The sequence below is a fragment of the Urtica dioica genome, chromosome 6 (assembly GCF_054948205.1).
Source record: "Urtica dioica subsp. dioica isolate 48M chromosome 6, U.dioica_male_clone48M_v1_H2, whole genome shotgun sequence".
Taxonomy (NCBI): Eukaryota; Viridiplantae; Streptophyta; class Magnoliopsida; order Rosales; family Urticaceae; genus Urtica; species Urtica dioica.
In genome coordinates, this window is record NC_142761.1 from 39,218,807 (window position 1) to 39,274,255 (window position 55,449).

Here is a 55,449-nt window from a genome sequence, read left to right on the forward strand (position 1 = left end):
CCATTGCATTAATTAGGTGTATTCTTTTTCTCTATTTTTGTCTTTCCATCAGATTGATTGATGACACGTTCAGGCTATCAAAATGCGTTCAAATACCACGTTTATTTTAGATGCAAGTTATTAATTTATAAGATTTGGACTCGCGAAATAACTTTAGTAGTAAGTGGATGTGAATCCCCAACAGCCAGCTATCTGTCGAAAATCCCCCAATAAAATTAGTTCGACTTGGATTATCCCTTTGCCAATTGGTTGCAAGGGAAAAACCAGTATGCTAAAACATTAAGCTCTGCATTGTCTCTTATCTGTTGAAGCTTTCTGTTGACATTTTTAATTAAGTGGATTAGAGGATGATAATGCTGTTATTGATGAAGCTTTTTATTAACAAAGCATCATTTCTGGTTAGCAACAGACAACATGAAGTTCTTAATTTACAATACAAGGTTTGTTTCTTCGTTGGTAAGCACTTTGTTATAAGGTCAGTCTCAAGGCTTCATCAATAGGCTCGAGTACATGAATCTGCAGATGAAGTCAACCGTTGGATCATACCAGACGATTGCTTGCGCAGGAAGTCATCGACGGCTAAGATTAACAGTTGTGTTTTATGTGTAATTTTTCTGTTTAAATAGAGGAGAATGAAGGTAGAGACCAATGTAACTTCATTCTCATTTCAGTTTTAGCGAAAACACTTGGGGAAACACTTTGAGAGACTAATTGTAAGGGAAACACAATTTGGGGAAAAGTGAGGACGAGTGAGTAATCTGATAAACCTAATAGTGATTTGATCTCCGTTGCTGGATGTAGGCACATTGCCGAACCAGGGTATATCGTGTGTTCTTTGTTTTTCCGCGTTAGATTTGATCGCGTGTTAGATCTTGGATAGCGTACTGATCAAGTTACGTCTGAGTTCTTGATTCATTACCGAGTTTTGCACTACACACTTGATGTCCGAAAGAAGTTGTTAATAGTATTGCAGGTTAGTAGACTTTGAAATATTTTATTTTCAGCACTTGATGCTGTAGTTTTATGTACTTAACACTCAATGATATTTTCTTTCTCACAACCCTTAACTTTTAATACAAATCAGCCAATTGCATTGTTACATGCAATTGCGTCTCATGGAATCTGATATACTTTTACAACTCTTTTTCATGTCAATTGGATTGTTGGTTTGTAATCTTGAGATTTTTCATACATTTATCATATTTGGGAATGTCTCCAATGTATTAGGATTCATGACAAGCTTAATGAATCGTGGTTCCCGGTTAAATGAAATGAATCCTTTCTCATCTCGTCGCCAATCAGCCTTTTTCACTATTTGCGTTTATGGTGACTTGACTTTACTCATCTTCAAAGTCGTTTAGGTTTAATTGATTTAATATTTTTAATTCTATTTGTATTGTCTGTCACGTGTGTTCAAAATTCAAATGGCTTCAGTATTAAGTGTATCATCCACTTAAGTATTCAGTTCAGAGATCTCCCTTGAGTTGATTATTGTTGAACTATCTCTTGAATATTTTAATTACGTTCTTATTAGCCTCGGATCTGTTAATATGGTTATATACAATTTGGGGTTCCAGCTCCCTTTTTTAAACCAAATGTTAAAATAGTTACAATGGCTGGAGTAACTCTGTAACGTAGATAGCAAAAAATGGACACTGTGTGTTCATGAGCCTGCTACAAGTTGTAGGAGCTATGGCAAGTACTTGAGCCAATGGTTTCTCCTGAAAAAAATCAGAGCACCCTGAATAAACAAATAAATTCCCTTTTAGTGAAATCAAATCGTAAGCTTATTGGGAAGAGCCAAATATGACATTGAAGCTAACTAAGAGCATGAAGATAACCGATGAAAATTCAATCACGTTCGCTTCTCAGCAAATTCAATTGAAACTATGAATGAGTAGTCTTCTCTTTTAAAGCTCTTCTTAGGCTCAAAGCTTTATACTTTTATATCCGCTTTTCGATCCAAATTAAATGCTTGTAAATGGTTTGAGTATTTGCAAGTCGGGAAATGGCAAGCCGTGTTCACACCCGAATGGTGTCTTGATATCGAGAAAACTCTGAGCCGAATACAACGTAGAGCAAGTGCTTAGTGAAGAAAGGGATCTTCGTCCAAACCTGTAAAAATTGGAAAATATGGCCTGTTTGACCAAAATACCCTTATCGATTATGAAAATGCTATGTTTTGCCACATATGGCTGGCTGCAATAGTATATTATTTTATTGCTTCCGGCTGCGGCTATATGTGGCTATACGCTGTATTTTCTTGGTCATTAAGGATTTCGGTCCAAAGATTTATATGTTGCAAATATTTGACAAGTAAAAACGCAATATCATGACTTGTGAGTTATGAGTCGTATTTTTTTTTTATATAAAATGTCTCAAAAGAAAAGATATCATATGAGTCTCCAGAGAGTTCAGGAAAATTGATTCTCAGAATGCAAGAACTGAGCTATTCAAGCTGATCTCTTTGTTGGTGGCAGATATATGGAAAAACAATATTGTTAATTCTAGATTATTTCGGTTTTGGATGTCAATTTCGAATGGATCAGTTGATGTTTTGTTCTTGAATTTGAGTTTGTTTAGATCTTCTGAGTCTAGGTCATCTTCTCCGGTGATATCCTAGAATGAACTGGGAACACGAAAAGAGTTTTTAAATTCAGGTTCGTATTTTCACTTTGGTAATATGCCGCTTGAGTTGGTGAAGCTAGATTTTGCGTTTTGAGTTAAGGAATATTTTTTGGAAATTATCTTTATATTTGTAGTATCAGCTCTCTAATATTGACTAGCATAATTCGTCAAAATGAAGTTGGTGTTAATAATGATCTGTATAACTTTTCTACTGGTATATGTTTTAATCTTCTCCAACTCTATTGAAGAAATTAGCTAATGTTTTATTTTCCCATTTCTAGTGTCGGTTGTTTTATCAAGTTTTATTTTCTTCATTTCTTAATTCCTTTTATTTTTTCGTGTTGAACTTTAGTGATTTAATTGCCTCGGTCGACCTTGATAGACCAAATTAAAATTACGATATTTATTATTCCCATTAGCAAAAGCACCGCGATGATTCGAGCTCGGATGTTGAATCAAAGCTCTATGATATTATTAAATATTTTCATAATTTATAATAAAAAATGTATATAGGTGATTTTTTTTTTGTTTCAGTGTTTTGGGTTCTGCACAAATAAAAGGGTGAGATTGTATTCGGGGCCTCGGCGGATCAGAGAGAGGATCAGCAAAAGCTCTTAGAGTTGAAGTTCTCAAATTCAGACTCTTAGAATTGGAGTCTTGATTTCTTCACTACGAATGTTGAGTAAATATTTTATCAAGCTATTTTGATATTCTTGTTAATAACTCTCACAGCTATGTTCATTGATAAATTTGTTTTGATATGATAAATTTGGGGGAAAATCGGGACTGCTATTTTAGCGAAAGTGACGAGTACGATTCGAGTTTGGATTCCGAATTGAAGCTCTTAGCTATTATTAAATGTTTTCGTGATTTATAAGAAAATGTATAATGTTGATCATTGTTTATTTTTTTTCTCTTGTGCATTGGTTGTGAACAAATAAAATGGTGGGATTTCATTCGGTATCTAAAATATTTGTCCCTTCGCATGGCTATTTTTATGTGGTTTTGATTTGTGATCGAAATGAAGTAAAAATTTATTTACGGAAATTGAATTTTCAATTGATTATAGTCTGCATAATCTACTTACATGCGAGCAACCCGTAGAACATAACCTATGGATCACTCACTAGAACTGCTGCCTTGATATGTTGCCAATGAGTGTACTAATTACATTACTGGATTACCTAGCATTAACTCAAGAGCATATGCTCTGATGTGGGGCTTAGTAACCCGTATGATGATGCGAGAGTTCTTACGTTGTGTTACTCATAATGTCCTAGCACCTATAATACGCTGCAGTGTTGCTCTGGTCAATCGGTCCTTAGAAAGTTATCGATAGAAAATGATTGAACTTGTGGAATATGATTTGCATTTAAGTCTTTGCTCCTTCAGATGCTGTAGTATCTCTTTTATGTCCGGTCATTTAAATGTAAGAACTTACCCGTGATCAATGATTTTTTTTGTCCTTAATCTTTTGAATATCAATCGGGTATAGGTCATTTATTTAAAAAGATCATTCTTTATTCTACCAACTCATTTTACTATCATGCTTAGAATCTTAATAATAAATTCATTGAGTTTGCGAGTATATATGTTTCTTGCCACGACTTTTTATGCTTCATTTTTTTGTTTATGTGAGTTGGCCATTCCTTGATACTTAGAACTAATAAGAGCTTTATTTGTTTGTATAGCAAAATAAATCTTACTTATTTGCTTATCCAATTGTACCAATAAACAATGATGTTGATTTTTTTTTTTAGAAACTCGTTTTCTTCTTCTTTGAATCCCATTTTCATGGCTCAAGACAACAATCTTTTTCACCTATCTTCGTTTTGTTTTGTTTTGTTTTTATATTAAATCTTTATTTTGGTTGTAGTTAATTTGTCTTTCGATTGATATTGGTTCGTCTCAACTCTTAATCAAAACATGTACCAAATTATGTATGCTAAATAAATCTAGTATATATATATATATATATATATATATATATATATATATATATATATATATATATATATATATATATAATAGTTAGCTAAAATAAAGAAAACTATTTCTTAGATTAAGAGAGATGAATTGTAGTATGGTAATTCTCCAAGATGAATTGTATAATAGGGTACGGATTTGCAGAAATTTGAAATGTCAACGCATTAAGTTGCAAAATTTATTTAGTTTTCAAAATATTGAAAAAGTAAAGATACTTGCACAAAAAAAAAAAAAAAAACAGCCGATAAGAGAAGTGCAGTGAGTAGTAGTGCCACTTCGAAATCCCTTAATTTCAAATCGAGGCCGCGATTTTGGTCGAGCGTAAGAATCTATTGATGCCCTAAAGTTCAGTTCTTGATTCAAAGGGAATTCCCAAACATGAAGACTCGTATTCGGATAACCAAACCACATCCAGGTTCTCACTTTCTCCTTCCTCTCTATTCGATTCACAGAGCCAGATTTCGTTTCTTCTCTTACTGTGCTCGCGATTCTGTTGCCGATTTTGAGGAAACGGTCCAAATCCGATGCAAATCGAGCGACCTCTCAGCGACCGAGGCTCTGAGTTTCTTCAACACGATGGTGGATATGAAACCCATGCCCTCGGTTTGGAGCTTCAATCAGCTGTTTGGGTCAATGTCGAAGATGAACCAGTCCTCCACTGTGGTCTCTATGTACCAACACCTCTTGAGATTTCGCTCTTCCCATTTTCACCCCGATGCCTCTACGCTCAACATTATCATCAAGTGCCTGTGTCGCTCCAACAACGCGAAATCGGGTCTGTGTGTTTTGGCGACGATGCTCAAAACCGGCATTCGATACGATCCTCACACGCTGAGCACTCTTCTCGACGGGCTTTGCAGGGAAGGCTCGATGGTTGCAGCGATGGAGTTGTTCGAGAAGATCGAAGATCAGGAAGACGTGTGTAACGAGGTCATTTACGGGGCTATCGTTAACGGGCTCTGCAAATCCGGAGAAAGCCGAAAGGCAGTCCAACTTCTCGAGAAAATGATCAACAGTGATGGCATTAAGCCGAACGTGTATTGTTTCGCTGCAGCCATTGACGGTCTCTGCAAAGAGAGCTTAGTCGACGAGGCGCTGAGATTGTTTCAAGATATGATCGATTCCGGTTTTCTGCCGCACATTTTCTGCTATAACACTATGATTAACGGATTGTGCAAAGCCGGTCGTCAAATGGAAGCCGCGAAGGTCTTGTCAGATATGGTCGGTGGTGGAGTTTCGCTGAATCTTAGTACCTATAACATTCTGATCGATTCGCTCTGCAAGCAAGTGAAAATCGAGGAAGCTATCTCGGTATTTAACGTCATGACTAAAAAAGGCATCGAGCCTAATGTCGTGACGTTCAATTCTCTAATTGCTGCGATGTGCAAGTGCGGTCGGTTTGATAATGCAACTCGATTATTGGAAAGCATGATTAGCAGTGGAATATCCCCGGATATTATCACGTACACTGTTCTGTTGGATGGTCTCTGCAAAAGCGGAAGAAGCGAAGAGGCGCTCGATCACATGGACACTATGATTGGTCGAGGCATAAAGCCTACGATTGTCACATATAACTCGGTGATCTACGGTTTGTGTCGCTCGGGACATTGGAAGAAAACCAGAGCCTTGTTGAAAAGAATGACGGAGAAAGGGATTTTTCCGGATGTTGTAACATATAATATTTTAGTGGATGCCCATTCAAAAGCGGGAAGAATCGATGAAGCGGTATCGATGTTGAATTTGATGAGTCAGCGAGGTCTAAGACCTGACATCGTGACCTATAACTCGCTGCTCGACAGATTGTGCCATTCCGGTCTATTCGAAGAGGCCAAGAAGATCTTTGATCATATGCTGAGTAGGAAAATAAAACCTAATCTGATAACTATGAATTCCCTTTTGAATGGATTTGTCGAGAATGGTCTGATGGAAAGGGCTCGAAGCTTATTCGATAAAATGACTCAGCGCAAAGTGAAAGCTGATGAGTTTTCCTACAACACATTGATAAAGGGATATTGTAAGGTAGCAGAAATGGACAAGGCACGAGAAATCTTTGAGCTGATGGAAATTCAAGGAGTTCCTGATGTTGTTTCGTACAGCACTTTGGTCGATGGGTACGTAAAGATCGGACGAATAGACATCGGTCTCAAGCTATTTAAAGACATGATCTTGAAAGGCCTCGTTCCTGATGCTGCGTCACGATCCATTTTGAAGAAGATTCATGTTATTAAAGGTTACAAGCAAGCTCAAGAAAAACCCTCACTACTCGAGTATATCAGACTAGCTATATGGTCATTCGTCATTAGAATTCTGTATTGAATTTGTACGACTATTGTATGTGTCCTATACCAAATAATTAGCAAAGTTGAGCTTGGTGTGTACTCTTCTTGCTTCATCGTTGAATTTTCTTCGCTCATATTGGTATGAATGGCTGTGTGTTGTTACCAGCATTCTTTAATTTATTTATTTATTTTTTTTGCTTGGTGTTTTTGCTCAATTAGTCAGTTTATAGTAAATTCCCAAGTTACACGCTCATTAAAATTTCCGAAATATTTTATCATTTGTATTACTCTCTCTGTTGTACATGTGTCGTACTTTTACATACATATCTTGTTTTCCTACCGTGGAAAGAGGACACTCCTAAAAAGCAACAATAAGATAGACTTGGCCCAAAGATGAAAACAACAAGCCCATAATCGAAGCCCGAGCCGAGAACAAGGTCACAAGTTAAAAACGTGACAAAGACTCCTCGGTGCCAAATCCCAAGGAGTCCGCGATATGCTCTCACTCCCGACGAGCCTCGTGCCATGCACCTCTCATGCATCAACCACGTACTAAAGCTTCTGAAAGACTTGATCATGAAAGGCCATATTCCCGATGATGCATCGCGGTCCATTTTGAAAAAAGATTCATGTTTTTAAAGATCGCAAGCATGTTCAAGTGAAGATTGATCTCAGGGTGAATTCTAGTCCTTTCAACATTAAATTTCGGTGTCACATATACTTATTGATATAGTTTTCTTCGAGGAATTCATATTTTTTTAGTTTTATTTTTATCATATTTTCCATTTCTATTGTTTTTGCTCAATCGCACTGCTTCAAGAGTTTTCAGAATTTATGCTTTTGGGAATTTGTGTCAATAAATAACATGAGATGAAAATTATGCATATGGAGTTGCCATGTAATTTTGACAAAAACTTGCATCGTAGTTTTCATTTAGTTCTTTTTGATTGCTCGTTCTACTCTTATACAAATTGCTCCTTGAAGCGCATTTTCATCTTTCTTATATTTAAAACGCTGTTCTAAAATTTGGAGAGAGTAAAAAAGAATTTTTCTTAGCTGGTGGGAGAATGTGTGTGGAGTATTAAAGTGGTATGAATTTTATTGAGAATAAATCTCAGTTTTGTCCTCTGGACTCGTACCTCGGTTACATATCACTCAATGGACTCGAAAATGTTCCAAAACTCAACTCAGAACTTAGACACGTATTACAACTAGCCACTTCCGTCAGTATTTGGACATTAAATTATAACGTTTTGATGATGTGACATGATTTTAAAGGCTTTATTGATGGAATTATGATTTTACCCCTGACTTAGTTTATTTGAAGTAAAAAAGAAATTAAAAACTAAAATCTAAATGAAATAAGCTCGAATAATAAATCTAAATCGAAAAGCCCAAATCAAAGACTCAATCGCGATTTGGTCTGAACTCTAGATCGCGAAAAAAAAACCTTCTTCCTGAAACAAAACCCTAATCCAATCCGCTATTCGTCAATGGCGTCGTCTTCCACGAGTAATTTATCTGACGGAGTTGACGATGGCCATTTCGATGACAAGCAGAGGCCGCGGTGTCGATGCAAGATGGCGTGTGTTCTGCGGATGGCGTGGAAATGTGATCACCCTGGTCGGCGTTTTTATGGGTGTTCAAGATACAAGGTAATTGGTATTTTCCCTATTCTCGTTTTCGTTGTTGTTTTGGGTTAATGATTTCGTGTCCTTGTTTTTATAGCAGAGTCCCGACGATAGAGGTTATGGTATATTGATTTGGGTTGATATTGAGATGTGTAAATGGTCCGTTCAAATAATTCCTGGTTTACTTAAAAGGATTAACAATCTTGAAGCTGCTTTGAAACAAGTTGAAGTGTCAAAGAATTATGGTTATGGCGGAGACGAAGACGAGCTGAATAGACTGAGAGAAAAGATAACTACAGAAGCACAAAAGATCAAGTTTTATATGGTTCTTGTCATGCTTCTCTTGTTTATGTCATCTGTTTCAAATAAATATATGTTTTGAATTGATTGTGGTTGTTTATTCAGTCTGTGTTAAGTGAGACTGATGTAATTGTCAAGTTATGTTGTAATGTTTTGGGGATTATGATAGTTGAAGTTTGGTCTAAAGTTTGTAATTGGTATTTTGTAATGTAAATTGGTATTTTGTAATGAAATGTGGTATTTTCTAGCTTGGTCTGAGGTTTGGTTTTAGTTTGGCATTGACGAAAACGCTGATACCTTAGTAATGAATAAAAAGCCATAAAAATTGTCAAAGCCACAAATCTGATACATTGCCAATAAAAAGCCATAACAACTTGTCAATAAAAGCCACAAATCTGATACATTGTCAATACAAAAAGAACCAGTTTTGATACACATAATTCATATGCATAATTCATAGATTTTCCATTGAGTTTTGTGAGCTTGTCACCCAAAGAAAGTACTCAGTTTTGTGAGCTTCTCACCCAAAAAAACCAGTACATGATCCAAAAAAAAAATCATTTCATTGTCTTTACATCCAATCTCCAAATAAAGTTCTTGGTAGAAGGTCGAAAGGCCTGGTTGGGGCCCGTTTCATTCGAGGACTCCGCTGCAATAAGAAAGATTATGAGTAACAACAAATTAGGTTTAAGGGTTGTGGAGTTTACCCTTATCGGTGCTTGTTGTGTCGGTTGTTGAGTTGATTGGCTCGTACTAGCTGCTTGTTGTGTGGGTTGTTGAGTTGATTGGCTTGATCCTCGACCACATCCACGTCCCCTTCCACGTCCTTCATCTTGAGCATCTCTAGCCTGTTGATGTGCATCCCTAGCTTGATGTTGTTCTTGTCTCTGCAATATCAAGAAATGTAACCACATTTATAGACATTGCCGTGATTTTCTAAAGCAAGAAATCTGCCAACAGAGTTAACAAAATGTGTTCAATCTTACCAAATTTGCTTGTTGTCTTCTAAACCATGTAGTGAGGTTGTGGCCATACTTTCCACAACAAGAACATTTGACTGTGACATGTTTCCTGATCATCCTAGTCCCACGTGGTGGCACAACCTCATCGCGCTCGAGTCGTCTTAGTTTTTTTGGCCTTTCTGATCCTACTTTGTTGGGAGGCATTCCCATAGTTGTCTTTCCTGTCTCGGGCCACTGCTCCATGGGATTAATTGCATAGATTTTGTTCTTGTAGATATTCATGTACATTGACTTCTTGTAGCATTCACTAATGTAGTTCTCTGGTTGCTCGTCCCTTTGCCAAATGCACTAAATCGCATGAGCACAAGGAATACCTGACAAATTCAAGGATTAATAACATGAATAATATAAGTGCAATGAATACAAGTTCAAGGTCATGAAAATTACCTGACAACTTAAAGCGACCACAAGAGCATGTCTTCAATGCTAAGTCAACTCTATACGTGTGACCATACATATTTGTAACTTGATACAATGAATCCCCACACCATTCTGCAATGTTTTCACCAATCAAGGACTTGTTTTTCTCTATGATTTTGAAGATTCTAGGTCATATGTCCCCATACCATTTCTCCACAGCGAGGCGTTGTTTGGTCATCCTCTTCATTAAATACATCATAATCCTCTCCAGCATAGACAATATGGGTCTCTGTCTAGCTAGTAAAATAGCCCTACTACCATTGAAACACTCACAGAGGTTGTTAAGGAGTATATCACATCTTGGAGTAGTTATGAAGTTGGCTCTTTCCCAATGCACTGGATTCTTCTTACACAACCAGTTGTAGGCTTCCTCATACTCATCCCTGATTAAGTTCATCTCTTGGTGAAAACTTCTCCACAGAATACTGCTTGGCTGCGGCCATGACCTTGTGTTTCAAGAACTGTCCCATAAACACCTAACCAAATTTTACAAACAAACAAGAAGCTGTTAACTTCTTATGCAAGCTATTGAAATCATATTTGAAAATTCAAAATAGAAAGTGTTTGAAGTTACTTTACCCGAGTAAAATTGCTTTGCAAGTGACGAGCACAATGCCTATGCTCAGCTTGCACAAAACCCTCCTCCCACATACCATTGAGTGCCTCTATCAAACCCTTCTGTTTGTTTGTTATGAAAGTCCAATGGTATCCACTGTCGATGTTGATATCATCTCTCAAATAATTTAGAAACCATGCCCAAGACTCTTTACACTCTGACTCCACAACAGCAAAGGCAATATGGAACATGCCATTGTTAGGATAAATTCCTATGGCCGTGAGAAGTTGCCTAGTTTGGTGTCCCTTGATGTGGCAACCATCCAACCCAATCACTGCCCTACAACCAACTTTGAATCCTGCCTTACAACCACCATATCAAATGTAAACTCTCTTAAATATTGGATTACCTTCCTCATCCGCCTCTGTTAAGAACTCGATTGTTGTTCCTGGATTGGTCTTCTTCAACTCGGCTTCATAGTCCCAAAACCTGGCATATTGGTGTGCATAAGAGCCTTCAATAATTTCCAAGGCTTTTTTCTTAGTCCTCCAAGCCTTGATCCTCGAACAATCAAGTATCAAGTCCTTCTGGATTTTATTCATGAACTTGATAGATAACCAGCTCTCATTGTCCTTGAACTCCTCCAGGTACTTGTGGGACATCGAAGAAGGAGTACAAAATATGTTCTTGTTTGTTCGAGCACATGTATGCTCTGGTACATAGGTCATGATCTAGAATGTTGTGGTATCTTTCATTTCAGACGCATAGCACACCCATTTGCATGACTCGTCCTTGCAAACTACTCGAACTCGGTTTCGATCATTCACTTTGAACTTAAGCTCTTTGCCTGCCTTGATAGAATACTCCATTTTGGCATTTTTGAAGACTGCCCTACTTGAAAATACCATGCCCAACTTAAACTTGGGGTCTGCCATGTCAGTGTCTTCACGAAATTCTTGAAACTTGGGGAGAATTTTCATGGACAATTTAGTAGGCTTAGGCTCAGGCTCATCTTCACTAGACGAATCCTCTTCCAGCACAATGTTTTCCTCCTCGTTATAGTCACTGTCCTCGTCAGAACCGGCTTCATCATCAGTAAGAGGTAGCTTTCCTTTGCCCTTTAATCTTAGACCACGGTCCACAACAACGCCATTGACTTCAACTTCGTCTTCATTGTTCTCAAACCCATTGTCTTGCTCAAAGTCATCAAGATGGTCTTGAAACTCCTCAAACTCTTGATTATGGCCCAAGTCATGTGCTTGACTCTAGCCCAACTCATGTGCTTCACTCTGGCCCAAGTCATCAGCTTGATTCTGGCCCAACTCCTCAGCTTGACTCTGGCCCAAGTCATCTGCTTGACTCTGGCCCAAGTCATCTTGTTCACTCCCTACTTCAGGCTGGCCCAAATCCACTTCAGCCTGGCCCAACTCATCTTCATTTTGGCCAAACTCAGTTTGAGTCTAAGTCAATTCTGGTTCAAGGTAAGTCAGGTCTTCATCGTGAATAAGGTCTTCAGGTTGAGTCTGACTCAATTCAGGTTGAGCTTCAGTCAGGTCTTCGATAAGAACTTCAACTTCTTCATTATGCTTAGGGTCTTCAACTTGACTCTGTGCCTCATCCACGACTTGACTCTGTCCAGGCTCTCCCTCTTCAACTTCTTCAGGCTCTTCCACTTCAAAGTCTTGAACTTGTTCTTCCTCCTCAGCTTCAAACTCTTCAACTACATGCACTAGGGGCAATAGTCCAGGCTCTTCTACAACATATGTATCTTGTACGGGGTGATCAACATACAAATTCAGTTCTTCAGACTCCTCATACAACTTTGACACTGCTATAAACAGGTTCAGATCACAGCCCATGGCAAAGAACTCCCCATAAGGTTCCAGATAATAAATGGAATCGCTGAGTATCCAAGATTTTTCTCTACAATCTTGTCTAGCTCCAACAAGGACAATCTATCCACGTCTACGTAGACAACCCGACTACCAACGTAGGTCAAACGCTCATTCACCACTTCCACTCTACCCCCATGGTGAACTTTGAATGTGAACATACCAGACCCTTTAAGTGAAACAATAATCAAACAATTTTTTTTTTATTAAAATCAACCAAAGTAGTATTAAAATACAACTACTAGACAAATACAAAAGGACACCAAACCAATAACAGACAACAACCACCACTGGTCCCCCTATTATTTTGTATTTAAAGCTTCTAACGCTCAAAACTAAGAAAACAACAAAACAATGGTAGTCCCTACTCAGATTCTTTACGAAATCGAAACATAACTCCAACTAGAACCAGACAATGTGGTCTCTACACTTTTCAAATCCTAAGAAAAGATCCAAACATACATAAAAAAGTTTTTCACCATATACTGGTCTATTATTGACCGACGCGCTCTCTGAGGAATTTGTCTCTCGACCAGCTCTTCTTTTCGTCGGAGACGGTTTTTTTTCTCCGAACCTGGGATTTTTTCTTCAAGTACGCCGTCGGAGATTTCGCTGGCACGGTTTTTTTTCTTTTTCTGCGCCGGAGACTTCATTCTGAAACCTCCTCCTGTGCTGCTAAGGTTCGATTTTTGCCGGAGATTTGGATGTCAAAGGTTTCACCATTTTCGCAATGATAGAACAATCCCTAGATTTGTGTACGCGGGATTTGTTCTTTCATTTTTTAAAAAAGTATTTATATTTTTGAAACAATTGTAATATTTAATAATTATTCTAATAATTAATATATCTGATAATATTCAAACATTAAAAGTATTTATTATATGCAAAAATACGCTTATACCCTTTCAGAATAGTACACGTGATAAACACGTGACCACTTAATGTCCAAATATTGATGGAAGCGGCTAGTTGTAACACGTGTCCAAGTTCTGAGTTGAGTTCTGCAATATTTTCGAGTCCAGGGTGATATGTAACCGATGTACGAATCCAGATGACAAAAATGTGATTTATTCTTCTATCGATGCATATTTATCATTTCTAAATGTATGAATTTGAAAACTGAATTAGTTAATTATATATATCGTTAAAAGAATTCCATGCAACCATATTTTAATCATGGTTGCCGAACAACCAGCAAAGTAGTATCGCGTGCTTGACCATATTTATTTTCCCTTTTTTAAAAGACAAAAAAAGAAAAAAAAAAGATTTGTATAGAACAAGGATCGAAATACCGTTACCGTTACCGTTCCGAGCTTCAGAATTTACTGGTAACTCCTGGTACCGTAAATGAATACCGGGGAAAGCATGAAAAAAAAGGAAACCGAACCGTTGAACTTACCATTATCGTAGAGGAATACCGTCAAATACCGTATTTACCGAGGGGAATCCATAAAAGAAATATACAAAAAACATACAAAGTACGTAGGATAAAATTCATAAAATTAAAAATAGTGTACAATGTTTCAACACATTACCAAATTACAAACATAACAAAAACTAAGTTCAATAGTACAAACCAAAATGATAAAGTTCAACCAAATACTATAGTTCAACAAATTCAACATAAAATGAATATAAATGACTACTCATAGCGCCCGTATGCAACAGTCATACAGTAATCATACCAATTCATGTGATGAGCACATGCACGAAAGTACCTGTCCAAATGATAGTGGTACTCATACTGAGATGAAGCAACAGACATGGAGTGGATGGGATAACCTGGAACTGGTCGCACCGTCTCGAGAGCTTGACTTGATGGATAGTAGTCCTGGTTGTAACTGGAAGACCCGTCATCATAAGAATACTCCGTACCTTGAAGACCCGTCATCATAACAATTTCGTCATAAATCAATAAACAAGTTCAACATAACCATAATCATCATTAACTAATAAAAAAATTACAAAATAATTCGGATTAATTACAAAAAAATTATAAACATGAACACAAAGTCTAAAATTAAAAACAAGTCAAAACAATTTCGTCATAAATTAATAAACAAGTTCAACATAGCATTAATCATCACTAACTAATAAAAAAATTACAAAATGATTCGGATTAATTACAACAAAATTATAAACATGAACACAAACTCTAAAATTAAAAACAAGTCATAACAATTTCGTCATAAATCAATAAACAAGTTCAAAATAACATCAATCATCACTAACTAATCAAAAAATTACAACAAAAATCGGATTAATTACAAAAAATTAGAAACATGAACATAAACTCTAAATAAACACTACTTCACAACTACCAATTTATACTTAATCATTCAAGAATTATCAACAAATTTCAAAAATTAAACTCAAAATCATCAAAAAACAAGAAATAGTCGGGAAACTCACCGGGATCTGGACAAACCGGCGGTTTGGCCTTCGCCGCGTCGGGAAGCTCTAGGGATCACGGGATCCGGGTGAAATTTCTGGAAGTTTGGTCTTGCTCGCGTCGGAATTTCAAATCCCATTTTCCGTCTTAATTTTGTTTTTTTTTTGGGAAACCTGGGATTTATACCCAGTTTTTTAGTTTTTTTAAACTGAACCGGGCCGGGAAGTGGAAACCGGGTTTCTCACTGGTTCCCGGTCCGGTTCCTCCGGAATCACCGGAATATTCCGATTTTGAACATTCCGGTGCCGGGGACTTCAAAAAAGGGGAACCGGAATTTCAAACCATGGTATAGAATAGAACCAAATTTCTCAAGAAATATACTCGTTGCTTCCCAAACTATTTTCTAACTTTTCGTGCTTCTAAACATGAAGATCAAAACATATCCAGGTTTTCCTTTCCTCCTTCCTCTCTATTCGACTCTCACAACCCGATTTCGTTTCTGCACTTCTTGTGCTCGCGATTCTTTTGCCGAGTTTGAAGAAACGCTCCGAATCAGATGTAAATCCAGTGACTTCTCGGTGATTGAAGCTCTCCGTTTCTTCGATTCCATGGTGGATATGAAACCAATGCCTTCAATTCGGAGCTTCAATACGCTGTTTGGCTCAATGTCGAAGACGAACCAGTCCTCCACTGCGGTGTCTATGTACACACACCTCTTCAGGTTTCGTTTCGCTGAATTTCATCCGAATGTCGTTACGCTTACAATTATCATCAATTGCTTGTGTCGTTCCAACAATCCGAAATCGGGTTTCTCTGTCTTAGCAACTATGTTCAAGTGTGGGATTCGCTACAATTTGCACACTCTGTGCACTCTGCTGAATGGGCTTTGCAAATCCGGGGAATCTGAAAACGCGCTCAAGCTGCTTATGAAAATGCTCGACGATGATGATGTTAAGCCGAACGAACACTGTTTCACTGCAGTTATCGACGGTCTCTGCAAAGAGAACAGAATCGACGAGGCGATAAGCTTGTTCCGAGATATGATCGGTTTCGGTGTTCGACCGAGTGTGGTCTGTTATTCTGTGTTGATTCACGGCTTATGCAAGGCCAGTCGTCGAGAAGAAGCCCAGAAGCTTTTGTCGGATATGGTCGTCGGTGGGATTTCGCTCAACCTTCAGATCTATACCATTATGATCGATTCACTTTGCAAGGAGGTAAAAATTGAGGAAGCTATTTCAGTATTTAACCTAATGACTAAAGAAGGAATCAAGCCTGATGTTGTGATTTTCACTTCTCTGATCGCTGCGATGTGCAAGTGCGGTCGATTTGATGAAGCGACTCGATTCCTAGAGAGCATGATCAATAATGGAATATCCCCAGATATTGTCACATACAGTGTTTTCTTGGATGGTCTCTGCAAAAGCGGAAGAAGTAAAGAGGCGCTCGGTCACATGGAAGCCATGATTGGTCGAGGCATAAAGCCTACAATTGTCACCTATACCTCGGTGATCTATGGCTTGTGTCATTCGGGACATTGGAAGGAAACCACAGCCTTGTTGGAAGGAATGGCGAATAGAGGAATTTATCCGAATGTCGTAACATTTAATATTTTAGTGGATGCCCATTCAAAGGCGGGAAGAATGGATGAAGCAGTATCGATGTTCAATTTGATGAGTCAGCGAGGTCTAAGGCCTGACGTCATCACCTATACATCGCTGTTTGATGGATTGTGTTGTTCCGGTCTATTCGAAGAAGCCAAGAAAATCTTTGATCATATGCTGATTAGGAAAGTAGAACCTAATTTGGTAACTATGAATTCCCTTTTGAACGGATTTGTCGATAATGGTTTTATGGAAAGAGCTCGAAGCTTATTTGACAAAATGATTTCACACAATGTGAGAGCTGACGAAGTTTCGTACAACATATTGATAAAGGGGTATTGTAAGGAAGCAGAAATGGACAAGGCACGGGAAATCTTTGAACAGATGATAGCGAAGGAAATTGTACCCAATGTTGTTTCATATAGCACTTTGGTTGATGGGTACTTAAAGATCGGACGAATAGACATCTCTCTCAAGCTTCTCAAAGACATGATCTTGAAAGGCCACATTCCCGACGATGCATCACGATCCATTTTGAAGAAGATTCATGCTATTAAAGGTTGCAGTCAAGCTCAAGAAAATTCCCAGTAGTCATAAAGTTATTACACTAGCTATATTGTCATAGATTGTTAGTAGTCTGTTTTGAATCCGTACCACTATTATATGTTGCCTATCATATATGCTTAGCAAAAGTGATTTTCATGTGTAATCCTTTCTTCAACGTTGAGTATTATTTGTTCATACAGTTATGAACGGCTTTGTTATACTTATCAGCAATCTTTTATGCTATTTTTGGTTATACTATTTGGCTATTTCATATTGTTTTTTCAATCCTTTTTAGTTATTTTTTGTTTGTATCCTCAACATACATTATACAATAATTATATTTATAAATTATGTTTTAAAAATATATGATCGCATTTTATTACTAATTACTGTAAGTTTCTTCAAACACCATTATTTTGATAACTTGATTTGTTTACATGTATTCATTAATAAAATGTTTAAAAGTTTATAGAAACATTTCTTATCCCATTTTTTATTCTAATTTATTTTATGTTTATTTTAGAATCCCTTTTCCACTTTATTGGAACGCATGATTAGCAGTGGAATATCCCCGGATATTATCACGTACACCATTCTGTTGGATGGTCTCTGCAAAAGCGGAAGAAACGAAGAGGCGCTCGATCACATGGACACTATGATTGGTGGAGGCATAAAGCCTACGATTGTCACATATAACTCGGTGATCTACGGTTTGTGTCGCTCGGGACATTGGAAGAAAACCAGAGCCTTGTTGAAAAGAATGACGGAGAAAGGGATTTTTCCGGGTGTTGTTACGTATAATATTTTAGTGGATGCCCATTCAAAAGCGGGAAGAATCGATGAAGCGGTATCGATGTTGAATTTGATGAGTCAGCGAGGTCTAAGACCTGACATCGTGACCTATAACTCGCTGCTCGACAGATTGTGCCATTCCGGTCTATTCGAAGAGGCCAAGAAGATCTTTGATCATATGCTGTGTAGGAAAATAAAACCTAATCTGATAACTATGAATTCCCTTTTGAATGGATTTGTCGAGAATGGTCTGATGGAAAGGGCTCGAAGCTTATTCGATAAAATGACTCAGCGCAAAGTGAAAGCTGATGAGTTTTCTTACAACATATTGATAAAGGGATATTGTAAGGTAGCAGAAATGGACAAGGCACGAGAAATCTTTGAGGTGATGGGAATTCAAGGAGTTCCTGATGTTGTTTCGTACAGCACTTTGGTCGATGGGTACATAAAGATCGGACGAATAGACATCGGTCTCAAGCTATTTAAAGACATGATCTTGAAAGGCCTCGTTCTTGATGCTGCGTCACGATCCATTTTGAAGAAGATTCATGTTATTAAAGGTTACAAGCAAGCTCAAGAAAAACCCTCACTACTCGAGTATATCAGACTAGCTATATGGTCATTCGTCATTAGAATTCTGTATTAAATTTGTACGACTATTGTATGTGTCTAAACTGTCCTATACCAAATAATTAGCAAAGTTGAGCTTGGTGTGTACTCTTCTTGCTTCATCGTTGAATTTTCTTTGCTCATATTAGTATGAATGGCTGTGTTGTTATCAGCATTCTTTAATTATTATTGTTATGCCGTTATTTTCACATGGTGTAAATAACACCCCGAGAGCAAAAAAACGAAACATCAAGCTCATACACAAGGCCCAAGCCCACAAGCAAATTCACGCGCCAAGCTCTGAGTCAACACTCATAAAATGTCTTTCAAAAGATACTCTCAAAGAATGTTTTCAAGCGAGACTTCTTGACAAATCTTCAAGACAAAGCCACAAAAATGACCACCCGGTCGGCCAAAAAAGAAGACCATCCGGCCATCTTCACTCGGCCAAAGACCACCCGCTCATCTTCACTCAACCAAAGACCACCCGGTCGTCTTCACTCGGCCAAGACCACCCGGTCGTTTTCACCCGGTCATCTTCACTCGGCCAAGACCACCCGGTCGTTTTCACCCGGTCATTTTCACTCGGCCAAAGACCACCCGGTCGTCTTCACTCGGCCAAGACCACCCGGTCGTTTTCACCCGGTCATCTTCACTCGGCCAAAGACCACCCGCTCATCTTCACTCAACCAAAGACCACCCGGTCGTCTTCACTCGGCCAAGACCACCCGGTCGTTTTCACCCGGTCATCTTCACTCGGCCAAGACCACCCGGTCGTTTTCACCCGGTCATTTTCACTCGGCCAAAGACCACCCGGTCGTCTTCACTCGGCCAAGACCACCCGGTCATTTTCACCCGGTCATCTTCACTCGGTCAAGACCACCCGGTCATCTCCACTCGGCCAAAATCACCCGGTTGTCTTCACTCGGCCAATATCACCCGGTCGTCTTCACTCGGTCAAGACCACCCGGCCATCTCCACCACCCAAACCAAGTACTTCTCACCAAATCCCTTGGCTCCTATAAATACCTCACTCATTCACAACACAAAGTAAGTTTTCTCTCAACTTGTCAAAACTCTACAAAAATCTCACCACCACTTTCTCTCTCTAGAAAACATAGAGACGAGTACAAATCGTTCACCAAGAACATAATACAACACGACTAATGTTGAGCGTCGGAGCGCGCGCCGAGGGAAAAACCCTCCGCGTCCCTCTAGATTCACATTTTCTTTGTGGTTAGGTGAAGGTGCAAGGATTCGAAGACCCGGCGAAGAACACGAAGAACGTGGAAGATCCAAAGACCCGGGACTCGAAGATCCGAAGACCCGGACGCTAGAAAATCCGAAGAACACGATGAACAAGAAGAACACAAACACGACGAGAAGAGAAGAACTTCACCAAACCCAACCTACGTGCGGTCATAGGGTCCGGCCCTAGATCGAACCACGGACGGTTCTTAGTGCTAATCCAAAAACGCGATTAACATTTTGGCGCTAGAAGGAGGGGTTCCCGAGAACAACCACGGGCTCTCCACCAGCAAACTAATTTCCTCCGCGGAAAACTTTCAATACGACGAGAAGAGAAGAACTTCACCAAACCCAACCTACGTGCGGTCATAGGGTCCGGCCCTAGATCGAACCACGGACGGTTCTTAGTGCTAATCCAAAAACGCGATTAACATTTTGACGAAGATTTACTCCAAAGCTTTCTCCATGGAAGCTTTCCACCACGACCTCCGGTCTTACCTCAAAAGTCTTTGCCTTGGTGACCGGAGACTTTTTCCTAAACAAAATTCAATGGCCCGAAAATGGATACGACCGAGACGATCCGATCGGGCACAAAAAAAAAAAAAAAAAAAAACTCCAAGTCGGCGACGACCGAGACGTCCCAGTGAGATATGAAATCAAGACCCGAAAATGGATACGACCGAGACGATCCGATCGGGCACATAAAAAAAAAAACCCTAAATAACTCTTGCCAATACTCTCTCCCTCTTGATACAGCCACACAAAGAAAAGAAAAAATTATTTGTCTATCTCTTGGCTGGCTTAATGAACTCCCATGGAAGCCACATGCAAAAACAAATATCTTTCCCACCTCTCTTGGAGACATTCACACGGTAGCCCCACTAAAAGAACCAAAAAAAAAAAAAAAAAAAAGATCTTCTTGGCTGGTCTAAATAAAATCACACGGCAAACCAAAGAAAGAGGGATGATCACCTACTCTTCTCTCTCTCTCTCTCTCCTGGAGAAGGCAAGTGGAAAAAAGACATCTCACATACTCTATCACTACTATCTTTTTCTCCAGATTGAATACACACAAAACAATCACCATAAAGCCAAGAAAAGATCTTCCTCTCATCTCTCTCTCACTATCCGACAGTAAGAAAAATCAAAGAAACGAAGGAAGAAGAAGACAGAAGGAAAGAGGAGAGACAGTGGCAACTTCGGCACCTCCTCCGACGACCGCCGGTCTTGTGACTCCAGCGCCGCCGCACGATAACGGTCGCGGCTCCTCCGCCCACCACGCCGCTCTGACGACGGGGCCTGGTCTGCGCCTACATCACCGCTCCAACGACGGACGAGTCCCCGTCGAGGTCGGGTCCTCGCTCGCCCCACTTCTCCGACGACAAGATCGGGTCTTTGCCGTAGAGCCTGGTCTTCGCCGGGATCGGGTCCTCGGCCGCCTTGGTGCTACGACGACGAGGTCGTGTCCTCACCGAAGTCTGGTCCGCGCGAAGCTATTGCCACCGACTCCTGTGCAATCGACCACGGCCAGACGAAAATAAAGATGAAAAATAAATATATATGCATAATGTGTTTAAAAATATAAACACAGTATACACATACACAATTATATACATATGTACGTACACAAAATGTATATTTGCATATGTACATAATGTACCACACATATATACAAATATATATATATGTGTGTGTGTGTGTGTGTGTGGGGAAAGAAACAGGAGAGACACCGCAAGTCCCGACCTGACGAGCCTCCTCGAAGCACAAAATCGGCGAGTTACCGCGAGTCCGAATCCGTCAAGATACGAAAACAAGACCTGGCAACGGATACGACCGAGACGCCCCGACAAGATACAAAACAAGACCCGAAAACGGATACGACTGAGACGATCCGAGCGGGTACAAGGAAAATGACCCCATGTCGACGGCGAACGAGACGCCTCGACAAAACAAGACCCCGGAACAGATATAACCGAGACGATCCGATCGAGTACAAAGAAAAAATGACTCTAATTTCGGCGACGACCGAGACGTCTCGGTGAGATATGAAATCAAGACCCCAAAATGGATACAACAGATACGATCCGACCGAACACAATAAAAAAAACCATTGACAAAGTCCTCGGTTAGAATACTTAATCAAGCCCTGAAAACAAGGTCCATGACAATGACCATTGTAGCTCAACGCCTCATTGGCTTCGCGACCATTGTCGCTCAACGCCACATTGGCTTGCAACTCTTGTCGCTCAAACGCGACCTTGGCTCCGACTCTTGTCGCTCAAATGCCTCTCTGGCTCGCGAACCTAGTCGCTCAATGCCTCTTTGGCAATTCGAAGATACGACCCCGGGTAGCTAAGGTGGGATCGGCCCCGAGTGACATAATGACTCCGACCCGATATGGCTCGGGATAGTCCTAAAAAGGGCAAAGCCCCGACCTCAAGAGGTACGAGCGAGCCTAGCCCAAAAAGGCACCAACCCTAACCGTAAGTGGTTGAGTCATCATGCTACTCGGAGTATGTTTCGCTTAAACTTCCGGCGTTTCGGAAAAGAGTCGATCCTAAGAGAGACCCTCGCAAAATCTACATTGAGGAATTCGATGCCCCATACCACTAATAGTTCGAGTCGGTCCCAAGCAAAGCCCGCCTTACGAGGCATGGTCTCCCAAGACCCTGATCTTCCGAGATCGAGCACAGCCACGAAAGAGACTTACTCAACGATAAGAAGTTTGGGTCGTTGCACCACTCAACATAGGTTTTTCTTGGGTCCCTCAGCCTTACGAGACCACGTCTTACGAGATACAGCCCCACGGGGTCAGCCTTACGAGGCCATGTCCCACGGGACACAATCCTACGGGATCAAGCCTTACGAGGCCATGTCTTACGGGACCCAATCCTACGGGATTCAGCCTTACGAGGCCACGTCCCACGAGACTCAATCCTACGGGATCAAGTCTTACGAGACCACGTCTCATGGGACTCAATCCTAAGGGATCAACCCCACGGGGTCAGCCTTACGAGGCCATGTCCCACGGGACACAATCCTACGGGATCAAGCCTTACGAGGCCATGTCTTACGGGACCCAATCCTACGGGATTCAGCCTTACGAGGCCACGTTCCACGAGACTCAATCCTACGGGATCAAGCCTTACGAGGCCATGGCCCACGGGACCCAATCCTACGGGATCAAGCCTTACGAGGCCACGTCTCACGGGACTCAATCCTACGGGATCAACCCCACGGGGTCAGCCTTACGAGGTCACGTCCCACATGACTCAATCCTACGGGATCAAGCCTTACGAGGCCATGTCCCACGGGACACAATCCTACGGGATCTAGCCTTACGAGGTCACGTCCTACGGGACTTAGTCATACGGGATCTAGCCTTACGAGGCAATGTTCCATGGGACCCAATCCTACGGGATCAAGCCTTACGAGGCCATGTCCCACGGGACCCAATCCTACGGGATTCAGCCTTACGAGGCCACGTCCCACGAGACTCAATCCTACGGGATCAAGTCTTACGAGACCACGTCTCACGGGACTCAATCCCACGGGATCAGCCCCACGGGGTCAGCCTTATGAGGCCACGTCCCACGGGACTCAATCCTACGGGATCAAGCCTTACGAGGCCATGTCCCACGGGACCCAATCCTACAGGTTAGCCTTACGGGGCCACGTGCGACGGGACTCAATCATATAGGATCAACCCCACGGGGTAAGCCTTACGAGTCCACGTCTCACGAGACTCAATCCTACGAGATTAGTTTTACGGGCCATGTCTCATGGGACTTAAATCTTTCAAAGTCACGTCCCATGAGACGTACCGCTACAAGATACGTATCTAATTCACAAGACCAAACGGTCCAAAAATATCAACGACGAAGCTCTCGGGGAATCCAAATTAAATTTCTCGCACGACAAGTCGCTCAAGAAACTGGGGGATTAATGTTATGCCGTTATTTTCACATGGTGTAAATAACGCCTTGAGAGCAAAAAAACGAAACATCAAGCTCATACACAAGGCCCAAGCCCACAAGCAAATTCACGCGCCAAGCTCCGAGTCAACACTCATAAAATGTCTTTCAAAAGATACTCTCAAAGAATGTTTTCAAGCGAGACTTCTTGACAAATCTTCAAGACAAAGCCACAAAAATGACCACCCGGTCGGCCAAAAAAGAAGACCATCCGGCCATCTTCACTCGGCCAAAGACCACCCGCTCATCTTCACTCAACCAAAGACCACCCGGTCGTCTTCACTCGGCCAAGACCACCCGGTCGTTTTCACCCGGTCATCTTCACTCGGCCAAGACCACCCGGTCGTTTTCACCCGGTCATTTTCACTCGGCCAAAGACCACCCGGTCGTCTTCACTCGGCCAAGACCACCCGGTCGTTTTCACCCGGTCATCTTCACTCGGCCAAAGACCACCCGCTCATCTTCACTCAACCAAAGACCACCCGGTCGTCTTCACTCGGCCAAGACCACCCGGTCGTTTTCACCCGGTCATCTTCACTCGGCCAAGACCACCCGGTCGTTTTCACCCGGTCATTTTCACTCGGCCAAAGACCACCCGGTCGTCTTCACTCGGCCAAGACCACCCGGTCATTTTCACCCGGTCATCTTCACTCGGTCAAGACCACCCGGTCATCTCCACTCGGCCAAAATCACCCGGTTGTCTTCACTCGGCCAATATCACCCGGTCGTCTTCACTCGGTCAAGACCACCCGGCCATCTCCACCACCCAAACCAAGTACTTCTCACCAAATCCCTTGGCTCCTATAAATACCTCACTCATTCACAACACAAAGTAAGTTTTCTCTCAACTTGTCAAAACTCTACAAAAATCTCACCACCACTTTCTCTCTCTAGAAAACATAGAGACGAGTACAAATCGTTCACCAAGAACATAATACAACACGACTAATGTTGAGCGTCGGAGCGCGCGCCGAGGGAAAAACCCTCCGCGTCCCTCTAGATTCACATTTTCTTTGTGGTTAGGTGAAGGTGCAAGGATTCAAAGACCCGGCGAAGAACACGAAGAACGTGGAAGATCCAAAGACCCGGGACTCGAAGATCCGAAGACCCGGACGCTAGAAAATCCGAAGAACACGATGAACAAGAAGAACACAAACACGACGAGAAGAGAAGAACTTCACCAAACCCAACCTACGTGCGGTCATAGGGTCCGGCCCTAGATCGAACCACGGACGGTTCTTAGTGCTAATCCAAAAACGCGATTAACAATTATTATTATTTTTTTTTTTGCTTGGTGTTTTTGCTCAATTAGTCAGTTTATAGTAAATTCCCAAGTTACACGCTCATTAAAATTTCCGAAATATTTTAGCATTATTTTTTTTTCATTTGTATTACTCTCTCTGTTGTACATGTGTTGTACTTATACATACATACCTTGTTTTCCTACCCTGGAAAGAGGACACTCCTAAAAAGCAACAATAAGATAGACTTGGCCCAAAGACGAAAACAACAAGCCCATAATCGAAATCCGAGCCGAGAACAAGGTCACAAGTTAAAAACGTGACAAAGACTCCTCGATGCCAAATCCCAAGGAGTCCGCGATATGCTCTCACCCCCGATGAGCATCGTGCCATGCTCTCAACCACGTACTAAAGCTGGCAATGTGGAACCAGTGACGGATCTAGGTGGGGGCCAGGGTGGGCCAATGCCCCTCTTCAATTTTTAAAAATTATTTTTTAACCCCAAATTTTTATACTTTTTTATAATTTTACCCCTAAATTTTACTAATAATTATGTTTTTGACCCAAATTTGTAAGTTTTTTTCAATAATGCCCCTCCTAAAAAATATTTCTCAAATTTGCCCCCCCTTGATTGAAATCCTGGCTCCGTCACTGTGTGGAACCCGAGAAATGGAATCCCGTCCCATATTTTGCGGGAAATGAGACTCCCAAAACCGTAAAAAATGGTACTTGAAAATCCTGGAACCATTTTTCCACTGGACCGAGAATTCTTGGTACCATATTTCGCGGTTCCGAGATTTCCATATTTCCCATATTTATTTTTTTTTCTTTTATTTTAATCATGAATGCAATTAAAAAAATTCTCATATATTTAATTAAAAAAATACATTATTAAGAATATGGTACCAAATTGTGCTAAACGAGGATCTCAGTTCCGTCTCATTTTCCGGATGATTCCGAAACAAAAGTCTCGGTACCACATTTCATAATGTGGTTGTTTATGAAACTGGTTATCCAAAAAATCGGTTATCCGGTTCAAACCAAATTATTTTCCTACAATTTGTACCAATTAAAAAAAAATGGTTTATATATTTCAAAGGCTACCCAATTGAAATCGGTTATCCGGTTTCATAACTGGTTATCTGTTTCAAATCAGAAATTCAATTTCAAAACTAGTTATCCGTTTTATAAAATAAAACAAAAATCGGTCAAATAACCGATAATCGAATTTCCGGATATTTAAAACCGATAACTTATCCGTTTTCATAAACCGGATCGGTTAACCGAACTGAATTTTTGGTTTGATGACGTGGCATCGAATTTCTTTTCCGGATCGGTTTGACCGATTTTTGGTTCTTGATTCATGACCTAAAGTTCAGTTCTTGATTCAAAGGGAATATTCAAACTCGTATTTAGATGACCAAACCACATCCAGGTTCTCACTTTCTTCTTTCTCTCTATTCGATTCATAGAACCAGATTTCGTTACCGTACTTATGCTCGCGGTTCTGACGCTGATTTTGAGAAAATGGTCCAAAGTCGATGCAAATCGAGGGACTTCTCAGTGACCTAGGCTCTGAGTTTCTTCAATACGATGGTGGATATGAGACCCATGTCCTCAATTTTGAGCTTCAATCACGTATCGTCTTTGTACTTGCATCTCACGAGGTTTTGTTCTTCCCATTTTCATCCTAATGTCGTTATGCTCAACATAATCATCAAGTGCTTGTGTCGGTCCAACAATGTGAAATAGGGTATGTGTGTTTTGGCAACAATGCTTATAAGCGAATTTCTATATGATTTGCACACGCTGAGCACTCTGCTCGATGGCCTCCGTAAGGCCTGAGAAACTCGGAACGCACTCCAACTGTTCGAGAAAATGATTGGCAAAGACGAGATTAAGCCTGACGTGTACTGTTTCACTAGATCTTCCAATTTGTAACGTTCTAATCATTTCACTTTGCAAGGAAGTTAAAATTGAGTAGTAATGTTTAAACCTCGTGACTATAAAATGGCATCAAGCCTGATGTTGTGACTTTCACTTCTCTAATTGCCGCGATGTGCAAGTCTGGTTGATTCAATGAAAGAACTACTATATAAAATCTAACATTACATAGTAAATATGAATTAACTATCAAGTAAAATACAACCTAATGAAGTTAATTTGAAATAAATGTTTTACCTTATACGTTCATACATATTTCCCAAATGACTTACTAGGATACAAATTAAGGACTTTTTAGTGTAGTGAATTCCAGCAAATATATATATGGAAAAATGATATGAAATAGCCAATTCAAACTATGACTTTTGCAAAATAGCCATAGTTTCATTAGGTATAGCAAAATAGCCCATTGAGAGTACTACGAATTTTAATCCTACATTGATTAATTTTAATCCAACCTTCATAAAGCTTACATTCTGTCTTTATAGTTCGTTGGGATTAAATTTAATCCAATCTAGATTAATCATACTTGGGCTAGTTTACGTATAGTTGGCAAACTATGGCTATTTTGCAAAAGCTTAAGTTCTAGTTGGCTATATAGCCGCTTGACCATATATATATATATATATGTGTGTGAAATTTGTTGTAACTAGCCAAGTTTGTCATTCTTATTGGGGGAATAGTTCAAGTTTCATTTTATTAAGCAAATAGCCCATATTTTCGGCTCAGACCATAACGCCCTTGATAAATTCGCAAATAGGTTAATTTAATTAACCTACTGGAGTGAGTTAGGTTAATTATTAACTTATTGGTTGGATATTAATTTAGGTTCTGATTTTTGTGTGAGTAAAATTAATTTACTAAATGATTGAATTCGGAATTAGGTTTATTAATTAAATGCTTTGAATATCAATTGACTTAAGTTATGATTTTTGTAAATTTTTTGTGAACTTCAAATCCTTCACGAATCAGTTAATTAATTAACCTAACCCACTCCAGTAGGTTAATTAAATTAACCGATTCGCGAATTTACAAAGTGCCTCTTCTCAATCCCCTCCATCGCCGCCGATTTCCTCTCCGTCGCAAATTCCTCTCCTCCCGCCGATTTTCGAGTCAATCTGAGCCGTCGATTCTCCGAGCATCACCGCCGCCGGAGCTCGACGGAATCGACACCGTCTATGGCGGATCTTGACGGCGTCTATGGAGGATCTCGCCGGCGACGTTAGGGATCAGCAACGAGGATGGACGACGATTGGCGACGACGCAGCGGCGTGAAATGGATCGGCGGCGATCCGCGGCGTGAAGTGGATCAGTGGCGTCAAATGAACGAAGATAAGAACGAGTTTAGGTTTGGATTTTGAGAAAATTGAGTTTTGCTCTTATATATGAGGGTAATTTAGGTAGTGAAATATTAATTGGGCTATTCACTTAATTTATTCAAACTTGGGCTATTCTCTTAATATTTGGTGGGTTGATATATATATATATATATATATATATATATATATATATGTATATATATATATATATATATATACTTCTTCCTTGAAATGTTACCAAAGATTCCCTAAAAAAAAAAAAAAAAAAAAATCCTGAGACATTCGTTGTTTCTTCCCACATCTTTATATGAAGACCATGTATCTGATGAGCAAAACTCCCTTTCTCCTTCCTCACTATTCGAGTCTCGTAGTTCGTTTCTCTACTTCTTGCGCTCGCGATTCTGTTGCGGAATTAGAGAATACGATCCGAACTCGATGCGAATCCAGAGACATCTCAGTGACTGAGGCTCTGGGTTTCTTCAATTCCATGGTGGACATGAGACCCATTCCCTCAGTTTGGAGCTTCAATCGACTGTTTGGGGCAATGTCGAAAATGAATCAGTTCTCCACTGTGGTCTCTATGTACTCGCATCTCCTCAGGTTTCGCTCTTCCCATTTTCATCCCAATGTCGTTACGCTCACCATTATCATCAAGTGCTTGTGTCGGTCTAACAATGCGAAATCGGGTCTGTGTGTTTTCGCAACGATGCTTAAAACCGGCATACGATACGATTGTCGCACACTGAGCACTCTGCTAGATGGCCTTTGCAAGGCCGGAGAGGCACGGAACGCACACCAACTGTTCGAGAAGATGCTCGAAAACGGTGGGGTTAAGCCTGATGTGTACTGTTTCGCCGTGCTCATTGACGGCCTCTGCAAGGAGAACTTGATTGACGACGCGCTAGGCTTGTTCCGAGACATGATCGATTCTGGTCTTCCACCAGACGCCGTTTGTTATAATACTCTGATTCACGAGCTATGCAAGGTTGGTCGTCGAGAAGAAGCCAAGAAGTTCTTGTCGGAGATGGTCGGTGGTGGGATATCGCCGGATCTTCGAACTTATAGCATACTAATTGATTCACTTTGCAAGGAGGTAAAAATTGAGGAAGCTATTTCAGTATTTAACCTAATGACTAAAGAAGGAATCAAGCCTGATGTTGTGATTTTCACTTCTCTGATCGCTGCGATGTGCAAGTGCGGTCGATTTGATGAAGCGACTCGATTCCTAGAGAGCATGATCGATAATGGAATATCCCCAAATATTGTCACATACAATGTTTTCTTGGATGGTCTCTGCAAAAGCGGAAGAAGTAAAGAGGCGTTCGGTCACATGGAAGAAATGATTAGCCAAGGCATAGAGCCCGACATTTTCACATACAACTCGTTGATCTATGGCTTGTGTCATTCGGGACATTGGAAGGAAACCACTGCCTTGTTGGAAGAAATGACGAATAGAGGAATTTATCCAGATGTTATAACGTTTAGTATTTTAGTGGATGCCCATTCAAAGGCGGGAAGAATGGATGAAGCAGTATCTATGTTTGATTTGATGAGTCAGCAAGGTCTAAGGCCTAACGTCATCACCTATACATCGCTGTTTGATGGATTGTGTTGTTCCGGTCTATTCGAAGAGGCCAAGAAAATCGTTGATCATATGCTGATTAGGAAAGTAGAACCTAATTTGGTAACTATGAATTCCCTTTTGAACGGATTTGTCGATAATGGTTTTATGGAAAGAGCTCGAAGCTTATTTGACAAAATGATTTTGCACAATGTGCGAGCTGACGAAGTTTCGTACACCATATTGATAAAGGGGTATTGTAAGGAAGCAGAAATGGACAAGGCACGGGAAATCTTTGAACAGATGATAGCGAAGGGCATTGTACCCAATGTTGTTTCATATAACACTTTGGTAAAAGGGTACTTAAAGATCGGACGAATAGACATCGGTCTCAAGCTATTTAAAGACATGATCTTGAAAGGCGTCGTTCCTGATGCTGCGTCACGATCCATTTTGAAGAAGATTCATGTTATTAAAGGTTGCAGTCAAGCTCAAGAAAATTCCCAGTAGTCATAAAGTTATTACACTAGCTATATTGTCATTGATTGTTAGTAGTCTGTATTGAATCCGTACCACTATTATATGTTGCCTTTGCAAAAGTGATTTTCATGTGTAATCCTTTCTTCAACGCTGTTTTATTTGTTCATACAGTTATGAACGGCTTTGTTGTACTTATCAGCGATCTTTTATGCTATTTTTAGTTATACTATTTGGCTATTTCATATTGTTTTTTCAATCCTTTTTAGTTATTTTTTGTTTCTATTTTCAACGTACATTATACAATAATTATATTTATAAATTATGTTTTAAAAATATATGATCGCATTTTATTACTAATTACTGTATGTTTCTTCAAACACCATTATTTTGATAACTTGATTTGTTTACATGTATTCATTAATAAATGGTAAATAGCAAAATTAAGGAAATATTTGTTTGTGCGAAAACAGAAAGAAGCGGAAACCCATCTGCCGGAGCTGGAAGCGAGAGACGGCATTTCGATTCCCATGGAAGACATTGGAACTTCTCGTGTTTGGAACATGCGTTACAGGTATATTTATTATACACACATAATATATTTATGGATGGTTGTCTTATATGTAGTTTATAACCGTAATTACATTATTATATTAAAATATAGTTATTTTGTTCAGGTACTTGACAAACAACAAAAGCAGGATGTATGTTCTTGAAAACACAGGTGCGTTTTATTAGAGTGTCATTAATTTGTTTTTAGCGATTTTTTATTTTATCTAATTCATACCAATGTTATCTATTTTTCTGTTAAAAAAATAATATTTTGATAATATTGTAGGAGATTTTGTGAGAGCAAACGGACTCCAAGAAGGGGACTTCATAGTCATCTACTCGGACATCAAATGTGACAGTTGAAAGATTATGAAACTCGGTATCCTACACACGATCTAGAGCTTGCAGCTGTTGTTTTAGCTTTGAAAATATGGAGACACTATCTGTATGTAGTGCATTGCGACATTTATACGGATCATAAGATGCTGAAATATCTCTTTACTCAGAAAGAGCTTAACATGCGCCAAGGACGTCGGATGGAACTTCTGAATGACTATGACTTTGATTTGCATTATCATTCTGGTAAGGCAAATAAAGTCGCAAATGCGCTTAGCCGCAAATCTGTAGCGTCCTTAGCAAGTTTGGTTGAAACGTCTCTTCAACTAAAAGATGATGTTCAGTAGCTAGAACTTCAGTTGATCACTGGAAGATTAGCTAGGCACGTCTGATGCTGCTGAAACAGATCAAAGACGGTCAGTACGTAGACGAATATCTTCTTGGGAAGATGTTTGAGGCTCAAAATGGTAAAGAGGGTGATTTAAAGTTAGATGAGAACGATGTTTTGAGATGTAATGGAAGAGTTTGTGTGCCATCTAACGAGGAGGTCAGAAAGCAGTTGATGGTAGAAGCTCACGGGACACCATATTCGGTACATCCAGGTGTGACAAAGATGTATCAAGACTTGAAAAAGGTATATTGGTGGCCAGGAATGAAGAGAAATGTAGCTGAGTTTGTTCAGAAGTGCCTAACTTGTCAACAAGTTAAGGCAGAGCATCAAAAACCTTCTGGACTGCTGCAACCACTTGAGATTCCACAGTGGAAGTGAGAGCAGATAACGATGGATTTCGTGTCAGGTTTGCCAAAAATCACAGCTGGTCACGACTCAATCTGGGTCATTGTCGACAGGTTGACCAACTCAGCTCATTTTCTGCCCATCAAGACCACACACACCGTGGATAAACTCGCTGAACTCTACATCAAAGAGATTGTTCGTCTACATGGAGTTCCTAGCTCAATCGTCTCTGACCGTGATGCTCGTTTTACGTCCAAATTTTGGAAAAGTGTACAACAGCATTTGGGGACGCGATTGAAATTCAGCACTGCATTTCATCCCCAAACTGACGGCCAGAGTGAACGCACGATCCAAGTGTTAGAAGATATGCTTCGATCGTGTGTTTTGGAGTTCCACGCTCGTGCAGTCGTTTTCTTCCCTTGGTCGAGTTCTCGTACAACAACAATTATCAAGCGACGAGTGGGATGGCACCCTATGAAGCTCTTTATGGGCGAAAGTGTCGCTCTCCAGTTCATTGGGATGAAGCTGGTGAGAGCGAATTCATCGGGCCTGAATTGCTTGAGCGGACCACCGAAGCAATCAAGAAAATTCAAGCCCGGATGAAGACAACACAAAGTCGTCAGAAGAGCTACGCCGATAAGCATAGAAGACCTCCGGAGTTTGAGACATGATAGAAAGTCTTTTTGAAAGTCTCTCTAATGCGTGGTGTCATGAGGTTCGGGAAGAAAGGAAAGCTCAGCCCGAGATATGTTGGACCTTTTGAGATTCTGGAACGAGTAGGCAAGGCAGCGTATCGCCTAGCCCTACCGCCGTCTATGTCAAATCTCCCTGATGTGTTTCACGTATTGATGTTGCGGAAATACTTGTCTGATCCTTCACATGTATTGTAAGATCAAGAGGTTGAGATTTCTCCTGACGTCGGATATGAGGAACCAGCTGTTGCAATCCTGGATCGCAAGGAGAAAGTCTTGAGGAATAAGACTATACCTCTAGTCAAAGTACTGTTGAAGAAACACTCCGCAGAAGAAGCTACTTGGGAGCTTGAGAGCGAAATGCAAAAGAAATACCATGCCTTGTTCTAAGTTTCGAGGACGAAACTCTTCTAAGGGGGTAGGGACTGTAAAATACAAACTTTTGAAACGCTCGACTTATGAATTTGAAAAAAATAATAAATATAATTAAGGTTGATGAAATTTCGCAATAAGGATATTCGAGTAAACTCGATATTATTTTCCGAATAAAATTATTCGGAACGTACTCGGAGACTTAAAATCTCAAGAGTGAAAATAAATTCCGAAATCCCTTAAATATATTTAAGATAACGGGAATTAATAAGAATTTCTCGGTTATTTTTCAAGATTATTTTTTTATTAATTAAGGAAGAGTTTGAGAGGATTTATTTGGAAATGACTTAAGCGCAACAAAGTGAGGTCTAGACGAGAGTGAAAGAAAAAGATTTAAGAGAGGTTGTTTCAGGAGAGAGCGAAAGAAAAAGATTTAAGAGAGGTTGTTTCAGGAGACATGTGACCCAATGGAGTGCTGCCACGTGGCATTCTTATCCTCTTTTTTTTTTCTTTCCTCAATAGGCCAACTCTCTCTCTCTCTCTCTCTCTCTCTCTCTCTCTCTCTCTCTCTCTCTCTCCCTCTTCTCTTTTTTTTTCTTCTTCTTTCTCTCTTCCTTCCCCTGTTCCACGCGAGCTCCACACCTGAAAATTTCAGAAAAAAAATTCAGGCACTTAGGCTCCGTTTGGAACCCGGAAAATAAGAGAGAAATTGAAAATAATAGAGAAAATGAAAATGTAAGAGAAAATAATAGAAAAAATCAAAATTCTAATTGTGTTTGAAAGTCATAGAAAATATGAGAGAAAATTGACGGAAAAGTAACGATGAGACTAGGGACGGAGCTAACTCAAGTCCAGGGTGGGCTCTAGTCCCCTCCCCCTCAAATTTTTTTTATTTACATTTTTTGCCAATTTTAAAAAAAATTTACATTTTTTACCCTAAAATATTTACACTTTTGACCCATTTTTTAAAAAAAATTCATTTTTACCATGAATTTTTTTTAATTATAGCCCCCCTAACTTTTTTTATTTACATTTTTTTGCCCATTTTTGAAAAGTTTTACATTTTTACCCTAAAAAATTTACACTTTAGACCCATTTTTTTATAAAAAAATTCATTTTTACCATGATTTTTTTAATTAGCCCCCCTAAATTTTTTTATTTATACTTTTGCCCATTTTTAAAAAGTTTTACATTTTTACCCTAAAAATTTACACTTTTGACCCATTTTTTTAAAAATTTTAATTTTTACCATGATTTTTTTTAATTAGCCCCCCTTAATTTTTTTATTTACATTTTTTGCCCATTTTTAAAAAGTTTTACATTTTTACTCTAGACAAATGTGATCTCCTCATAGACAAATGTGAAGAGATTCTCATTTTCCATTTGATTTTCGAAGGAAAATGAAGTCCTCATTTTAGTTATACATTTTCCCTCGCATTTTCATCATATTTTTTTTCTACCATATTTTCCTCGATCCAAACAACCTAAGTAAAATAGAGTAAAATAGGAGGGATTTCCATTTAACTTTCCCTCCTATTTTCCGGGTTCCAAACGGAAGATTAGAGAACGAGTTCCTTCCGGCCGAACAAAACACCGCTCCACCCTTTCATCCTCGTTCTTCTTCTTCCTCGCTCACCATCCTCGCGCGCCCTCAACCTGAGCCGAGCTCCGTGCTTGCGCGCCTCGCCGAGGAAAGAAGAACCGCCGCGAGTCCCGGGAGCTCCGGTGAGCGCCTCCGACGTGGAAAAGAGTGAATTGACGGGTTGGGTAGCTCGATTCTTCAAGCGAGGTAAGAAATTTCATGGATGAAATTGAGGAATTTTGAGGTTAGGGTTTGTCCTCAAATTTGGGGCTTTTTGATTCCGGGCCAAAATCAGTGGAATTGATGGGTTTTATTTGGTTTTTGGACTTGCTTAATGATGTTCCTAACTCGGATTTGTGTAATTGAGTCGATTTTGAACTATTTGAGAATTTTGAGCTCACTGTGAACAGCCTCTGTAAATTGACGTGGACAGTTTGGTACCGATTTAATTTGTATTTTTTTGATATTTTTCCTGGATAATAGACGTTATGAGGTTTCTAAAATGACCAAGAACGTGAAAATCCGTTGAGAAATGAGGGAATTATGAATTTTTGAAAACAGGATATTAAAGCTGGAAATTCTGAACGTGTGTTTGAAATTTTTTTCGCCGAATTTCACATTTAGGGTTCATGAGATTGAATTTTTGGGGATTTTTGATTTCTGAAGGATTGTTGATGATTTTGAGACGTTTTTGAACATATTTGGTGTTTGGATTTTTGGTTGAAATGACTATTTGAATTTTGAAATGATTTTTTTTTTTGACGAATTTCTTGTTTTTGGAGTCTTGACCGTGTGAAATGTTTGAGGTTTGATTTGGATTCGGTTTGATGTTGATGATGAGACTGTGATGATGACTCTGAGATTCTGGATATTTTGAATTATTGAGATTGTTGGTTATCTTGGCCGAGTGCTCGGTTGAGGCCGTGTATGTGTGTGTGTGTGTTATGTTTGTGGTTGCTAAGGTTGTGGTTGATCTTGTTGTTGGGCCATGAGTGTTGTTTTGAGGCCATGTATGTACTTAGTCCGTTTATGCTCCGTAATGGAAATTCTGAGCCTCGAGTTTTGAAATTTAATTTTATGATGAGTTGGAAAAAAATAAGACAAGACAAGAAAATCTTTATGACAAGTCTAGAGAATTTCGTGACAAGTTTATAATTTTTTTTATGATGAGTCTAAATTTTTTTTTTTAAAGATAAGTCTAGAAAAATTTTATGACGAGTCGAAATCTTTTATGACAAGTCTAAAGATTTTGTGACAAGTTGATTGGATTCATGTTTGGTTGTGTGACTTGCTTGGGTTCGGGTTTTTGAGTCGTGATGTTGGATTTGGATTTAAAGAATTAACTCGTTATCGGATTTTTCACGGTTTGATGACAGTTTTGGACGGATGAGCGAGAACGGACGAGTCAAAAACGACGAAGCCGGACTTTGAAGTTTTCAAGAAAAAGAGTTATCGAAGTAAAGCTTGATTAACTCGTGAGTTTTTTTAATCGCTTACAACGTTTAAATACTCTTAATTGGTTATTTCAATGTATTTCCTTTATTTAAATAAATAATTTATGATTATTTATTTAATAACGTTTGAGAATTTAATTTAACTATTCCATTTGGAATTCTCGGTTATTTTAATTTCGGATTAATTAATTTATTTAAGACTCCTAATTATTATTGAATTTTATTTCGTATCATTCTCGATACGAAAGTATACGAGTCTTGAATAACTTTAACTTCCGAAAAAAAACTGGAGAATAATAAATTAAATTCTCGAATACCGAACCGACTTGAATCTAATTCCGACACCGAACCCTATCTTTTTCAAGTAACCTCGAATCCAATAACTAACGAACTTTCAACCTCGAATGCTAATTCTTTTAATGTTTCGAAAAGTGTCACGTATCTCGGAGACACGTTAAAATCAAGATATCGCCGAGAGTCGTCGAGCTTCTGTCGATCTATTCCGGGTAAGCGTGGAGACATAAGTCAACTACTTACCAAGGGAATAATCATGTTTACGTGCATTTACGTGTTAATAAGAATAAAGAGTAGGAAAGCCTTAAAAGATGCAAACACCGAAGATTAAGGCTTCGGCCACTCTTTATGGAAAATTTTAGTTGGGTTTTTACCCATAGGTTCAAACGCTAACTAGAACCAGCTATGTTGCTATTTTGTTGTAGTTAGTTTCCTCTGCTAACCATAGATTTTGCGTAGATGTGAGGTGACAAGAGAGCATGTTGGACTCTCGGAATTTGAGCCGAGGATAGAAGTACCGGGAGTCACGTCCTGAGTCTTCAGTTTAAAACACTTAACGAGCATGAAAGTGAAACCATAATTCTATCGGGATTTATCCCGAGACGCTCTCTTGTTTGTAATTAGTTGTATACTCTATAAGCTAGAGTATCCAAATAATAAATAATGTTGTCGGTGGTACCCACGAGTTCCGACTCGTGTTGAGGACTAAGACGGTCCTGATGGTGCTGAGTACTCCACGAAAGCTGCTGAGAGCATCCCGTTCTAGCAATTGGAAAGGTCGCCCCGGCGAGCCCATTTGCTGTGTCATGATGACACGTAGCGCCGGCGCCCGACGAAGATGGTACCACTAGTGGATCCCAGACAGTCTTAAAACACCAAACCACTGATGACTACTGCTCGAAGTCTGAGGTTGGATTCTTGTCATACCAAGGTTATAGCAGGGGATGTTGTATAATCTTGTGGAATGGCAGGTGATAGCGTAGAGCGAGGCCCCGCGTTAGGCAGGCTCTAGGATCTTATGAATTTGCATATTGCATCCCTATGTGTTTGTTTTCACGTCCCATGACATTAGTCATTTTTATTTCTCTAAGTTAGACTCCCGCTTACTGAGTCAATCGACTCATAGCTTTATGACCCTTGGTAATGTAGATAAGGATAAGGCGGCGATGTGAGCAATGGAAATGAAGATCGAAACCGGGCGTGTATCTCTTGACCTATGGGCTACTGGGAACTCACTCGGAATCAAATTACTATACATTAGTATTTTGTAAAACTCTGATTAACTACGCTCCCCAAACTATCCCTTGTATATATACTTAAAATCGGGAGCTTGTGTATAAATAAGAGTCGTTATGAGACTCTAACTCCTAAACTTTAAACGCGAAAAATTTCCCGAGATTTTTGTATAACCACTAAAATGTTATATGTTTAATTATCATATGTTTAATATTTCCGTATTTTAATTATGTAATATATTTTCGTATTATATATTAAAGTTTCGTGTTGTTATATTTATATTGCGTACTATCTCGGGGTTGGCCTTTGGCTCGCGAGCGAGTTGATGACGTTCGCGGGTCATGACACTGTCACTGCAGTAATAACTATAGAAGGGGGGATTGGAGAGATGAAATCATATATTACATCACAACTGGCACGGTCCCGTCCGACTAGATGGCGAAACGCAAACTCGTACTAAGAAGTGCAAGATTATGCGTGATAAACGGAAACCTGTTCAAAAGAAGCTTCGCAGGACCATACCTCAAGTGCGTTGGTACAGATGAGTCAAAATGAATCCTAGAAGACGTACACGAGAGAGAATGCGAAAGTCATGCAGTGGGAATAGCACTCGCCATCAAAATAAAGAGGCAAGGCTACTTTTGGCCGACCATGTTGGCAGATTACGAGGCGCACTAGCGCCGCTGCGACCAATGCCAACGCCACGCAACTAACATAAAAAGACCGGCAGAAGAGTTGTCCTCCATCTCGGCTCCATACCCATTCATGAAATGGTCTATGGACATCGTAGGACCAATGCCGGCCGCCCCCGGTGGACTAAGATTTTTATTAATCTTAACAGATTATTTTTCGAAACGGGTCGAAGCCGGCGCCTTCGTCTTGATCAAAGACGTCGACGTCGAAGCATTCATTTGAAAAAATGTCATCTATCGGCACGGGATTCCCCACAAAATCGTAACGGACAATGGGTCACAATTTATATCCAAAAAGTTCAGAACGTTTTGCTACAATAACAACGTGGAACTAAGGATGTCAACACCACGATACCCTCAGGGAAACAGACACGTGGAAGCAGCAAACAAGACCATCGTAAACTCCATCAAAAAGAAGCTCACGACTAAAAAAGGACGATAGGCAGAAGAGCTACCAAGTGTGCTCTGGGCCTATTGAACCAGCCCGTGAAGGCCGACAGGGGAAACTCCGTTCTCCTTTGTACATGGAGTCGAATCAGTCATCCCGGTCGAACACCAAGTGCAGACTCTAAGGACGATGCAGCATTTGATCCCTACATAAGGGTGCGTAGGCAGCCTTTCTTTGCAAAGGCACAGTCCCCCCTTGATAAAAATATTTAAACCACTCCTTTCGAGCAGAACTACAAAAATATGATGATAGGGCTCCGGAGCCCACACTTCGTCTGAAAGGCCCAGACCTCGATCTAGGACTAAGGTGTAAACACCTCACGACCAAGGCGAGATCCGAAATCTTACTTCGTCATCTCACGTAACATCTGAATTAGAGGCCGCACCTCGACAATGTTGACCTCACCCAAGAAATACAAAGTGAAAGTTTTAGATCACGGCGATCTAAAAGACTTGACAATGTCTGGGTAAAATTCATTTGATTACTTCAGGCTAATGGAAAAATTTTAGATATTCGGCGATCTAAAAGACTTAGCAAAATATAAAAGACATATGTCCACGTGACTCCGGTCTAAGGGAAACATTTCGGATGCTTCGACGATCTGAAAGACTTGGCGGATTTAAAAGATATTCATCGTACGACTTCGGCCTAAAATCTTAAGGGAAACATTTTGGATATCGGCGATCTAAAAAACTTAAACATATTTAGAAAGACCGAGTTGGCTAAGACTTTGACTTAATAATATTTGAGGGAGGCCCTCGGGATATAAGGGCGACCTAAAAGACTTAGACAAATTTTACAAATATCCGTGCATTCATAAAATAATTTGGCGAGCTAAAAGACTTGGAAAATATTTAAGAAATGAAAATTGCATTAAATAATAAATGATAACAAATAATACAAATAAGATAGGGGTACCGAAGGCCCCTATAATTGTTTCAAAATAAGTAAAAATTTTGCCCAAAACAAACGGCCCAAACGAACTGATGAAAAACAAAAAAAAAAAGAAGGCAGAGGTCATGGAGAGCAAGACTTCGAGCTCAAACTTCGGGATGCTCCGGGGTCGGGGTGAACGGCTGCGCGTCCTCGTTGACCTCCGGAATCGGGTTCAGGGCTTCATTCGTCACACACATCATCGACCCGTGCTCGTTAAAGGGAGGAACTTCTGGCTCTAGGACCTCGACAGGGATGTCGGGGGCGGAGCCGGCAGGGACCTCGGGAGGGGAACGATCTGCGTAAGGAGTGAATGGGATATCCTCGACCTCGGGAACAGCAATGGCGGCATACTCCGCCTCTGTTGTCAATGGTGCCCACAAGAAGAGTAGTAGTGTCTATTTATGTACATTTGATGTCATATAGTCTTACGAAGACTCTTGCTTGTAATTGCTTATTGATTAATAATAAAGTTGAAACGTTCATTCATTCTTTCTTTGTTTGAAGCTTTATGATAAAACCTTAGTCTTTTAGTCCATAAACAAACTTAACAACTTACGAAGAGACAAATGTAGATTTGCATGAACAAACTCTTCGTAGTTTGCTTAAAACGATATATTCGCAATCTTAGGGTCAAAGGACTATTGACCTCAGTATGATTGTTAGAAGAATCTATGATGTCTGGTTATGAGGCATTGAGAGTTGGAGACTCTATAGTTCTTCTAGGTATATTCCGAAGGTACTGAATTGACCAGTGCACTTCTGGAGACAAGATAAGAACAAACCATTTAACCTCTTATGTCTCGAAGTCACTATGTATGAATTGCATCATGCTTACCTTAATCCTGAAATGAGACATGCCATTTCACACCTTAGTATTCTCATTTGAGAAAGTCAAATTTCGGACTCACTATGTGATTCCGAACAAGGCCTATTGGTGAGGTACTAAGTTGTGAGTCTGTCATGAGTAACTTTGTGAAGTTCTCATAGATATGGAATTCATGTACAAGATTGCTGAAATGCAATGTATGTCACCTCATGCTTTGTTCCTTGGAGTGTGAATAAATGAACTGGCCAGTGTCCAAATTGAGTCCTGACTCTTTTGGATGAAACAATGTGACTTGTTAGCTCCTCGTCAATACATTGTTTCTAACTTATTCACAAGCGACAAAGGAGTTGAGGAAATAACAGCTAGAAGGGTAAAATGGTAATTTAGTAAATCCCGACTAGCTGATGACATTCATGAAGGGTAAACATAGATAATATTCAGTGGATCCGCTCATCATAATTAGGTTGAATTCTTGAGTAGAAAATAAATTCATTTGAACCGAGAGATTTTCAGTGTCAACTCTTTAGTGGAGTCAGTTGGCATTAAGCTAAACTTGGAAAAGGTTTGTGAACTTTTGAGTCCAAGTGTTTAGCTCAAGCTTTGTTCATTTGGGTCCATGAGGTCACTGTCACGAATCACATCGAGTAGGAATAGTTAAACTGGAAGCTAAGTCAAAACAATAGCGAAAATTGTCGAAAGGGTATTTTTGTCCTTTTGGACATAGGACGAAATGAATGTCAATAATTTTTTTTTACAAGGTCATTTGATGACAAATGAAACTTAAAACACTCAGCCATTAATAGTTTATTGGGCCTTGAGGATTAATTTCATTTCATAGAATTTTACTTGAAAATTCTTAATGGGTTTTTCTTATGTTGTCATGAACAAATGAAGAAACATCTAGAAGCTCCTTCTAGAAGCTCAAATTTCGTCCAACCCAAGGAAAATAAGGCTGAATTTCGTTCATGCCATAGTGGGAAAGAGAGTTTATTTTGTGCATTGATGTATGAAGATACTTGCCAAAAGAAAAAGAGGAAACAAATTTCCTTAAGAAGGAAAGTGCATTTTCGGCCAACTAAGAGGAAATCAAATGAGGAAACAAATCCTAAGCCTTCATGAGGCATGTTGGACGTGCAAGGCAATAGGAAAAGAGGAAACTACCTTTTGAAGGTAATCCTCCTCCTATAAATAGGAGCCTCATTCCTCACATTTCATTCATCCAAGTTTAAGAGATTTGAGAGACTCTCTCTCTAGAACTTTGGCCGAACTCCTCTCTCTCTCTCTAGTTTATTTTCGATTTTGTTTTGGCACCTAGGTCCTCATTTGACCTAGAGTTTAGCTCTGCGACTTCAAGACTCGTTCTTAAGTCGTAGTGTTTAAAAGTGCCCACTCACTGATTCCTTCTTTTCGAGTGATTTAGTGATAGAAACTTTCGTGGTTGCTCGAGGTGCCGAGGAAAGAAAGAGAGATGTGCTGCGAGGGGAGACGAGTGTTGCAAACTTTCCAAAAGCTTCTTCAAAGTTCAAGCTTTAAGAAAGGTTAGTAAACTCTTAGCTCATATTCGTTTTTAATTACATGTACTTGCTTCGTTGTCTAGGTTAGTAAAAACTGTTTTTACTTGAAAAGAAATTTTTTAAAATTCCGCCGCTTCCCGAAGCGTTTAATCTTTTTCTTAAACCCTAGATCAATTCCAACAGCCTCGTACTGAGCAATGTCATCCTCAGTATCTTTGAGTTCGCCGGTCGAGTGGAAAATATCCCCCTTCAATGCCTCCGAGATCAACTCTTTGTTGCCCCGGCACTGCTCGAGCTTCTTTAAGACGAGGACGGCCTCATCCATCTTCTTCTTTTGAATTGGTAGTGCGTGGTGATTTACTTACTGGTAGTGCGTGGGAGAAATTCCTTGGAAGAAGACTTTGGTGCGAGAAGGGTCCACGTTGAGGTCAACCCATCTGGCCCACGTGCTCATCCCTTTTGCGAACGCCGTGAGCCGGTCCATGTCTTTGTACAATCTGGTCCCCTCTCTCATGTAGTCCCATCTGTCTATCCGGTTCATGGCAGATGTGGAAAACAAGATGGTTTGGATTGCGAACAGAGAAAATCCATTAGATGACACTTCGGGATATCTCAATTTCACTCGGGATGGCCACATGGTGATCAGCAACGACCGAGGAGCCTCTTTCACCATCAACTCAGGCAAACCTGCGATGCATCCGAATAAGACTCTCGTGCTTCTCGACTCAGGAAATCTTGTCCTAAAAGCCGGTCAACAGATCGTGTGGCAGAGCTTCGATCATCCGACGGACACGATTCTCCCGGGCATGAAGATCGGCTTGTTCGACTTGAAGAGTCGAACTCGGAATCGATTCCTCACCTCGTGGATCAGCCCGCAACTTCCATCTTCCGGAGCGTTCACACTGGGAGTCAACCCAAACAACACGAAACAACTCGAAGTTCGGCGGAGAGGGATTCCTTACTGGCGCAGCCCTGCCCGACCTGGAATGACAAGAATCAGAGTGGCATCCCTTGGGAGGATGACGGGACTCGCATAAAGTTCAGCTACACCTCAAATGAAAATGAAAGTTACTTTTCCTACGAAACTATGCATTATGAATTCTCATGGATTGATATAAATTCTACCGGGAATATACGCTCCTTTTTTCAAAAGAACGGCGGCAGAACTTTATCATTAAGCGCGGCTGTGGTCTGTGATCAACAAAAGGAAGATAACTCCAAAGGTTGCATAGAGCAAAAAGCTTCAAAATGTAGTGCCGGTGATGAATTCGTGGGCGTAATCGCAAACATGAATTCATGGATTGGTTCACAAAATGTCAGTATGAGTCTGAGTGACTGTGAACAGGAATGTCGTAATGACTGCTCTTGTAAGGCTTATGCCTCTTCCTCGCCCGATGGAACGGGCTGCGACTTATCCACGGGAGATAGGTATAATCCATCTGAAAATGAAGTCGCGAAGCAGATTTACGTCCGCAACACTAAAGGTATAGCAAGTTTTATATAAACCAAGCTTTTTTTTTTTTTTTTTTTTTTGTTATCTGTCCAAGTTTGATGATGATAATGATGGAATCTATTAAGTTTCAAATATAACTGCTGAAACCAAGCTTCAGTATATAATTTTTTCTTTATAAATATCTTTAATATCTGTCTCTGAATATTCATTTTTTGAAGGATCTCCATTGAAGAAGAACCGGCAACGAGTAGTTATTGTCGGTGTAGCTATTTCTTTGGGTCTAACATGTTCATTATGCTATATCCTATGGAAATACTGCTTCTCTAAAGGTATTACATTTGTCAAAAACTCGTTCAAGATCTTGAGTAAATCAGAGCATGAGTTTAATGGTGTTGTTTGGCTATAAAATCAAATACACAGGGAAATCAGAAAGCAATCAAAACGATATAGGTCAAGACACACAGAAATTTCTAGCAGAACTTGGGACTAGTATAGCAGCAATGGATGGAAGTGGATCACATGATATAATGATAAAAGGAAAAACAGATAATGAACTACCTATGTTCGCGTCTTCCACCATAGAGACCGCTACAGAGCACTTCTCTGAGGAAAATAAACTTGGTCGAGGTGGTTTTGGGCCTGTATATAAGGTAAGATATTAAACTCCATAAAAACTATGTGAATTTCATTGCATTGAATTGAAAATTTATTCAAGTTTTTATGTGCTATCCTTGTAGGGAAAGTTGGTCGACGGGCAAGAGATCGCAGTGAAAAGACTTTCCGAACGATCTTCTCAAGGAACCGAGGAGTTCAAAAATGAAGTTATGTTGATATCGAAAGTGCAACACAGAAATCTTGTGAGACTATATGGTTGTTGCATCAAAGGAGAAGAGAAACTGTTAGTTTACGAGTATCTTCCAAACAAAAGCTTGGACACTTTTCTTTTCGGTTCGTTACACTTTTCATTCTTTTTCTATGTTCTTCATATACAAGATTTACAAGCCTGTTATATAATTGGAAAGGTTTTATGGCAGATGAATCAAAGCGAATGTTACTCGATTGGAAACTACGGATGAATATCATCGAAGGAATTTCTCAAGGGCTTTTATACCTTCACAAGTTCTCGAGATTGAAGATTATCCATAGAGATCTCAAAACTAGCAACATCTTGTTAGACAACAATATGAATCCAAAAATATCAGATTTCGGAACAGCCAAAATATTCCAAGACAACGAATCTCGTGCAAACACAAACCGGATCGTTGGAACATAGTAAGTTCAATATAAGTTTTCTCTGCATTTATTAACATTATACCAAAAAAATGTTTATATAACAAAGTATTTAGCATCTGCAAACTAATCAAATTTTATTTGAAAATTGAAAACAGCGGTTATATGTCTCCCGAGTATGCCCAGTACGGTCTATTTTCTGTGAAATCTGATGTTTTTAGCTTCGGAGTCATGATTCTAGAAATCATAAGTGGCAAGAGAAACACAAGTTTCGATCACTCGGATCAGTCTCTAAGCTTAACAAAACATGTAAGTTAGAATACATCCTCCAATTCTTTCATCACTCTCTTTAACTCCTCATAAAACCTTGCAAATTGCAGACATGGAATTTGTGGAAAGAAGAAAGGAGTTTGGAGCTAATGGATCCAATATTGGCCGAAACATATTGCTCAACATTTGAATTTGAACGATGCATTCATATAGCGTTGTTGTGCGTGCAAGAGAGCGCAGAGGATCGACCAAACATGACTGATGTCGCGTCTATGCTTCTTGGAAATGATGCAACAAATCTTCCAGATTTGAGACAATCAAACATCTCTGATCTTCCAACAGACAATATGGAGTCCTCCTCTGTAAACGGTGTCACAATTACAACCACATACACTCGATAGCACTCCAACTCCATGGTTTATATTCCATGCTTATTTCATTTTGTAAGAAGAAATTAAAAACCATAACTTGGCGATATATATTAGTTAACAAAACATTGTCGTTGATTTAAAATTGTGAACTGCATTGTATTACCTTTTGAAACATTTTTTTTATGGTTGTCCATATGAGCTTTCTAAATAGAAGATGGGTTGTGGGTAGTGAGCTGATATAGCCCGGGACTGAGATCTCATAACGGGAGGCGTGATTAATGGAAAATTCGTAATTAAAAAGTGTTAGTCTTTCACAAACTTAGTCTCTCCTCTTCAGAGAAAGACTAAGTTGATTTTGGTTGAAAGATGGTTTTCATTAATGAAAAGAGACCTATTTATAGGTAGGTCATCAAATTACAACAGGACTTTTCTTAAAGGGCTTTTTTTTCTTAAATAAAGACTCCTACTACTTAACAAAAAGTAAAACCTCAACAGCTAATAAAATAAAAGAGGCTGCTACAGAGCACTTCTCCGAGGAAAATAAACTTGGTCGAGGTGGTTTTGGGCCTGTATATAAGGTATGATTAAATTCCATATAAACAATGTGAATTTCATTGCATTGAATTGAAAAATTATTCGAGTTTTTATGGCCATCCTTGTAGGGAAAATTGGTCGACGGGCAAGAGATCACAGTGAAAAGACTTTCTGAACGATCTTCTCAAGGAACCGAGGAGTTCAAAAATGAAGTTAAGTTGATATCGAAAGTGCAACATGGAAATCTTGTAAGGCTATATGGTTGTTGCATCAAAGGAGAAGAGAAACTGTTAGTTTACGAGGATCTTCCAAACAAAAGCTTGGACACTTTCCTTTTTGGTTTGTCACACACCACTCATGATTTAGCTTTCATCTTCATATATTGTATTCTAAAATGTCAGGTAAAAAATGAGAAATGTTTTGTGACAGATGAAACAAAACAAGTGTTACTCAATTGGAAACTACGGATGAATATTATCGAAGGAATTTCTCAAGGGCTTCTATACCTTCACAAGTTCTCGAGATTGAAGATTATCCATAGAGATCTCAAAACAAGCAACATATTGTTAGACAACAACATGAATCCAAAAATATCAGATTTTGGAACAGCAAAAATCTTCGGAGAGAACGAATCTCATGCAAACACCAACCGGATCGTCGGAACCTAGTAAGTTCATTACTAGCTCTTTTCCTTGGCATCATTGAGTCACCTGCAAGAAAAATATTTATCAAAATTCTTGTTCTATCCACTAATTAGATTGTGGTTGAACGTTGAAAATAGTGGTTATATATTTCTCCCGAGTATGCAATGGACGGTCACTTTTCCATGAAATCTGATGTGTTTAGCTTCAGAGTAATGGTGCGCGAAATCATAAGCGGCACGAAAAACACGGGTTTCTATCCTTCGGATTATTACATTTCTAGGTTAGGATAGATAGAAATTGGATTTGAGAATTGAGAAAACTAACTCTCATCTTGAATGATTGAGAGTGAAAATGTTTATTCCAAAACTTGAATGATAAAAGTACAAGTAAATGACTTTATATAGCCATGAAACATAAGGAAAATAAAGGAAAATACAATGAAACAAATAAAGGAAAAATAACTTGTTCAACTTATCGTTTATTAGACATAAACGACACATACAAACTTATTTGATCTCTAATACACCCCCGCAAGATGAACTTTCCCGAAAGTTCATCTTGGATTGAACTTGGATATCAAAGAAGACAACTCGGAGAAAACCTCGATCGAATGAATGAAGAAAAAATTGACTTTGTGAAGAACCGGTCTTGTTTTGAGAAAAAAATTTCTCTGAGACATTGAACAGAATGTGGCCGTAAATTTTCGGACTCTGTGCACACAAATCCCGATAAAAAAAAACTCGATAGCTTCCCAAAAAGCTCCCCCAAACTTGAACATTGCTTGTCCTCAAGCAACACAAAACTAGATAATAAAATAAACACACCAAAGAAGTTACACTAAAAACGAATGGTGATCACAAAGTTTAGCAACAATGTCAAGTGTTAGTTAAATGCCTCAACCTACAAAAATTTCCGAATCCAAGTCAATCATCATATGAAACCAAGAAAAAAATAATTAGATTGACTAAATGGCCTTTTGCAACACGTTCCCGATCAAAATCCCCCGTGTGTGAAATATGTCCCGAAAGAGAGAGAGGTCAACTCAATATGTTCGTTCACATCTTCTAATGTCAAATGCTCAAATAATAATGAGATGAATGTGAATCGAACACCATAATGCTTTTCGCCGCTCACTCTCCACTAATGCAAGACACTTACCGAGGAAATCAATAGGGCTTTGTCGGCTTGTAATGTTAGGCTAGGGTCAACGGTAGGATACGGTCAAAATGTGGCTAAAACGTCAACCTAGCGACTCAATCTCACCAACTCACAAACTTTCTCATGATGTTACTTACTCACCCATTCCCACGTTCATGGCATAAAATTTCACCTTTCGAGAACGTTTTCTTTCTTAAGCCTTTACTTCCCAATGTTTCCCCCCAAACTTTGACTATGCAACGTCTAGTCTCTAAAATCAATGTCACAGAATACCACGCCCGAAACTAATACAAATAAATAATAAAATGCATAAATTAAACACTCCTTTTTTGTAGTTTTTTTTTTTCTCTTTTTTTTTCATTCATTTTTTTTTCTTTTACAAAACAATAAACATAAAAACGAACAATCACCGGCGTGGTGTCTAATGAACCATAAAACACATAGAGACTAGTCGAAGAACATGTCACAAAATCGAAAGAATTCACTCGAGAGTCGCTAAGTTAACGGGGTTCTTTGTGGGATTTGAAATATTATTGGCTCGGCTTTTTCTGACTAAGTATCGAGAAAGGATTAATCGTTCGGCTTTTTCTGAAAGGGTGCTCAAGGAAGTATTACGGGTTGGCTTTTTGGCTCTGATCGGTCCAAATGAAGGCCTATGTCATGTTCCCTAGGTTCGTGTCAGGTCATTTCGCCTCGAAGAGGGCTAGAGCGGTTCTTAGTGTTCGTGAGCTAAAAGACATTTAAAGATGTGATCGAACCTCTAAGGACTACTCAAACCCCGGGACGGACGTGTGTGCATAAATGGGAAAAATCAACCGAAATTGCGTTACTCAAACCACTAGTCAATCACAATGAAGCACAAAAAAAAAAAAAATTAAAATTGACTCGAACTCGGATTTCTTTGAAAATACATGGTATCATTGGCAAGTAACGAGAGAAAACACTTTAATACTATCACTTATAAGCAATCACCAAACAAAATTAAGAAAATAAAAAATAAAATAAAAAAAACAACCTAATCTAACAGAAATCCCCCACAAAAGTAGTTCACTCCCATAAACTTAATCTCTACATTGTCCTCAATGTAGATCCATAAAAACACGGGAGACAGAGAACTTACCTCGCGGGGGTGGTAGAACTCCCCTACTCGTCGCCGCCGCGCTCGGGCGGCGGTGAATTTTCTTCTACGCTCTCTTTTTTCCTCCATACCTCTTTGAATGGCTTCGGCCAATGTCCTCGCCATGGCTTGGATGGAGATTTCAGCTTTGCATCCTCACTCGCACTTTTTGTTGATTTTTCTTTAGAAGGAGCACTTGGCGGAGGTGTGGATGGTGGAGTGGCGACTTCGTACGTCTCGATGACGTAGATCTCTTCTTTTTCCTTCTTGCGCTTTCGGGTTTTGCAGGTCCCGAACTTCTCTTCCTCGTTCTTCACGCGCATCATCAGCTCGCCTCTTTGCACGTCTATGCGAACCCCGCAAGTGGCTAAGAAAGCCCTTCCAAAAAGAATGGGGATATCGCGATCCTCGTCCATGTCGATGACGTAGAAATCGGCCGGAAAAGTGAATTTTCCGACTTTCACGAGGAGGTCTTCCACGAAACCGTGCGGGTGCCTTACGGTCCGATCCGCCAATTGGAGAGTGGTGCGCGTGGGCTTTAGTTCACCCACCCCGAGTTTGGTGAAGACGGCCGATGGCATAAGGTTGATGCCCGAACCAAGATCGCACAACGCGTTCTCGATGAAGATGTCTCCAATGGTGCACGGCAATGTGAACTTGCCCGGATCTTCTAATTTTTGCGGGAGCTCTTGTTTTAGAAGCACACTACACTCGGCGGAAAGTGCCACCGTGAGCCTTTGCGGGAACGGAAGTGGCGGCTCATATGTATGGACCGGCGGGTGCGGCTTAGGAGCTTTGGTGACCGGGGCAGCCTCTTCTTCTTCTTTCTTCGGGCTCTCGGTGGCTGCAACGTGTTGATGAGAAATGGCATTGCAGTGCTCCCTTGGATTCACTTCGGGGGCGCTTAGAAGCGTGTCTTGGGGTCGTGTGTGGATGGCGTTGGCGAGCTGCCCCACCTGCGTCTTGAGGTTTCGGATCTGTGCCGATTGGTTCGAGAGGGCTGTCTTCGTTTCATGCATGAAGTCGGTGGTGGTATTCACGAAGGCAGTCGTCGACGTGGCCAGATTAGCTACGAGCTCCTCCAGATTAGTCTCGTTCTTGTAAGCTCGCAATGGTGGTGCTTGATACGGCGGTGGTCGGGGCTGATTCTGAGGCGGTCGAGGCTGAGCTTGCGGTGCGGGTTGCATCGGCATGTTATTTTGGTGACCGCGCCATCCCCCATTCTGATAGTTGTTCATCGGGCCTTGATTGTAGGGCGGCCGATTGTTGATGAAGCTTGCTTGTTGGCCCTTGTTCCCTTGCGCGCACTCATCGCTAGAATGAGGGCCGGCACACCAGAAGCACGGCTCGGGAGTAGGGGCGTGGATAGCCTGAACGGTAGCTTGCTGCCCGTGGAGCGTTTTGGTGAGGTCGGTCACCTGTGCTGCGAGGGCTTTTATCATTTCCATCTCGGGCGTGACTGGCTCGCGCTTCTGAATTCTTCGCTCGGAAGGACATTGGTCGTTGTTGTACGCGAGCTCCTCGAGGATGGCATGAGCTTCTTCCTCGGTCTTTTGGAAGAAGGATCCCCCTGCGGCGGTGTTGACGAGGGTGCGCGATGAAGGAGAAAGGCCGCCGTAGAAGATTTGCACCATCATCCACCCTTGGATGCCATGGTTAGGACACTTCCGCTGCAGCTCCTTGAAGCGCCCCCAAGCTTCAAATAACGACTCACCATCGAACTGGGAGAACGAATGGATTTCGTTACGCCTCTTATGCATCTTCTCGAATGGGAAGAACTTCGAGATGAACTTTACGCGCAAGTCCGCCCACGAGGTGATGGAACCCGGCGGGAGGGAGTTGAGCCACGTCTTGGCTCGGTCCCGTAGTGAAAACGGGAAGAGGCGGAGGCGAATAGCTTCGTCGGACACGTTGTGGAGCTTGAACGTGTTTGCGATCTCGACGAAGTTCGTCAAATGGTCTTGCGGGTCTTCGGCAGGTGATCCAGAGAATTGATTCGCTTGGACCATGTGAATTATGCCGGTCTTGATCTCGAAATTCTGGTTACCCGCAAGAGCCGGGAGAGTGATTTCCGATTGCGCAGCGTCGGCTGGTGGTAACCCATATTGAAATAGGGTCTTTGGCTCTTCGTTCGCTGCGTCGTTTGCTCTATCTCCCATTGCTCGTTCCTTTGACTGCTTTCTGTTTGTCTTGCAGAATTTTTCGATCTCAAGATTTAGTGGAACGAGGTTTGATGTTCCCTCACTCCGCATGCACCTTCAAAACAGAGAAAATGACACGCCAAGTTAGGAAACGTGTAACGAAATCAAATGGCAAGGCAGATTATTTTTCGACGCTATCGTAAAAAGTCCCCGGCAACGGCGCCAAAAACTTGTTGCGATATTTTTATGACTAGCACGCAAGTGGACGTATCGAACAAGTAATAGTGTTACGTAAGTAACGGATATCGATCCCACAGAGACTAGTTACTATAGCGACGTTAAACAACCTAAAGCAAATTGATTTCACAGATTTGTTGATGGATGTGTTTATAAAACTAGCAAATGAATTAACGTAAAAATAAAAGAGAAACAAACACGAGATACCAAGCAAAGAAAACTACGGGGTTGCGATTTCACCAGGTAACACAGCATCGGGGTTTCGGGAACGAACAATTACCACTATTCCTATGTAAGCTAATCTCATTCTCTCATTATTATTCCCTAGCCTCTCTCGAGTGATCTAGCGAACCTATGCAATTGTCGGATTACTTATCCTCTCGACCTCTAATCCTATTAAAACAACCACATGCACTAAACGCGAGAATTCTAACGATTACACACTCGTCTAAGCCGTCAAGCAACCTAAAACAATGTGATGAGTGAAAAAGGGCACGAATTTTTACTCTCTCTCAAGCAGCTAAAAACTCTAATTAAACAATTCTAAAGGTGATCAAGCTAAAGAATGCATTAAGAACACTTCCACACAAGCAAACATATTCATGAAACAGTTAATAACTAATCAAACCCTAACGAAACCCCTAAGCTATATCTAACCCCGACTACATCGTAACCCCGCTAAAGACTTAGCCTCTAACGGTGTTCATGACCACGATCAACACAAGGAGAGTGATTAAAAGCAATAAAACTAGCATAGAATGACGACGAGAGCTCATGATTATAACGAGAAAGGAATTCAAGAACACAATAGTAAATTAAGAGCAGAAAATAAATAGAAGGAAGAAGAAAAACTATTAATGGAGTTCCGGCTGATCGGATTTTGTCAATTCCGTTGATAAGCTTTCTCTCCGTTGCAAAAGCTCTCCAAAACAATAATAAAATAAAGCGTAACCTAAAAATAGAGGCTGAGTTATGTTTTATAGTGGTTTAGGTCGAAGTACAATTTTGGACTGATCTGTGCCTTAAAAAACGATCCAACGGCTAGGATTAAGTCAAAATTCGACTTTATTTTCGTCAGGATTCGTCGTCTCGCGGCGCGCCATCCATCCTCGCGGCGCGAGGCTTCCTTCTTCGTATCGTCGCGGCGCGAGATCACCGCGAGGCGAACCGCGAGAAGCTCCTGGAACTTTTTGTACTCGTGAAAATCCGGGGGTCGCGGCGCGAGGTCTTCTGGTCGCGGCGCGAGAATTCGTGGTCGCTGAGGTCGCGCCGCGAGGTCTTGCGCACCAGCCTCCAAATCTTCATTTTCTTCATTTTGACTCCAAATTCATCGCTTTTACTTCCGTTCCATCGATATGTGACCCGACAGCTACTTTTCATCTATGTTGACCTGAAATTCACTATAACCACACAAAAACCATCAAAAACACTTGAGAACGCGCTAAATCCAAGTCAAATGAGAGCGGATTCGTACGTAAAATACGCACTCATCAATGATTTCCGAAAATTTTCAGCAGGGCCGGCCCGAACTCATCCGGGGCCCTAGGCGAATAAACATTTTGGGGCCTTTTGATCAACATTCAACAGTATAAATATTTTCTACATTGTCCTGTTGTAAAACTTGTATGTACAAAAGTACTGTAGAATTGTCTAAGCTTGTAATTGTCCTGTTGTAAAACTTGTATGTTTTTTTTCTTTCTATACTACTGTCTTTGAAACAGGGTTTACCTGGAGAGAGTGGAGACGAGTTGTGGGCCTCTGCAATTCAAATTCCCTAATGTCTGATGCTTCTCAATTAAAGCACTGCAATTTGAAACATTTAACTCTTAACCAAGCTGCCTAAAAATAAGTTAAAAAGACTACGAGAAATGTAAATTTGAGAAAATTACAACCGTGAGCTTTTTTTCCCCTCAAAAGACTTATACTCGGATCCAATTCCCATGATCCAACTTGATACATTATAGTATGACTCAAACCTTATGATCTTTAACCCATTTGGCCTTGACTTTCAATAGATGATCTTGCTCGGTACATGACAGTGTGAGCCAAACAAATCGTCTGATTGTTCTACTGTACTGATTTTATTTTATTTATATTGTATTTTATTGCAGGAACGGAGAGCACACTCTGCCCAACTCATATGTTTATCTACTTATTCCCGGTATGAAAACCAGAATTTTTCTGAGTAATCGGCTCACCAAGTAAATAAATATCAGAAAGCCATGAGTGAGAGAGACTGTGAAGTAAGTAATGCGTACTCAGGCCAACAAAACTGGGTAGGTCTCTTCAAGTCAAATCCCTAAATTCAAATCCTGAAATCCCTAATTTTCAAATCCTGAAATCCCTAATTTTCAAATCCATTCTCAATATTTCAAATCCCTAATTTTCCTCACCTTGATTTAGTAGGGCTCGGTCGCCGGTCGGACTCGGACGCTCGGTGCTGCGGAGTGCGGTGCTCACTTCACTTGACGCGCGCGCGGAGGAGAGGCTCGTTTGGGTCTCGTGGAGGCGGAGGAGATGGGGCGTTTGTTTGGGTCGCGCGGAGCCAGAGGAGATGGCGCGTTCGTTCGGGTCGCACGGAGATGGCGCGTTCGGCGTGAGTTGGGGTCGCGCGGAGGCGGAGTGAGAGGGTCGTTTGGGTCGCGCCGCGCGGAGTGAGAGACTCGTTCGTTTGCCGTCGCGGAGGAGGAGAGGCTCGATTAAATACAGTAATTTTTTTTTGGGGGGCCCTTCCAAATTCGATGCCCTAGGCCTGGGCCTAGCCCGCCTTAGCCCAGGGCCGACACTGATTTTCAGTTATTTTTCATGTCTAAGGCAGTAACGTGATCTTTTTACATCTATGGCATTAAACATAATTTTTCATCAAACACAATGAAACTATTTTTGAAGATCTCGGCGTCACGAATCCGTAGGGTTTGGAATCACTCAATTTCGATTTCATATGAGATAGATATGGTTTTTTCAAGTTTTTATAAAAAAAAATGTAGAAAAAAAAGTAAGAGAGAGAAAGTGACGAATTTATTAATAGACAAGAGCAAATCAAACTCTCTTTTTTGGATTATATGTCCGTTTGGCTATATTCCTAACGTTTGACAAACATTGACTAAAACCAAAACAAGAGTTTGCTTTTGGTCATATTTCTAGAACGCCTAATTAACAGCTCAGTTAATTTAATTAATTGAACAGTTAATTTAGTTAACTTCGGCCTTGTGAGCTATTTTTTTAATAAAATAAAACTTGTGCTATATTTTTAAAAAGAATGTGGACTATTGAGAGATTGACTTAATTGCCCATTTATATATTCACACGCGCTCGCGCGCGCGTATATATATATATATATATATATATATATTAGATTTGTGAAAATAATTTATATCAAAGTTCTTAATTATCTATTGTAAACAATCAATACAATGGTAGTTAATCAATAATAATTACACCTTAACTACAAACGAGTTGCTATAGTAGGAGTAGGAATCAATATTAAAGAAAAAGGTAGAATAGTTTGTATATAAAGAATCAGGTAGGATGTTATGTCCAATCTCCAATGCAGGCCAGCTTGTTAATTGGATATGATATTATTAAAGTAAAGACTAAGAGATGTTTAAATCCGTGTAAGTCAGTTTTTTGTTCCCATTGTCATCATCATGTCATTTCTCTTGAATAATTGAAATTTCAAATAGTATAAAAAGTCATATCATGTCGTATGCTGCTAACTAAAGTCTTTAAATCATGAAAAACAAGTACATAAATAAGTCAATTGTAAGACAAACGTTTTATTTTCTTGTTTGCGTTTTTTAATATCAAATCAAGACACAACCAGATTAAGATACGATAGAAAAAATAGGATCAATTAATGTATATTTTTTCAATATATTAACTGGGCTACATATTGACAGAGCATTTATATATTACGTTAACATAAAGAATCCTAATATTATATGTGAGACCAATTTTTTTTTTTAAAAAAAAAAAAAATTATATTAGCCTCACACATATTTACTGAAAGCATTTATATATTAAATTAACAAAAAAAAAATCCTAATATCTATCGCGAGAACATTGTTTTCATATGAATTTTGTTTATACTACACAACCTGAAACACAAAGGGGCCGTTTGATTATGTTTTTTGTTCCCGTTTTCTGTTTTCTGATTCTGAATTTCATAAAACTGTTTTAGAAAAACTGTTTGCTTATGAATTTAAA

At 40.1% G+C, this 55,449-nt stretch overlaps 5 protein-coding genes across 5 annotated transcripts; all 5 read left to right on the forward strand.

The window, feature by feature from the left end:
- The first annotated feature begins 4,850 nt into the window (after window positions 1-4,850).
- On the forward strand, window positions 4,851-7,135 carry LOC149394037 (uncharacterized). The gene has a single exon (XM_089616658.1). It carries the CDS (start codon window positions 4,993-4,995, stop codon window positions 6,928-6,930), a length of 1,938 nt encoding a protein of 645 aa, XP_089472784.1. The 5' UTR covers window positions 4,851-4,992; the 3' UTR covers window positions 6,931-7,135.
- Window positions 7,136-15,465: 8,330 nt separating this feature from the next.
- LOC149394038 (uncharacterized) lies at window positions 15,466-18,691 on the forward strand. The gene is made up of 2 exons (XM_089618244.1): window positions 15,466-17,297; window positions 17,815-18,691. Exons 1-2 carry the CDS (start codon window positions 15,532-15,534, stop codon window positions 18,689-18,691), a joined length of 2,643 nt encoding a protein of 880 aa, XP_089474370.1. The 5' UTR covers window positions 15,466-15,531.
- A 9,964-nt stretch (window positions 18,692-28,655) lies between these two features.
- LOC149394039 (uncharacterized) lies at window positions 28,656-31,490 on the forward strand. Its single transcript, XM_089616659.1, has 4 exons — window positions 28,656-30,419; window positions 30,892-30,992; window positions 31,096-31,142; window positions 31,257-31,490. The coding sequence occupies exons 1-3, from the start codon at window positions 28,688-28,690 to the stop codon at window positions 31,132-31,134; spliced, it is 1,872 nt and encodes a 623-aa protein (XP_089472785.1). The 5' UTR covers window positions 28,656-28,687; the 3' UTR covers window positions 31,135-31,142; window positions 31,257-31,490.
- An 11,125-nt stretch (window positions 31,491-42,615) lies between these two features.
- Window positions 42,616-46,723, forward strand: LOC149394040 (G-type lectin S-receptor-like serine/threonine-protein kinase B120). Its single transcript, XM_089617345.1, has 8 exons — window positions 42,616-43,572; window positions 43,760-43,870; window positions 43,962-44,191; window positions 44,279-44,489; window positions 44,576-44,813; window positions 44,930-45,080; window positions 45,152-46,285; window positions 46,376-46,723. The coding sequence occupies exons 1-7, from the start codon at window positions 43,176-43,178 to the stop codon at window positions 45,440-45,442; spliced, it is 1,629 nt and encodes a 542-aa protein (XP_089473471.1). The 5' UTR covers window positions 42,616-43,175; the 3' UTR covers window positions 45,443-46,285; window positions 46,376-46,723.
- Window positions 42,628-43,125, forward strand: LOC149394041 (G-type lectin S-receptor-like serine/threonine-protein kinase At1g67520). The gene has a single exon (XM_089618245.1). The coding sequence runs from the start codon at window positions 42,628-42,630 to the stop codon at window positions 43,123-43,125; it is 498 nt and encodes a 165-aa protein (XP_089474371.1).
- Window positions 46,724-55,449: the final 8,726 nt, after the last annotated feature.

Coding starts and splice junctions, on each gene's coding strand:
- LOC149394039 (XM_089616659.1), top strand. CDS start 28,688: ATGAAGACCATGTATCTGATGAGCAAAACTCCCTTTCTCCTTCCTCAC. Junction 30,420..30,891: donor GAAGATTCATGTTATTAAAG/GTTGCAGTCAAG, acceptor GTGCGAAAACAG/AAAGAAGCGGAAACCCATCT. Junction 30,993..31,095: donor GTTTGGAACATGCGTTACAG/GTATATTTATTA, acceptor TATTTTGTTCAG/GTACTTGACAAACAACAAAA.
- LOC149394040 (XM_089617345.1), top strand. CDS start 43,176: ATGCATTATGAATTCTCATGGATTGATATAAATTCTACCGGGAATATA. Junction 43,871..43,961: donor GAAATACTGCTTCTCTAAAG/GTATTACATTTG, acceptor TCAAATACACAG/GGAAATCAGAAAGCAATCAA. Junction 44,490..44,575: donor CTTGGACACTTTTCTTTTCG/GTTCGTTACACT, acceptor GTTTTATGGCAG/ATGAATCAAAGCGAATGTTA.
- LOC149394041 (XM_089618245.1), top strand. CDS start 42,628: ATGGCAGATGTGGAAAACAAGATGGTTTGGATTGCGAACAGAGAAAAT.
- LOC149394038 (XM_089618244.1), top strand. CDS start 15,532: ATGAAGATCAAAACATATCCAGGTTTTCCTTTCCTCCTTCCTCTCTAT. Junction 17,298..17,814: donor GCTCAAGAAAATTCCCAGTA/GTCATAAAGTTA, acceptor CATGATTAGCAG/TGGAATATCCCCGGATATTA.
- LOC149394037 (XM_089616658.1), top strand. CDS start 4,993: ATGAAGACTCGTATTCGGATAACCAAACCACATCCAGGTTCTCACTTT.